At 49.0% G+C, this 72,089-nt stretch overlaps 2 protein-coding genes across 2 annotated transcripts; one reads left to right on the top strand and one right to left on the bottom strand.

The window, feature by feature from the left end:
- Positions 1 to 31,871: 31,871 nt before the first annotated feature.
- On the bottom strand, positions 31,872 to 37,203 carry N7446_014190 (uncharacterized protein; the record flags this gene model as incomplete). The annotated part of the gene is made up of 3 exons (XM_058522929.1): positions 31,872 to 35,948; positions 36,002 to 36,475; positions 36,556 to 37,203. The coding sequence occupies 3 exons, from the start codon at positions 37,201 to 37,203 to the stop codon at positions 31,872 to 31,874; spliced, it is 5,199 nt and encodes a 1,732-aa protein (XP_058364767.1).
- Positions 37,204 to 44,956: 7,753 nt separating this feature from the next.
- On the top strand, positions 44,957 to 46,391 carry N7446_014189 (uncharacterized protein; the record flags this gene model as incomplete). Its single annotated transcript, XM_058522928.1, has 2 exons — positions 44,957 to 46,289; positions 46,357 to 46,391. 2 exons carry the CDS (start codon positions 44,957 to 44,959, stop codon positions 46,389 to 46,391), a joined length of 1,368 nt encoding a protein of 455 aa, XP_058364766.1.
- Between the last annotated feature and the right edge of the window lie 25,698 nt (positions 46,392 to 72,089).

Genomic DNA, 72,089 nt, shown 5'->3' with positions numbered 1-72,089 from the left:
GCTAATCCCCGCCACAGAACCAAATGCACGAAGCCATGATGTTATTCGAATCTCTAGTCAACGGTGAATGGTTCAAGCGCAAGCCAATCATCCTTTTCCTCAACAAGATCGATTTGTTCAAGGGGAAGCTTGCCATTTCTCCTATCTCGAAGCACTTCCCAGACTACCATGGCTCCGACACCGATTATGATGCTGCTGCGCGGTACTTTGCGGACAGGTTCCGTGGCATCAACCGAATCCCAGACCGCGAAATCTATATCCATTACACCAATGCAACAGACACCACATTGCTCAAGGCGACTATGGATTCAGTAGAGGACATGATCATTCAGAAGAATTTGCATACCTTAAAACTATAAGGCAGCGACCTTCCATTTCCAGAGCCATCCCAGACGAGCCTCTCTGTGACGATGGTCTCTTTTTCTCTTCTCTTCATTTTCCACTCCGAGCTCCTTAGCCTACCTTTTATTTTCCGGTTGCATTGCAGGGCGGGTCTTCTTTCACTCCTTTGTGACTTTTGCCACATGCACCTTTTCTTCTACATTGTTTCTTTTTTATTGTGTTGACGAAGGCGTCTTGATTGAGAGGTTATTGTCGGCTCTCTGCTCGCAACCTTGGGTCTATCACGTTGCATCCAAAAGCCCATCCGATTTTGCCAACTAATGCCTCGCTTTGTTTTAGCGACGGTGTCTTTTTCGTTCCTCATTTCACTTTTTTGTAATGCAGGATGGTACCACTTGTTTGTCTCTGCAGCTGTTTTATACTTGGCGACTCTGCTCTGTATCATCACAATCATCACAATCATTCTGGATTTCCTATTTACTACTGTCTGAATGATATCAATATACTGCTCTATGAGGAGCACTCTTTGCTTCTTTTTGCTCTGTATATGCTTTACTGTCTGTTGATTTCCCTTGCACGCGCTCACTCTCGGATTCCTAGTATGTAGATCGTGCCTCGTGCGTCATTCATGCACTGTCTACCACCAAGACCCTAGAAATAGAATATGGCAGATGACCTTCCAAGAACAGATTTCACGCACAGTAAATCCAGTTCTCAAGTCAAATCGCGCGAATAGATCTCCAAGGTGCTCGGATGTCGCGATTTTTGTCCTGTATCCGGCCAATTGGAGATGTAAATGACTCTGTATTTCCATTACCCCTATTTCTCACTATTTATGGGCCCTACCGGGTTGTTCATGCTTGAACGATAATCAGATCGTCTTCAGCCGATAAGTCGTCGAGGCATACGATCACTACCGCCTAGCCTGAACATATATCAAGGGTTTAAGCCTTGTCTGAAGGATCAAATACAATCATGGTTCTCACAAGCAATGAGAAGCGCGCCTTCTTCAGACAACGGTGCCGTGAGGCATTAGCAGCCCATTTTAGTCTGTTATGGTCTTCTCTCCGCCTGATGAGCCAAACTAACTCGCGTCAGATGACTGACTTGGCCTTGTCGTCGCTCCCAGCCAAGTCCGGCTACAGCCATCGGCTGGGGATGGATACGCTGGGTCGGTGACGGAATCCAGAAAGAGCCTGTTGCAGTGCTACCGTGGAGCCAGAGCAAGATTCAAAACTGATGCCTCACCTGATTTTCTGATGAGGCATTTTAATATTACAGTTCCTAATAGTTATCAAGCCGACAAAGCTTCTTTAATCGTCTCTTCGCTACCTATCTCGCAGAAAATTACGCTAAACAGTCGACTTACAGGCCCTTAAAATCAGGGAACTTTTTTTTTTTTTTTTTTTAGAAAAAGCAATTTCTCGGTTATGAAATGTGCCAAGTGAAGTCAATTCTGGATAAGTTAAATCCGGTGCAGCGGTTTAGGGGGGCAAAATGTGTTTCAAAATCAGTGCAGCAGGAGTAAGCCAATACGCACTGCCGCACACATGTATTGGCTGCCATCTGGCAACTATATCCCCACTGTGCCCCATCCTTTCCTTATAACTCCAGCCTGATATTAAGTGCATAACTCATTAACTTTTATTAGTAGGTTGAAACCAGATACCGAACAGGCTTCGAAACGGCTAGCTCGGGCACCACGACCAGAATCGCACTGCATACTTTTGGGCCCTTGCACAGCTTGGTCTGGCCTGGGCTATCTGTGACTTAATCTACCTTGAGAGTGGCGAGAGGGTCTCCAATTAACGGAGATGAGACTCAACTTAACAGTTACCCGCTTAAATTCAGGTTCTCGCAAACTCAACACACTTCTCGAGGAATGATCAACGCGGGCGGTGATACTGTGCTTCTGGGACACCTTGCTAACACCAGGCTGCTTCTGGGGATTTCCCTGTCAGCCCTTCACTGCGATCAAGGGGTTATACCATTTCTTATTTCGGATTATTGCAGTGGAGGATAAGGTACTCCGTTAATTAAAAATTAGGGTTGGCAGCTGTCACTAGCGGAAAGATAAGAGTCTAGCGCACCTGGCCTACAACCATAAAGTACTTTATTTTTACCGGCTTTACTCTAACCCCCAAGATGGCGACTGGGATCAGGCCTGAGAATAGTTAGTCTTTTTGCTGCATACCATTCGATACTGGTCTAGTATCAGAATAGTATCCTATCAAGACAAGTGGGGGGCCATAAGACCGCTAGACTAAAATGCAATATGGGCAAAATTTCTTGTTGTTACCGTCCTTTATTCCTTTGACATATCATATCCCCTTCGCTGTCACTTGCTTGTCAGCTTAGCGTCCTTTTTCTGCCCCAAACAACACAACCGCCCCACATAAGAAAAATAACAAAAGAAAAGAGATTATTCAGGTGTGCGCACAATAATGCTGAAACTGATAGGGCTCACCCAGATTGATACATTCCGCGGGTTTTTATGCCTAGATTTAATCTTTCTTTGACATACTCAACATAATTTCGCCAGTTACCGTTGACTGCTCGTTTGATTTACAGTACTCATGGCCACATGTGCGTTAACTTTGTCCACAATATGCCTAATTACCAAGCCAACATTGAGTATTTCCCCTCAATTCCCACCCTTGTGAGCAGGCTTTAGGCCCTATCGTGTCGATAAGCACAGCAGCAGAGGTAGACGCCGCTTGGTAATGTTCCCTATGATCTATTAAGGTGTTCCCGTATTCCAAGATGCCAGTTCAACCTCCAATTTGTTGATCTGTTCTTCGAGACCTCGAGCCCGTCGCTCCGCCACTTGAAGGCATTGATTTTGGTATTGAATCTGGGCTTTGAGTCCTATCCGTTCATCCTTCCCCATTCGTAGCATACCCCGCATCTTGTGATTCGTTGCAAGCAGTTCGTGATTCATATTAAGTAGCTTGGTGTATTCGGCATGGATTTGGCTCATTATCTTCTCAGCTCGTGAACTGACGTGGTGAGCTCCCTGTTCTGTAAAGCGAGGGTTCGTCGCCCCCCACACAAGCTTTGGGGTTTGTTCGCCGGCGGGCCTGAATGAGCGGTTTGTGGAGAGACAGCGATCGAAAAGCTCAGTAATTGTTCCCTGGGGAGGCATGTTGGCGTATTGGCGTCTGTAGGTCGTTTGCATGCAATGTGTATTCTGAAAATCTTGGAGGTTGAAGACGTATAGAATAGAATAGCCTTTTTATGAGTTACTCACAACGTTTATATACCCTAAAGGAAGGATGCACGATAGACGCCAGAGGAGTTAGACATCTCCTCTCTAGGCATAGTGGCTCCAGGGATCAGTCCAAAGTCCCTAGGAGCAAAATAGCTGTTCCCGGTGCTTTACGATTGAGATCCGGGAGCTCAGGCGTGTCGGGGAGCCATACCAGTGATTCTGGGGACGGTTCCTGCATTCCTGGAGACGAGCCAGCTGGTCTCAGAAGATCTCTGCTTTCGTCGGCATTAGAAAGAATACACAGAAACCAGAAAAACTCCTTACTTTTTCCTTTCTTTTATTCTTGACTTTTGTTTCTGGAAAATTTAAGCCTACCAATTCTTGCGCTTAGACACTAATTACTGTCTATATCGCCTACTAAAGCTAGTTCAGAGTAACCACCATTCTAAAAGGATCCATCATATGACTACTTGACTTCGGTAGAAACCCTTTTTACCCGGACTCGAACTCTTCCCCTTTGCGTTACCGAAGTCTGATCACTACGAGGTAATAGTCTAGCCGAATATTCTCCGGAGGGTCACCACGATATCTCCGACACAATCTAAGTGAGACATAGTCTATCCCGTTTCGAAATAAGTTTCGCGAAAGAATGAAATGAGAAATAGGTGAGGACCCTTGCGTTTCGTCTGACCGCGGACATCGACTGCTGTCTGACTTTCTACAGTGGTATCTGGCATTGGGATTACGCCTACTTTCGCCACCTTTCACCATATCAGGCCACAGGATTTCCGTACATACTAGTACTGAGAGAACCAATTGAACGAGTTGATTTAAGAACCCACTAGAAGAACGCTGTTGAAGGCGTCTCATACTCTCAGGGGCTAGTATGGCGTGTTACGACGCAGGTATGTACGTATTTCGAGCTGGCCCGGTTTACCATACAAAAACATACGGGGGAGTGGGTAGTCGCTGAATCAGCCAGCCCTTAGTGGTAAAGTACTTAATTCCACGCAGTCTCTGGGGTATTCCCAAATGGCACCTGCTTCTCCACGGGGTCGCTTTCGGAATAAACTTGATGCTAAGCTTTAGCAAGCTTTTCAAGGCGGTGAAAAAGAGGGGTTGCGGATCGGTCCGGGGGTAATGATGGCTTGACGGTCCCAAACTAGACCCCACTTGCTGACATATTGTGACAGGATGAGGAATTAATGTACTGGCTAGTACTGCACATGTCCAATAGAATCTGATGATTGATTGAAGGTCTGTAGATCGGTTGAGCGATCTCTGGAGCCTACTGTCCGTGCTCTGGCGTGTTGTGACACCGTATCCGAATTTAGTCCGAATACCATACAAATACTAGGGGAAATTGGGTGAACGATGAACAAGCCTATCCCAAAAGGTCATAGCGGTATTTGACCGCTTCTTTAGTTTGTCAAAAAGAAATACATACTTCTCGGGACGAAATTGTAGGCGCTTTGAACGTGGCGCTTCGGGGCACCCAGCTCAGCGGGACCCGTGAAAAGTTCAACGGGACCCATGAAAATATGACTAATGACGGGTCCCGATCAGCTCTGGCACCTCACCGGGTCCGGAAATCCTGCCTTATATAATCAATTTTTAGCGTAGAATTTTTTTATTCGCCCCTATTTCAGTGCTTTTACACAGCTCTTACAAGCATTCTTTACGCATACTTCATTATGGCGAATTCCTTCCTCCAATCGCCTTCCCTACCGCCTCAACCCTGTCCTAATATTGAAAGGGTTTCAAATATAGGGGGTATGGCTCAAGCTGCACTAGAACTCAATCGTATTCTTTACGATATTCCAACTGTAAGTTAACTATACCTTAGCGATACATTATACATATGCTAATTATATCCTTTATTCTAGCGTCCGAGATCAAACTCTGAGATCTCTCTATATGAGGACTGTCTAGATGGCTATCAGTCATCCGAGGCTAGTTCTCATTATAATAATGAGAACTATGATAATGAGGATCATGATAGTTCTTTAGGTTCTATATCTATGTTAGGCCTAAGCCAAACAGACGTATCTACTGATGGAACTTTAATTAGTACCAATCGTAGAGATACTGTCACTGCCTATGAGGTTCAGGAGCATCTTCTACTTCCAGAATATCCTGCCACGGACGACAATGGTGTCTTACATATCATTCATGCCTCTACCAATCCATTTCAGGATATGCCTAGTGACTTTAGTGGCATTAATGAGATATTTACACAACTTATGTCGGCTGTAAGATTTTGATATGCTTAACATATGGAATTATTACTCATGAATATAGGTTCAATTCTCCACAAAACATCTCAAGTCTGCGAAGCAAATCAGCACAAAACTTCTCCAAAAAGGCCCTAATGACAAAGAATCAAAGTCATGGCATCGATCCTTTCAGTGTACAGGGATTCAGCACTGTCATCAAGTTCACTATAGCCTTGTGAACTCATCACCAAAGTATAATCGGGTTAAACCAGAACTGTTTCTTGAACTACAGTCAAAGGCCGCTAAGCCTATACATGGGACTATTAGCCAGATTATTGAGCAACGAACGAGAGAGTAGGTTAATGGTTTCTTAAGCTTAACATATATTTAACTAATATCTTATATAGGCTCTACTTTGGATTTCTCCACACCTGGAATATTGACGGGCCCTGTCGCTATGGTCCAGCTACCCTGACATGTAGTGGACAAAAGCCAAGAGTGTGGCAGCGGGACGGAGTAAGTCTATATGCTATCTATACGTAAGATATATACTTACTATAGTTAGATCACCTTTATTGGTTGTCCTAACAATTCACCCGAACAGACTTGGCATTATGCCCAACCTGTATCTAGAAGTGCTGCAAGGGTCGATATTGCATTTTTGAAACTTCTATGTGAAAAGGATGGAATGCAAGCGACGGGTTACCATACCGGGAATTGCCACTTTGTTACCCATCGTTCAGCTAGACGCCAACATTGTGGTACGTTTAAACTTTTGATATACTAAACATATGTCCAAAAAATGCTAAATATATACTAGATTCTGTGCACTCTGATGGGATTGGCAAATTGACTAAGACCGAGTGCTCTGTTAAGATGGACGTTTATATTCCTTGCTCATGGAATCGATTTCCATTCTTTATGGTTGTATGCCGAGGGTCTCATTCGCATTTTCCACCGCCACCAACAAAGCTACCACATGAGATTGGTCGCGAGATTGTACAGGCAATCGACGCTCAAGATATACTAGGATTAACTGCACGTACGTTATCGTTTCCTAATACTAAGTCCTGTTTTTATTAACTAACCCTAGGTAAATTGATGCTTTCGCCTACATTTGCAAGAATCCTAAGCCAACATAGAGATTCCGCGCTTCGCTATATCCATAAAAGCTTGCACATTGAGGATAAAGTAACTGCTTTGATTCATAAACAAAGACTGCTATATTACCCACAAGGTACAAGTCTTGCTGGCGTGTGGCGCGAATACCAGTTCGATCTAACTAAAAACAATGACGAGCAATGGATTCGTGAGGTCTTTTTCTTTGACGAACAAAGAGAGCATTATCTCATTATATGTTGTACTTACGAGCAAGCTAAGCTTTTTCAAAACGTACAACATCTTGAAATGGATCTTGCTTTCAAAATGGTTCAAGGACAGACTAAAGTGTTCTCAATTTCTTCGTGGAACGAACAGGCAAGAAGTATTAGTCTACCTTATCCTGAACATATGTTAAACTTATGCTAATTATAAAAGGTCTCAATACATACGCCTATGCTTTTATGAACCTTGAAACCCGTGAGGCGTATCGGGTTCTTTTTCGAAAGATCTTCAAGATACTTGGCGATGTTGGACGGAAGCCTATTCGATGGGCGTACCAGCAAGGTGGTGATGATCATAGTGACGGTATCCGTACTGTTACAGTGGATATGTGCAAAAAGCAGGCACCTGGTATGTGATTGATATACTAAACATATGTGAAAATTATACTAACTAGATCATTTATTTATAGGGCTTGGAGACTATCTTGCTGAACTAGATCCTCGCTGGATATGGTCAGAGCATTTGCAACATGTTCTAATCCTTTGCCAAACACATGTTAAACGGGCATTTCGCAAAAGATTTCCTGATCATGAAGCTACTGCGGCAATTGATCTAATCTGGACTGCAAATTCCAAGGCAGAAGTTATCCAAATCATGGATGATGTCGCGGAAAAATGGCCAGAGACCCAGAAGTGGTTTGCAAATAAGAAGGTTGACTGGATTCTTGCTGGAATCACGTCTGAAGCTTCAAAAATCCCTATTAGATGGTGGACAAATGCTCCACATCATACTGGGATTAGCGAAAGCAGTCATTTTCATGATAATGAGGCAATTGGCCGGAAGCAAGCTCTATTAACTGCAATTCTTCGGTAAGTTTTTTATATTAGTATGTTTCTATTACTAACATATATTATCTAGATGTAAAAGACATACTCGGGAGATGGAGAAGAAAAACAAACTTGCAATTGAGGAGGGTATCTACCCTACTTGGCGTTCTTTAAATCCTATTCATCGGATTGCAAAGCAATATCGAAAAAAGGGTTAGTATTTCTTTGTTACATATGTCTAACTTATACTTATTTTATTCTAGACAAACGAAACCGTCACTCTGCAAATCGTCGAACTCGGAGACCATATCTTCCTTGGAATCCAGCCAATCCCTATGATACATTTGATCCAGCAATGCAGCCACCCGAGCCTATAGGTATCTCTGATTCTGTTTCAGTCGCTACTTCAGATACTACCGACATAAGCTCAGTATATGGTCAAGGTACACCTCAAGCGCAGTCGATTATCTCTCAATATAGAGGTAGTTCAATTCTATCTGAATCACCTAGATTAGCGCCACAGGATAGTATATCTCAGCAGCTTACTAGGAATCAGGTTCTACTTGATGAAGAGGCAATTTTACGGCAGGAAATTGCAGATCTTGAGCGAAAACAAAGGATTCAGGCTCTTCAAAAGAGAAAAGAGGAATTACTACGCAATTTGCATAGTTAATAGAGTCAATTTTATTTATTTGGATATTTTTTGGATACGTTTAACTTATGTTTATTTAGATCCAAGTGTGCAATTTGCATATGGTCAATGTATTATCATGTAGAAATAAAAATCTGCAAGAAAAGTACCGGAAATCTGCAAGAAAAATACTACAGCGATCTAGGCCACGGACTCGAAGGCACTGGAACTGCTAACGTCTCCATCACCACCCTCTACGTCGTCCCCATCGCTCTCACTATCATCATCCTCCGAGTCTTCATCGTCCTCAGTGTTATCACCAACGAAGTCTGGATCGTCAGATTCGTCGTCCTCAATGACACTACCCGTGTTACCTCCGTTAGAAGCAGCCGTAGTAGGTCCGAAGCCAGGGAAAGGAATAGGATTAGCAGGGACATCGGGTCCACGCTGTATAATATTAGCATAAGTCAGACATATGTAAAAATCCAACTTACACGACGGCTCCGATGGCCAGAGGTTGGGGTTGAGGGGACTTGGAATCGATGAAAACGGGAGCCATAAGTGGCTCTGAACTGCGCGTTATTGGCCCTGTAGATATAATTAACATATGCTTAGTATATCCATTCACTGAGTTGCACTTACGCAATACGCTCCAGAGCATCGCACCAAAATCCAACAAGGCCATTATCAGGGCCACGACCAGGCTCATGCACGTAGCTCGCATTCTGCCAGCCAAGCTGAAGGATCCAACGCTTGATGGCGTTGTGGGCAGAAATGATGTCCTCCCTGCGCTTGGCACGACGATCAGGCATAACGACTATTTGGTTGGTGCATTGTAAGCATAAGTCAGGCATATCCAATCCACAAGTACTTACGAGCTCCAGCATGCTCCTGGCGTATGTGACGACGCATCGAAAGCCCATCTGGCAGGACCATACCGCACATCTGGCGTGGAGGATTGACCAGGATATCGCAGCTGTTGTAACTCATATTAGTATCCGCCATACATATGTGGAACGTATCCAATAACAACGTACACGCCGATGTTCTCCTTGTTGAGGACAAGGGCCTGGTTTGGAGGGGGGTTCGCCATGATATCAGCCGCCTTGATATCGTACTTGCGGATACCAGCTGCCATCGCTGTGTGGTATGCAATAGGCTTCCACCCTGGGTTGTTGTCTGGGATTGGGCCTGGATATGTTTAGTATATGTAAATAACACGTCCTGCGTCCACATACCATGAGCGTAACCCGCGAAGACCTCGGGGTTTACAGCGGTCAAAACCGTGTTGTTGTCAAAATCGTCCTGGGTTGGACCCAGTCCGGGGTGCAGTGCCAGGTTCGCCATGTTGGTTTCCTGGAGATAGTTAACATATGCCTGACGTATGTAAAAACGCGTCAGAGAGGATTGTAAACAGATGTTCATACCTGGGAAAAGAAAATGTGGGTGGTGAAGAAGGAGGGAAGTGGTGGTGTGTTGTTGTTGATAAATTATATATCTCTCACTTTCTTTGTTGATTTTCCTCATGACCCTTCGAATCATTTAATATTGCTTTGTTTGTTTGCAATTTATAACAAGCAAGGCTATTTTGGTCGAATCCTTTTACACCCTCTTAGAAATCTAGACATGAAAGCAATAATATACAACATGTGTATAGTGATGTATTAGGATATAGTGCGTTTTAGTATTAAGTGGGTCAAAGCTTTAGGTAATATTGTATAAAAGTCAACATAAATAGATAAAATTGAGGCATAAAAGCTGAACGGGACCTGCACAAAGCCAGGACCCGATGAGGTGGCAGAGCTGAACGGGACCCGTCATTAGTCATATTTTCACGGGTCCCGTTGAACTTTTCACGGGTCCCGCTGAGCTGGAACCCGGGCGCTTCGCTGACACATGGGAACAACACTTTCTTGGCAAAAACGTTTTCTTGAAATATCTAACCAATCAGAGGTCCCAAGGCCTCGTGAATTAGTTCATCGTAATCGTAACCTCAAGCGCTACGGCCTGATACCCTTTTCATAGGGGAGATGGCAGCGATGGTTGGGACGGGTGCGAACGCACAGATTTTGCCCCCTGACAGGAGAGGAACACCAAAAACCACGGCCCTCGCGGATCCGCCCCGATCCATGGACGACATCGCGGAAGGGGCCCGCCGGGTGCTTAACCACATCGAGAACAATGGCACGGAGGACCGGTACGTCACTGGATATATTCGTGCCGTCCGCCAGTACGCACTAAACGCCCAACGGGGAGACGGTCAGGGGATGGCCAAGGTGCTTGAGGCGCTGACCAAGATCAACGCCGGTACTGAACGCCTGAACCAGCGAATTAATACCATTGAAAAGACAACGAACACATTATCGACGGCACTATCTACCCCCGCGGCGAACTCTGCGGCAGCGTGGCGCAACTTCCGGGCCAAAGAATGGCAGCGCGACTTGGCTACGGCTGCGGCTCCTATCACCCGGAGCGGCGGCACATCGTCTCCAGGAGTACCGGAAATGGAACTTCGCGAGGACCGAGAGGTCATCGTCAAGGTCGGAATGAACCGCGAGCAAATCCGTGGATTGACACCAAAAGATCTGGTCGAGAGGGCTGAACGACAGAGGGTATCAAATGCCCGTCAGAAGAATTCAGGGGTACTGGCCGGACAGGCTTTCTTTGTCGCCGCTCGAAAATTGCCGTCGGGGGATGTGGCAATGATCGCCAACAGTGCGGCAGGGGCAGAGGTCCTCCGCAAGCATGCTGCGTGGCTGAGAGCCTTTGGACCAGGCTCGGTGGTCCAAGAACCGTCATGGGGAGTGGTGGCGTACCATATTCCCGTGAGGTCGATGAAGGTTACCCCGGAGACGATGGTTGACGTTGCGGCTGAGCTGCTCAGGCAGAACAACTGGGGCGAAGGCGCCAAGATTCAGTATCTAGGATGGATGACCCGTCCGGGTGAGAGGGCGGAGGGCTCCATCCTGATCGAGTTCACCAGCCCAGTCGTGGCTAATCGCGCGATCATCTCGGGAGTCGTGTGGGGGAAGCAAATTCACAATGCATCACGATTCTGTCGTGAGGGGCGGATAAAGCTATGCAGAAAATGCCAAAAGCCGGGGCATATCCAGTCACACTGTTCCAACTTCTTCAAATGCGGTCACTGCGCCAACGGACACCCGACCTGGGAGTGTCCGTCGACGAAGGGGCAAGCGATACCAGTCAAGTGCGCCAATTGTGGTGAAGGGCATCGCCCTACAAGTCGGGAATGTCCGGTGAAGGTTGCAGCGATGAACGAAGCCAAGCAAGCGCTGGCCAACTGCCCTGCATATCACCGCGTTCCTATGCACTTCCGAGTGACGGCAAGCACCGGCAACGAAGCACCTTCGACTAGGGCAGACCCCATAGTTTCGAATGGACTCGAAGCGTCGATACACGCTCCGGAGGGGCAACGGGGGGAAGAGCCCCCACGGAACCCCCAGGATGCTGTAATGGACGTGGAGACTGCAGCGATAGAAGTAGAAACATTACCAGAGGAGGTCACTGAACCGACTCAGCCTACTCAGCTCAAAAGAGGCCCTGGCCGCCCAAAGGGCTCAAGAACGAGGCCAAAGAACCCCAAACCAACAGTGATACCGCTGGCATGCCAAGGGTCAACAAGGCTCCAAGCGGCCTCGAAAAGGCGCCGCACAGGCGAGCCGGACGACACCATGGACGAGCAACCAGACGACAATGAATGGCTCAGCATTTAACCCACTCCGGCCAGTCTCCCTCAACCTGACACTCAGCAAGATAGCCTAGAACACCGACTTACCCAATTCATCAACGAGGTCACCACTGTCAATGAGGCCAGTAACACGTCCGGGAGGAACAGGGACCAGGCTCGATCAGGAGGCCGAGCAACTCCTAGAAATCGCCAACGAATGGGGACTCGAGTTGACGACCCAACAAGGCAGACCTACCTGGTCTCGAAACGATCAGTCGTCGGTGATTGACCTCACCTTCATCACATCCAACCTTGTCAACAGGCTTATCAATTGCGAGAGGGCGGATGACATCGAACACGCATCCGACCATTTCCCGATCAGGACTGTGCTTGATATTATTACACCCATTGCAGTACAACAGAAGAGAAGAAACTGGAACGCAACCGATGATCAGAAACTCATCCAGAAGATCGAAGGAGGTCTACGGACAGGAGGCCTATACCGGGCAAATCCGCAAAGGATAGAAGCCAAATGCCAGGAGCTGATGGGAGCGATCCAAACAGCAATCGAGGAATCAACCCCATGGGCAAAACCATCCGCGTGGTCGAACCCCGACTTTGACGACGAGTGTAAAGTTGCGGTCAAAGAGGTTCGTCGCCTCCGTCGCAAACATACGAGAACTCAAGACCCCTACGACTGGATGTGCTACTCTGAAGCACGCAACAGAAAAACACGACTCGTCAAGAGAACCTTGTCAAGGGCGCACCGGCGCCGAGTCCAGCAGGTCATTGAAGATGGCCCACAGGGTATGTGGCGATTGGCTAAATGGGCAAGAAACCGAGATGGGGCCTACGAGAAGGGTATCACCCCTTCGCTGAAAATACAGGATCCCCAAATGCCTGGAACTCTCGCAGAAACAGTTGATCAAAAGGCAGAGGCATTCCGGATTGCCTTCTTCCCCAAACCGCCGCCAGCCGATCTATCCGACACGGACTCATTCCAGTACCCACAGCAAATCGAGTTTCCAGCAGTCACCGCTCAAGAGATACAGGAGGCGGTGCGAGGAGCGAAAGCAGGGAAAGCACCCGGAGAAGACGGTATACCAAACTCTCTCTGGCACAAGCTTATCGAGATACCGGTGGTTCTAGCAACAATGGTCCAGTTATTCAACGCATGCATAAACACGGGATACAACCCGTCACATTTCCAGCGCTCAATCACGGTGGTGCTCCGGAAGCAAGGCAAAAGTGACTACCAGCTCGCAAAATCCTACAGACCCGTCGCGTTGCTGAACACGCTCGGAAAGTTTCTGGAGGCAGTTGTCGCGCGACGGATCAGCTACGCAGCAGAAACCAACGGTTTACTCCCACGAACCCATCTAGGCGGACGAAAGGGTATATCCACCGATCATGCTATCCACATTATCATCGACCGAATCAAAACTGCATGGGGAAAGGGCAAGCCAGTGGTATCTCTGCTGATGCTGGACGTGTCCGGAGCGTACGACAATGTCTCCCATGAACGTCTACTACACAACCTCAAGAAACGACGTCTGGGACACTTCGTTCCCTGGGTGAGGGCCTTCTTGACCAACCGAAGCACACGGATCCGCATGCCCGAGGGCACATCTGATCGAATCCCGACACCTACAGGCATCCCTCAAGGATCACCGATCTCACCCATTCTATATCTCATCTACAACGCAGACCTCGTTGAGAACTGCGGTAACGGTGTGACTAGCAACGGGTGGGTCGACGATGTTTGCTTCATGACAAAGGGAGACAGCGAACGCGAAACCATCAAGAAACTCAGAGCGGCATGCCGCAAAGCCGACCAATGGGCCGAGAAACATGCATCAGTTTTTGACCCGAAGAAGTATGCACTCGTGCATTTTGTAAACACCAGGGAAGTCGACCCACAACACACATCGCTTTCTCTACGAGGACACACGGTGACAGCCACGAGGACGGCTGAGCGGTACCTAGGCTATTGGCTGGATCCGGGTCTGGAATTCCACCATCACCGCGAGAAAGCGGTGGCCAAGGCCGGTGTCTCTCTCCACGCACTACGAAGCCTGGCAGGATCAACGTGGGGAGCCTCACTCTATGCAATGCGAAAGATCTACCAAGCGGTGATAATCCCGCAGATGCTCTTTGGGGTTTCCGCGTGGTATCAACCTATGCTCATCAGTCACTCCAAGGCACGCATAATCAGTCGGCCTTTCGTGGCAATCCAGAAGCAGGCAGCATGTCTCATCAGTGGAGCTTTCAGAACTACGGCAGCAGAGGCACTGAATGCAGAGCTTCACCTACCGCCTATTTCTGTTCACATGAATCGACTGGTGAAAGAAACGGCCCTTCGACTACGGACAGGACCAAAGTTCGCTGTCCCGCCAACGATGTTACGTCGACGACCGGCAGATGAGAGAGACTGGGCTGGATGGTCACCGATGGAGGCGCAAGCTTGGAAGGCGGGCGGATGTCTTATGGCTCCCCCGGATACTTTGACGAGGAAATGGGAGAGTCGAAAGGCATTCGTCCTGGCACCATGGCAAGCGCCACCAGAGGTAATCATCGAGGAAAGAGAAGCTGCGGTGAACAATCACAACCAGATCCTGATGAAAGACCCAAGAGAAAGACCCTTGATTCTGTACACCGACGGGAGCGGAATTGATGGAAGGATCGGAGCGGCAGCGGTCGTGGACCTTGAGGATCAACATGCTCATAGCCAGATGGGAGATGATAATACGTCCACCGTATATGCGGCAGAGCTTCGAGCCATTGAGATGGCACTTGAAATGGTTCTGGAAAGCACAGAGCCATGGGCTAAGCAGGCGAAAAACGGGGTAGTCATCTTTGTAGACAGCCAAGCAGCGCTGAAGGCGCTGAGACGACCGCGGATGCCGTCAGGACAGGTCTATCTAGCAGGATGCCTCAACCTGATCCGACAACTTGCGGGCAGAAGCATTCGGACAGAACTCAGATGGATTCCTGCGCACCAAGGAGTCATTGGCAACGAGATCGTGGACCAACACGCAAAAGAAGCGGCGCAGGAACAGGACGGGCTGCATAACCCCCTCAACCGAGACATATGTCTCGCAGCCGCAGCGAGACGACGAATTCGCAGAGAAGCGAAGCTGGAGTGGGACAGAACGTGGGCCAAGGAAGCGACCAGTCGTCCGACGAAACGCTTGATTGAAGCACCAACAAAGAAGACGCTGGAATACTGGACGGGCTTGCGCAAAGCGACGACATCGATTCTGATGCAGCTTAGAACTGGGCGAATTGGCCTAGGGGCTTACCTGAATCGTATCAACCGACGCGAAACAGCGCGGTGTGATTGCGATCTTGGCAGCCAAACAGTAACACACGTCCTACTGGAATGCCCCTTGCACCAGGACGAGCGAGACTGGATGAGAAGCGCTCTCTCATACCAGGGAGTCGCTCTCCACCGGGACGAACTCCTCACACGACCGGAGGCCCGCACAGTTGTGGCCGAATTCATGGTCAAGACCGGCCTCCTAGGCCAATTTCAGACAGTCGACCCTACGGCTCTGGGCGAGGAAGGGGACGACAAAGGAGCGGAGACAATGATCCCTTAGACAGTGTGACGGAAGAAGAAGGATGGCGCCCATTAGGAGTGCAGTGCCAGGTCCACTGTACTCCCTTGATCCAAGCGAGCGCGCAAGCGGCAGCCGACAAGACTGGACAGTTGGAGAGAAGAGGGCGTGGGAATGGTGTGTTGAAGCGGGACCCTGGTCCTACCCGCGACCAGGGGTAAATGACGTTCATTTTGGCTTTGTGTTTATCATGTTTGCATCCGTGCATTTCTTTTGTTTAGTTTACGTCTTTCGATTCGAGGGCGATTGATCAGAAATTCGCAAGGCGAGTTCCCTGACGGTCGCCCAGTGGGCTGGCGACCACCTTCCAGCTGTCGGCAGGCCTGACAGCACTCCCGCATAGCAGCATATATATAGAGCGAGCTACATCGGGCAAATGAATACATCATCATCATCATCATCATCATCAGTTCCTTTTACAATGGTGCGTCATAGTTCGGCGGCCCCCAGTCTAACCCCTGGGGGACAGACCACCCTGGGCTCCTCGATCTATCCACCAGAGTACATATGGAATTCCCTCTCCGACTCCCAGCAGGACTCATTCATCTCTACTGTGTCCGCGTCCCTTGTTGCGGGCGACGGGCAGCGCAAGCGCCCACGTTTAGACCTCACTGCGGAAGAGGATGCTGACGACGGTAGGGTCCCGTCTCTTGTTTTGCCAGTCCTTCCCCGTTTCCCCGGCCTCGACCGTGCTGCTATTATAGCCGTTTTCGAGCACACCTTCCGACCAAAGAAGGACCTCATAAAACTCCGTAGCCCTGAGTTCAAAGTCTCGGCACCGGATGGCGAGTCTTTCGACTTAAAATCCACATCATCTGGCCTGCAATTCCGCAAGGTAGTCTCAATTAAGGACTGGGGAAATGACGCATCCCTCTGGGCCCATTGCTTTAGCAATTACGTCGCTGTCTGGTGTGATTTCTTCGCTGCTAAGCACCCGTTATGCATCAGTGGAATGGTTCTCTTCCACCGCCGCATTTGTGACCTTGCTAGGGCATATAAATGGCAGGACTGTATCCTGCAAATGGCCCTGGACCACCACCAGATGGTCGTCGATAAAGGCGACCTCACCGTTTCTCTTAGCGATTGGGAAATTGGGAAAGCCCTCGAAAGCTCCTACCTTCGCCCGGACAACGTGCTCCCAGCAAAGACAGCGCCGGCTACCCCAACCACACGGTCAACGCGCTCTACCGCTGCCCCAAATAATGACACTGTCATTTGTGAAAAATTCAACTCTTCTGCTGGCTGCCACTGGCGAACATGCCACCGAAGACACGTCTGCTCTAAGTGCGGCAACGACCATTCCGTGACAAGCTGCAAAGTAAAACCAGTGAGTTAGGAGCACGCCGGGGTCGGCCCTGGTATAGGTCAAACCCTGTCGCCACCAACTAGCTGGCCAGCCCCGCGTCCCAACACTTCTATTCAGTTTGAGGTCTTCGACCCTTCCCTCCCGCCTCTGCGTGATTCCGCTTCTCCCTTCATTGCTTCGGCGTGGAAAACCCTCCTCGAACGCTATCCTGGCAACCTAGGGACTATCTGCAGCGGCATCCTTACATTCGGCTGCCGCCTCGGTTGTACGATCCAGCCAAGATACCGTCGAACTCCTAATCACCGCATCGAGGAACACTCTCTTATCACCCAGAAGCTCTCTGATGACCTATTATGTCGTCGGGTGCAACCATCTACTGGCCCCGTCGTTGTTTCCCCACTAGGGCTGGTGCCTAAACACGACGGGAGCTGGCGCCGTATCCATGATCTTTCCTACCCGCCGGGTCGCAGTGTCAACGAGTCCATCCCCGACGCTGCTTCTACTATACAATACATATCTATGGATAATATCTTCGATCTCATACGCACGTCTGGACGAGGATGCTATATCATCAAACGCGACATCAAGGATGCCTTCCGTAATATCCCAGTCGCCCCCGCTGACCGGCCCCTCCTAGCCTTCTCATGGGATAGCAAGACATACATGGAGTGCTGCCTCCCATTCGGCCTTTCAACGGCACCCTTCATCTTTAACCTTTTTGCTGAGGGCCTTAACTGGCTCCTAACCGCTTACTTGCCTTTGGCCTCTATCGCTCATTACCTTGACGATTTCATCGTTATTTTTCCTTCCTCCGTGGGAGGTCTCTCTAAAGCCCTTACCGCTTTCAATAGCGCATATATTCCTCTCACGGATGCGTTAGGCATCCCACGGAATGACTCGAAAGACGCCGCGGGTACCGTGGTCAGTGTCCTTGGGGTCGAAATCGACACGACACTTCTGCAGGCCCGTATGCCTCGCGATAAGCTAGCACGCGCATCTTCCGAAGCCGCGTCGCTACTACAGCTAGATCGTGTCTCGCATAAAGCTTTGCAACGTGTAGTCGGTTTCCTCCAACACTGCTCAATGGTTATCCGTCTCGGCAGAGCCTGCCTTCAGTCGCTCTACAGCGATCTCGCATCCTTCCCGCCTCACCACCGCTCCGTCCGCCGCCTATCCCATGATAGCCGCGGGGATCTCGCGTGGTGGAGGGACACTCTCCCGTTATTTAACGGCATCCATTTCTTCGAGAAGAGCCGCCCCCTAGTTGCCCTCTACACAGACGCGTGCGACTCAGGTCTGGGCCTCTTCTTCTTCTATGCGCCCTCATGGGACTCCGCCAGGGACTGGATGTCTGCAGCGCCTCACCTGCCTTCCACCCATGCGGCTATTGTGGACGCCTCCTCCGCCTGCGGCGACGTGGCCCACATTAACATTAAGGAGGTCTCCGCAATCCTGCAGGCCTTCCTCATACACAGCCCCCATTGGGCTCATCATCGTGTCCTCGCTTTCACGGACAGCGCCGTCGCGTTTCATGGCCTGTCTAAGCAGGCACTCCGTGGGCCGGCTCATCGCTCTCTGCTCATGCTTTTCAGCATAGCAGCCGCCCTTGACATCCAAGTCCAGCCACACTGGCTTCCTTCATCGGAGAACCTACTAGCTGATGCACTGTCCCGTTCCGATTATAGGATCATCGCTGATATTTGCCCACAGTGGACGAGCTCCTTTCCCTTGCTCCGCCAGCCTGGTTCTCTCGACAGCCTATTTTCGTGAATGCTGGCCATGCAAAGCTGGTCTGGAATGGCCTTGCAGAGGGAACCAGAAGAGGCTATCGCTCTGCGCAGCGCTCGTACACCCGTAGCTGCGCTATTATTGGAGTGCAGCCCTGGCCAGCCACTGCCCCGTCGATCTGCACTTGGCTTACGGAACGCCTGCTGGGCGCAGGTAGCTCCCCACCTGTGAAGCCCGATTCAGCTATGTCTGAGCTCTCGGCTCTCCGCGCGTACCACATCGATAACGGTCTACCTGACACAATTTTTGACCTCCACGCAAAGCATTTTCGTCGCATGATCGATGGCGCTCGCCGGCTGCAACCGCCCCGCCAAAAGCGGATTCGCAACCCAATCTCACGCGCCTCAGTCATAACCCTTTCAGGGAATATCTCACATATCCCTGCCCAACCGCTGGGGCTCTCAGCGGCCCAGAAAAATGACCTTAATCTTGCCGTGGCCGCCCGCATTGCCTTCGCTGGATTCCTTCGGGTCGGGGAATTTACATACTCAGCTGCCGACCTTAGAAACACTCAAGTCTTCGCTGCTACTAAGTTAACCCGGGCGGATATCAGGTTCTCCCCCACCATGGACCACGTCCTCCTTACCTTGAAGAGAAGCAAGACCGACCGAAACCACGGAGGTGTCAATGTTGTCCTTGCAGCGACAAACGACGCAGCCTGCCCCGTCGAAGGGCTTTCTAAGCTATTCCTCCACGACCCACAACCTATGTCTGCTCCCTTATTTACGCTCTCCTCTGGCCCCTTCACCTCATCCGCCTTCCAACGTGCGGTTATCTCTAAGCTCAACCACGCCGGGGAAGATACCACGGGACTTAAGGGTCACAGTTTCAGAAAGGGGGCAGCACAACACGCCCACAACGCAGGCTTAAGAAATGACCACATCCAAGCCCTCGGGAGATGGTCATCCGAAGCCTTCCGCCTTTACTTCACAACACCTACGACAACACTGTACGCCTGGAACCGCCAATTCCAGACCGGTTATCCAACTCCGGTCTCATCTTCCATACCACCAGCCCCTCCACCATCCTCTTTTGGCCCACCGGGTCATTTGGGCCCGCCTGCAGCCCTCACGGCGCTGTAGCCCTCCGTCAACGAGGCCTACATCGCCAGTGTTCAGACCGCAGGTGCCCCGTGCGGGCCAAAAATATCTCATCCGTCTCCATTTGTGCCAGTGTAGCAATGGTTAGAATAGATGATATTTTCAATTTTGATGAGTCTGGTTTTGCTATGGGGGTTGGCGCGACACAGAGGATTATTACCTCGGCTGAATACCATGGGAAAAGAGCTCTCTTACAAGCCGGAAATCGCGAGTGGGTGACTTCAATTGAGTGTATCAGAGCTGATGGAAGTGTTCATCCTCCACTCTTTGTTTTCAAGGGAAAACTTTTTCCAGCGCATCTACGCCAACCCCTCCTGAACAATCAAGAAGGAGCTGGTCTTACTACAAGTAAAAATGGCTGGAGTACCAATGAGATTGGTATTTGGTGGCTAAAATACTACTTTATCCCAAATATTGGGAGAAGGGTAGGAAAATATTGCCTCTTGGTCCTGGATGGTCATGGTAGTCATTTGACCCCTGAATTTGACCAACTTTGTGATGAAAATGATATCATTGCAATCTGCATGCCTTCCCATGCCTCTCATCTTTTACAACCTTTGGATGTGGGTTGTTTTTCGGTTTTGAAGAGGCTTTATGGAGGAGCGGTTTCAACCATGATGCGGAATGGAGTCAATTCTATTGATAAGGAAGATTTCCTTGAATTGATTGCAGATGCAAGAAAGGGTGCTTTTACGGCCTCTACTATCCAGAATAGCTTCTTGACTACTGGATTAACACCATTTAATCCAGATAAAGTCTTGGAAAAACTGAATGTGCACCTGGATGAACTTCCTCCTCTTGAGATCCTTTCCCAGCGACCACTCTCTTCCGGCAGTGATAGTGATCCAAATACTCTCTGGACTCTCTCGAAATTCTCAAAATCGCAATCTCGTATCAAAAAAGGTCTAGAATCTTCTTCTTCAATCCTTTCTTCGCCTATTAAACGGGAGATTAAGTGGACCTACGAAATGACCATAAAAGTGGTCCACCGCCAAATTTTCCTCCAAGATCGCTGTATACAATTAGAGGCAACCAATAAAAAACAGACAAAAAAACGAGTGATCAAACATACATTTATTGATCAGAGAGGCATTTTAAGGGGTCAGGAGAGCAGTCAGAGTGATGTGGTTATTGAGAAGAAGGATGTATGTAAAGATATATCTTTGCTGGAGATGCCTGTAGAACAACCTACAGAACCTGCTTTACCCTCTATGCCTACAGTTAGGCGGCAGGTCACCTGTTCTGGATGTGGTACTAAAGGTCATACGTATATTAAATGCCCTACACGTGTTAAATAGCAAAATTTAAGTTGTTTTTGTGGTATTATTCATGCTTAAAAATTGAAGGTTTTTTCATTTTTGGTGGGGCCGCCCGACCAGCAGTGTCGCCCGGGAGACCGTGAATCACGTTATGCTTGGCGGGGCTAAAAATTGCTAATCCGTTGGACATGCCACACACTCGGGCCAGGGCCCGGATTAGCATCTAGAAATTGCGGTCCGCAATTCGTCGTATCACACCGAGGAACAGGACAATTTCTATGAATCTGGCTTCCAAACTGCAGAGTTACTCCCTAAGTCACCAACGAGAATAGTTAGAGTTCCAGCTCAACGGTACAGTATAAGAATTACAAATAAATACAGCTACAATGGTAATAATTCCATCGGATACCATATTCCCTGTCGTGCGGCGGTCTTGGGTATGCAAAGTCTGACAGCGCCACTGGGGAACCACGTACACGAGAGAAACAGCTCGCTTGGAAATTAAGCTTTTGATGAATGGCACTACATCCCAGACCTGCCCTGCTTTGAGGTAGGAAGTCATGAGACGTTTCCAGGTCGCGAAGTTGTCGCTTCCTGTCAGAGGCTCGATGGCCGTGACCGCTCGGTCAGGCGAGTCGTGGACCAGAGCAGACATAGTTAAGATTGTGAAGGCGGGGTAGATATATAATCACAACGGTTAAGATTGTTGAGATTTCATGGGTCTCTAGGTATGAAATGCCTGCTTCGTCAAGCATGAATCTCAGGATCAGCATTGAACCTACCATGTAGAGTATAGTTCAGGAGAAATGCTTCTCATTAAATAGGATCTCTCTCATCATGAGAGAGATCAGACCTAAAGCACCTCGTTGGCCTTGGCATACATGCTTCCCCGTAAATTCATCGTGTAATTTAAACAAAGATGATTCTCAGATGAGTACAGACAGCACCCGAGATTTTGATCCCGGGCTCATAACCTGTTGTAATTCAGAGGAATTAATTCATTGAGAAGGAAACATGAGGCTATATATATGACAAGAGGATCAAGTTGATTTTCAATCAACTTGGTTCTTTGTATAGACAACTCGGGATTAATTACGGTGGTGCGGCTTTGTTGCTGGTCTGCACCAGCCTCATATCACAACAGCAATGGCCACAAAGGATGGCTGCACTGGGAAATTGGTGGGGGCGACATCTGTCCGGGAAATATTGACACCTCGGCACAGGTTGACCCCCTGCTCCATCCGAAGCACCCCCTGAGAGTTTTGCCTGCCGCAACGCGCGGCTTGCTGTGATGCCGTCCGATATTCACACCGCCTGATCAATTTTCTGCCGTCGGTTGGGATTGGCTGCCATCGCCGTCAGCCCAGAAGCTACTTCTGCATCCTTTGCAGTAGCGTCATTCCCCAGAAATTGCAGTTACAGTCTAGCTCACCCACTCTAGCCCACTCTAGCCCATTTACCTCACTCTCTTACCCCATCCCAAGGCTCGAGACCCTCAACTTCGCACCAAATCTACACAGGTCTACCGCGTTGATAATGTTAGTGTGGAAGTTCGACCCCTAGTTTATGGCTTAATACATTTTTCAACTACCTTCTTAATCTAGAGTAGCCTATATTTCAACCAAGCACTTCACACTTAAATTCTCCTTCCCTCTCAAATTTATGCTGCCTTGACCCGGCTTAACCAGTAAAGAAACACTTGTATGTATGGTTATGTCAGATATATTTCTTCCTGGTTGCTGCAAATGCCTCGAACATATCGCTTATTTACAATAATTGAAAATTTTGTGGCGTTCCCGTACTGTCTATGGTGATTGGTGAAAAGCCTGATGCTAGAATTCTAGACATTCCTCTGCAACTCTACTAATACGTTTACCGCTCCGCACGAATTTTCGAACTGTTCGAAATTCGCGAATTTCGTCGAATCGAATCGAATTCGAACCTTGGTTTTTGGGCTTCGAATCTATGGGCGATTCGATCCGTCAAAATTCGCGAATTTCGAACAGGTTCGCGAACTATTATCTAGCTTTCTTAGGAAAACCAGGTTCTGAGATGAACTTTCGAGATGTCCGGTCTCTGCAGGAAGACCTCAGCAAATCAATCCATGGACGGAATCACGACTGCCCGTTTTAGATAGATTCACGCGTATTACATTAGGAACTGAATATTCCACTCCCACAATAGGGCTTATAAACCTTCTCTCTTACATGTCATTGGAATGCAGAATATCAACCGCATGTGCCAAAGAAACCATAACTATATAACTACTCAGACTTCCAACGTACAGCATCTTTCAGCCTTATTAGCGTCCCAAGAGTCTTGCCTTTCATAGAGAAACGTCGAATTCCCAGTACATCTCTCCCACCATTGAATAATCTCTCGATATCTACCTCTGCTGCTGGTATAGCAAGATGATCTTGGGCTACCTTAGCCATACAAGTAAATTCAAGTCTGTTGGCCTTCCACCAGTTCAGTATAAATTCAGTCTGGCTCTGGCTTCTTTCGAAACCAGTGCTGATTGTAGGAGTATCAAAATACTGGTCGATATCAGATTCAGCGACGTTATACTGTGTAGGCTGAAAGGCTTCCAGAAATCGATATTCGAAGCTCTTCCAATTAGTGCTTAGAGTAGTCGATACAGGCTGTTTTGGGGTGGGATATGCTTTCTTCAGGAACGCCCTGATTCGGCCAATAATCTTCTCTCCATCTGGTAGCGTTTTGAGCCACTTGGTCTTGATTCGAGGGTCCAGAACGCTTGCGATATAGTATATATCGTTGTCTTTGGCGCAGTCGTGGTACTGCTCCAGGAGTGAGATTCCATCGGAAATAAGAATAGTTATTGCTGGCGAGACCTTCTGCCACTCGCCTCGTCGTTCCTTGATAGCGAAGAGTATAGAATGGAGCTCTTCAAACATACGCGCCGCCATATGAATTGAAGGGCTATCTCGGGAGACGTACTCAGTATATTCGTTGAAGGGAGCCAGGATTTTCTTGATATCTGAGAGCTGTCTCCAGTCGTTCGGTGTGAGACGTAAGGCTTCAATGTCTGGTTCGTCGTTGACTGTATCTTCGAGCTGCCGGCGGCACTCTTCAGCTCTCTCAATCATAACAAAGGTAGAGTTCCATCGAGTATCAACATCGTAGTTGATAGCTTTTGTACATCCAGGTCGATTATCCCACCTCTGTATTCGCTGAGGAGATCGCGCAATCCAAAGGACAAGTAGTCGAAGCTTTGCAATAGGTGAAGTAGGAGCATTGATCATCTTCCAGCTCCTCTTAGCAACATCATCAAGAAGATCACAGGCTTCCTTATGCGAGCTGGCGCGTAGAGACCTCAATATAGTTTTCATAACCAAATTCAAGATATGAGCAAAGCAGCGGATTTGGGAGTTCTGGGTAAACTTCATCCTCCCTTCTCGGATGATGGTCTCGGCCAGGTACTTATCATACCGCTGAGACAGCCTTCGGTAAAGGCATCGGTGTAGGGTGTCATTATTAGATGCGTTGTCGGCTGTAATCGTCATAACTTTATCAGATATATGAAACCTCTCAAGAACCGTCGCGACGATATCAGCAAGGTTCTCTCCAGAGTGGTTGCCTTCGATTTCAACGAACTCAATACAAGCTCGATACTGCTGAAAAATAGAGGTCATCCAGTGAGCACTAATTGCCAGCATTGGCAACGAATTCTGACTTGTCCAACCATCAAGAGATAGCGCGATTGACGAAGCTGAAGACATCAAGATTAGAAGCTCATTGTCAAGAGCATCAAGCCGAAGATATAATCGGCGTGAAACAGTATCCGCACTTAGTACGGAGTCCTGAAAGCCTGCAGACCTCAGCATGGCCTTAAATGAAGGTTGTTCGACGCATGTAAACGGCTGGCAGGTCGATACAATCCAATTCAGGGCAGCTTCTTCGAATGGGAGCTTCTTTTCCTTAGAAATCCATGAGCTTAATGGTCCTTGGCACTCTGGATGACCGTCCTGAAAGAGCTTGTGTGTTCGCTGCAGGTGCTGTTTCAACGCCGTGGTTGAAGATCGCAGTTTAGATGCAAATCGAAAGAATCGACAGCTAGATGGCGATACAATACACTGGTGTTTAAGCTCGAGCCGCTCCTTATTTCCTAGTCTCCAGGTACCAGATTCAGGTGTTGTACGGTAGTGTTTCCATACCCAGCTCCGCTCTTTCGACCCACTCTCATCTTTCTGCTTGATTTTAACCCTCTCAACCTCGTATTCGATCTGAGAGATTGATTGGGATGGGCATATGTCCGTATCAAGGTTCGATAAACTTCTAGAAACATCGCTGGGAGCCGTAGGGGACGTTGAAATCGGAGGAGTCGGTGACTTAGAGGCGGGCTGGACCGCTCTCTTCTTTCGAGGGGGCGGGGGTGATACATCCTCTGCAAGGAGGCCGTATTTTATTAAGCGCCGCATAATCGCGTTTATTCTTCCTAGTATTAGGACAATCGAATGTTGTAGCAAGTGGAGAAGTCATCTAACGTTACATTAGTATATCAAGCTTGTGTCTTGCTTGATTGCTTACTCTGGAGCACCCAGAAGTGGTGGTTTTCGATAGCTTTTTTTACCTCGATTCGAATGTTGTTCTGATTGAAAGCACGTACGCGCGGAGACGCGTTCTTGTGGAATCTCCGCTAGCCCGATTAGACGATCCATTTACTCTACATTGAATAAAATATGCAACTATTGATATTTTGGCTCTATATTGATGTGTGATGATGATGATGATGATGATGATGTATTCATTTGCCCGATGTAGCTCGCTCTATATATATGCTGCTATGCGGGAGTGCTGTCAGGCCTGCCGACAGCTGGAAGGTGGTCGCCAGCCCACTGGGCGACCGTCAGGGAACTCGCCTTGCGAATTTCTGATCAATCGCCCTCGAATCGAAAGACGTAGACTAAACAAAAGAAATGCACGGATGCAAACATGATAAACACAAAGCCAAAATGAACGTCATTTACCCCTGGTCGCGGGTAGGACCAGGGCCCCGCTTCAACACACCATTCCCACGCCCTCTTCTCTCCAACTGTCCAGTCTTGTCGGCTGCCGCTTGCGCGCTCGCTTGGATCAAGGGAGTACAGTGGACCTGGCACTGCACTCCTAATGGGCGCCATCCTTCTTCTTCCGTCACACTGTCTAAGGGATCATTGTCTCCGCTCCTTTGTCGTCCCCTTCCTCGCCCAGAGCCGTAGGGTCGACTGTCTGAAATTGGCCTAGGAGGCCGGTCTTGACCATGAATTCGGCCACAACTGTGCGGGCCTCCGGTCGTGTGAGGAGTTCGTCCCGGTGGAGAGCGACTCCCTGGTATGAGAGAGCGCTTCTCATCCAGTCTCGCTCGTCCTGGTGCAAGGGGCATTCCAGTAGGACGTGTGTTACTGTTTGGCTGCCAAGATCGCAATCACACCGCGCTGTTTCGCGTCGGTTGATACGATTCAGGTAAGCCCCTAGGCCAATTCGCCCAGTTCTAAGCTGCATCAGAATCGATGTCGTCGCTTTGCGCAAGCCCGTCCAGTATTCCAGCGTCTTCTTTGTTGGTGCTTCAATCAAGCGTTTCGTCGGACGACTGGTCGCTTCCTTGGCCCACGTTCTGTCCCACTCCAGCTTCGCTTCTCTGCGAATTCGTCGTCTCGCTGCGGCTGCGAGACATATGTCTCGGTTGAGGGGGTTATGCAGCCCGTCCTGTTCCTGCGCCGCTTCTTTTGCGTGTTGGTCCACGATCTCGTTGCCAATGACTCCTTGGTGCGCAGGAATCCATCTGAGTTCTGTCCGAATGCTTCTGCCCGCAAGTTGTCGGATCAGGTTGAGGCATCCTGCTAGATAGACCTGTCCTGACGGCATCCGCGGTCGTCTCAGCGCCTTCAGCGCTGCTTGGCTGTCTACAAAGATGACTACCCCGTTTTTCGCCTGCTTAGCCCATGGCTCTGTGCTTTCCAGAACCATTTCAAGTGCCATCTCAATGGCTCGAAGCTCTGCCGCATATACGGTGGACGTATTATCATCTCCCATCTGGCTATGAGCATGTTGATCCTCAAGGTCCACGACCGCTGCCGCTCCGATCCTTCCATCAATTCCGCTCCCGTCGGTGTACAGAATCAAGGGTCTTTCTCTTGGGTCTTTCATCAGGATCTGGTTGTGATTGTTCACCGCAGCTTCTCTTTCCTCGATGATTACCTCTGGTGGCGCTTGCCATGGTGCCAGGACGAATGCCTTTCGACTCTCCCATTTCCTCGTCAAAGTATCCGGGGGAGCCATAAGACATCCGCCCGCCTTCCAAGCTTGCGCCTCCATCGGTGACCATCCAGCCCAGTCTCTCTCATCTGCCGGTCGTCGACGTAACATCGTTGGCGGGACAGCGAACTTTGGTCCTGTCCGTAGTCGAAGGGCCGTTTCTTTCACCAGTCGATTCATGTGAACAGAAATAGGCGGTAGGTGAAGCTCTGCATTCAGTGCCTCTGCTGCCGTAGTTCTGAAAGCTCCACTGATGAGACATGCTGCCTGCTTCTGGATTGCCACGAAAGGCCGACTGATTATGCGTGCCTTGGAATGACTGATGAGCATAGGTTGATACCACGCGGAAACCCCAAAGAGCATCTGCGGGATTATCACCGCTTGGTAGATCTTTCGCATTGCATAGAGTGAGGCTCCCCACGTTGATCCTGCCAGGCTTCGTAGTGCGTGGAGAGAGACACCGGCCTTGGCCACCGCTTTCTCGCGGTGATGGTGGAATTCCAGACCCGGATCCAGCCAATAGCCTAGGTACCGCTCAGCCGTCCTCGTGGCTGTCACCGTGTGTCCTCGTAGAGAAAGCGATGTGTGTTGTGGGTCGACTTCCCTGGTGTTTACAAAATGCACGAGTGCATACTTCTTCGGGTCAAAAACTGATGCATGTTTCTCGGCCCATTGGTCGGCTTTGCGGCATGCCGCTCTGAGTTTCTTGATGGTTTCGCGTTCGCTGTCTCCCTTTGTCATGAAGCAAACATCGTCGACCCACCCGTTGCTTGTCACACCGTTGCTGCAGTTCTCAACGAGGTCTGCGTTGTAGATGAGATATAGAATGGGTGAGATCGGTGATCCTTGAGGGATGCCTGTAGGTGTCAGGATTCGATCGGATGTGCCCTCGGGCATGCGGATCCTTGTGCTTCGATTGGTCAAGAAGGCCCTCACCCAGGGAACGAAATGTCCCAAGCGACGTTTCTTGAGGTTGTGTAGTAGACGTTCATGGGAGACATTGTCGTACGCTCCGGACACGTCCAGCATCAGCAGAGATACCACTGGCTTGCCCTTTCCCCATGCAGTCTTGATTCGGTCGATGATAGTGTGGATAGCATGATCGGTGGATATGCCCTTTCGCCCGCCTAGATGGTTTCGTGGGAGTAAACCGTTGGTTTCTGCTGCGTAGCTGATCCGTCGCGCGACAACTGCCTCCAGAAACTTTCCGAGCGTGTTCAGCAACGCGACGGGTCTGTAGGATTTTGCGAGCTGGTAGTCACTTTTGCCTTGCTTCCGGAGCACCACCGTGATTGAGCGCTGGAAATGTGACGGGTTGTATCCCGTGTTTATGCATGCGTTGAATAACTGGACCATTGTTGCTAGAACCACCGGTATCTCGATAAGCTTGTGCCAGAGAGAGTTTGGTATACCGTCTTCTCCGGGTGCTTTCCCTGCTTTCGCTCCTCGCACCGCCTCCTGTATCTCTTGAGCGGTGACTGCTGGAAACTCGATTTGCTGTGGGTACTGGAATGAGTCCGTGTCGGATAGATCGGCTGGCGGCGGTTTGGGGAAGAAGGCAATCCGGAATGCCTCTGCCTTTTGATCAACTGTTTCTGCGAGAGTTCCAGGCATTTGGGGATCCTGTATTTTCAGCGAAGGGGTATATTGATGTGTTACGTGTATCTCGAGGGGATCTATGAGATAATCTAAATTTGAAGCGAAACCGACTATAAATAAGGTTGTGTTCTTACTGAGTAAACTTAGGGGTAAAGAATATATATTATGTGCATGGACGTAGCTGGCGAAAACCCATGTAGCCGTGTCACAGGACCGCCCCCCACCCTCGCGGGTAGGGGGTGTCCCACAGCCATAATGCAATTAACCTCCATAATGCAAATTTCCTACCTTTTCAACTTTTACGCGTATTTCTACCCACCAAAAATGCCTAAAAAAGCTCGTGATGAAGAGGATCTGCTAGCTAAGGCATTATATGCTTATACTACGCGAAAATTTTCATCTCTACGTAAGGCTGCGGACCATTATCGCGTGTCTTATTCGAAGCTTCGCGGTCGCAAAAACGGACAGACATCTCTCTCCGATCGCCCTACCACCAATAATGCATTGAATTCGAATCAGGAAAATGCATTAATTAGCTGGATCGAAGTGCTAAATTCTTGCTATACACCTCCAACTGCAAAATATATTGAAATTGCCGCAAATCGCCTGTTGAAAATAGCGGGTTCGGAGAGAGTTGTTAGTTCAATGTATAGCTATCGGCTTATACGGCGTCTACCTCCACACATCAAGCTTATTACCCAAAAATCAAAGGAGTCTTTACGAATTCAAGCTGAGGACCCTGGAGTTATTAGCCATTGGTATGATAGGCTTGAGTGTCTCTACCGTGAGCATGGTTTTGAACCTCATGAGATCTATAATTGGGATGAAACCGGCTTCCAAAATAGCGAAGGACTTAACCAACACGTCGTCTCTACGCGCCAAACTGCTAGTATTGCTACTAGAGATCGAGGTGAAACTATTACTAGCATTGAATGTATTGCCGCTGATGGCTGGGTGATGTTTCCGTGGTTTCTAGTCAAAGGTAGCGTCTACATAGAAGACTAGTATAGTAATATGTCAACCTCTTCTTCGGCGTACAAAATTATCCACTTAACGTCTAGTGGCTGGACGGATAGTGAGACTGCTTACCGATGGCTATGCTCATTTCATGAAGCCACAAAAAACCGCGTACGACGTGGGCGACCGAGGCTTTTGCTAATGGATAATCATACGTCTCATACAACTATCGAATTTCTCGATTTTTGTAAGGAAAACCTGATTATTCCTTGGTATTTTGTACCTCACACGACTCATATATGTCAGCCCCTTGATGCTGAGGCTTTTTTAAGCCTAAAACATGAGTTTAAAATGGCGAATACTGAGGTTGTGGCGTGGGGTGGAAGCAACGAAAAACGCGATTTTTTCCGCAATATTGACGCCGTCCGACGCCACGCCTTAAAGTCCAAAACTATCCAAACCTCGTTTAAATCTACTGGTATCTGGCCACTAGATCCGACACAAGTTTTGGGTAATTTAGGGCAGTATTCGGACGAAGAGACCTTACGTATGTACGACGAGCCGTCACCCACCCGCGAATTCCCAAGTTCAGCGACCAATTCTCCGCCCAATTCTTATGCGCGTATTGAAAAATTGGAGAAGACAGTTTTCCCGCTACTTGATAACCCGAATCCTGATTTACATAAAATTCGGAAGCATCTACGGCGCGCAATTGATGCCGGAAAATCGTCTCTATACAATGCGGAACTTGCTGAGATGAGTCTTGCGCGCGCCCTTAGCCATAAAACGCCTGGGAAAAAACCTACAAAAAGCAAGCGATGGGTGAAGGGTGCTACAAAGAGTCCCCTTTCATCGATTTCAGGCAATAGGCTAGTACAGCGAAGGTGTGAGAAAGAAGATGAGTCGAAGCTTCGTGCTTGGCGGAAAGACGCAGAGAAAATGGCGGCCGATTTGGCGGCTAAGGAATTGGAGGAAACACTTGAAAATGAGGAGGTTGATACATTATTGGCTAATGAGGCTATTGATGGGCTTTATTTCATGGATTCTGGACCTTATACGTCTAAAAAGTGAGCTAGAAGTTGAAGAAATTGAAAATTTGCATTATGGCTGTTAATTGCATTATGGCTGTGGGACACCCCCTACCCGGAGGGTTGGGGGTCGTCCCGTGACACGGCTATATTGATACTGCCCTACAGCTTATTCGATCCAAGGCCAAATCGTTTAAATTTTATATCAAAGACCAACCTCAGCTTAGTTATATCTGTACCTGTTAACTTAATAAGGGTTGTTTATTAGACTACAAGTCTGGTGTCGATTGCTGCTTATAACTGATGGTGTTCAACTACAGGTACTGCCCGACTTGGTTTACCGCCTTCCCAATGAGGATTTAATACAAAAAAGTTCGCGAACACCGAATCGAATTCGAACCGGTCATGAATTCGAATTCGTACGAATCGTTATTTTCAATATTAATTCTGTTGAGATAGGTAGTTGTAGTGTTCTTGTTTTTGGTTACTATCAAAAGTGGGAACCCCGTCTATTTAAATGTCCATCGCTAGTCCTGCCATAAGCTTTGACCACCGCGATACTCAACACTCCCACTCGATGGCCACCATCACCAATGGTGTCAGTGACTATGTGATCGCCGTTGTGACGGGTCCCATCAAAACCTTCAAAAACTTCATTTAAGAAAGGAAGGAAAGGGTACCCTGCGCCTTAGTCTTGTTCAATACAAATAAGGTGTAGCAATCACTCAACGCCAAGCCCTTTCCGAAACCACTCAAATCTTTCCCGAGCAAGGGGTTTGGTGAACCCATCAGCAATTTGTTCTGTGGTTGGGATATATTTGAGCTTCACTGTTCCGTTGTCTTGGACCTCTCCCTGCCACTTGCGTTGGATTTCCATATGTTTTGTGCGAGAGTGGTATTGTGGGTTCGAGGAGAGAGCAATGGCCCCTTGGTTATCCCCGCAGATGATCGTGGCGTTTAATCCTTGATTCATATTCAATTCGTTGAGAAGCCTTCTCAACCAGACTGCTTCTTTGGTGGCTTGTGTCTGCCCTAGAAATTCGGCTTCGCACGTTGAGAGGGCAACGATGCCCTGGCGTTTCGATTGCCAACTGATGGCCCCACTTCCAATATTGAAGAGATACCCAGCTGTTGATCGGCTCGTGTCACGACATCCTCCCCAATCTGCATCTGTGAAGCCTTTCAGTTTCTGAGGCTGACCCTTGTACGCGAGTCTGAGGCTCTTGGTTCCTCTGAGGTACCGCAGGATGCGTTGAGCGAGTTTTATGTGTTGGGGCCCAGGATTTGCCAGAGACCTACTCGCCACAGAGACTGCGTACGCGATGTCCCCCCTGGTTCCAAGCATAATGTACATCAGAGATCCGACCATGCGTTGGTAAGATGTCCTCTGATCTGGAGGGCACGTATAGTCTGGACTGTTCTCTGGAAGCGGTGAGGTTTCTATCGGCGTGCCGATGGGAGCGCAGTTGCCAATATCAAATTGATGAGCAACCTTGTCAATGTATGCTTCTTGACTGAGGGACAGTTTCCTGTTTTGGCGGTCCCGCTGGATGGATATCCCAAGGTAGTAGCTGCATGGGCCCAGATCTGTCATCTGAAAACGGTTCCTTAGGCTCCGCTTGATCTTCTTGATCTCTGCGATACTCGGACCCACGATCAGGAGATCATCAACATATACCGCGATGTACATATTGCTCCGAACGAAGATACCAAGATCGGCGGTGATTGGCTCGAAGCCAAGATTGCGCAGGAAGTTCGTGAGGGTCTGGTACCAGATGCGAGGAGCCTGCTTTAATCCATAGAGAGCTTTTCGAAGCTTGCAGACCCTTGGAGTGCCATCCGTCATGCGATGGGGCTGTTCGACGTAGATCTCGTGGTCTATATGTCCGTACAAGAATGCGGTTTTGACATCCACTTGCTCGATCTCGAAGTCTAGGGCCGCTCCGATTGCGAAGAGGGCTTTGTAGCTCATTGGCTTGACAACCGAGGCAAAGGTTTCATCATAGTCAATACCGTCTTCTTGTGTGAAGCCTCTCACCACCCATCTGCTCTTATGGCGGAGTACTTTGCCGTGAGGTCCTCGTTTGAGTTTGAAGACCCATTTTCCACTGAGAACTCGCCGGTCTTTGGGGGGATCAACAAGCTCCCACGTTTTGTTTTGCTTGAGTGAGTTCACTTCTTCAAGCATTGCCCTTTTCCATTCGAGCCAGCTTGTGTCGTTCTTCGCTTGATGCAGATTCTTTGGCTCAAAAGGTTCTGTTTCCTCTGCAGCTACCGTTAAGAGTGTTGGGATGATGTTCTCTTCGGGTATATTCATTAGTGCAAGTTCTTCTTCGCTCTCATCAGACGTGTCTAGTGTGACTTGTGGAGCACGAATCTTCATTTCAGGGTGATGATCTAGTGCTCCTTGTTGCACTTCATGAACTGGGTTGTCAAGTTCAAGTTGGAGTTCTGGATATCGTTGCCATTCTCCTGAACTTAGCCCTTGTTGAGCGTCGTCTTCTTGCTGGTCGCCACCGGGTGGTGAGTCAATCCCAAGGACAGAATCCTGATAAGCAGGTGATAGGGGTCCGAGGGCATCGTCACTCCGTATGGACGACAAGGTCCTGTCTCCCTGTACAGTAACAGCTGGCTGCGAGTCTTCGTTACTCGATTGAGACGACGCTGGGGTTTGCGAGTTATCGTTACTCGGCTGGGTAAGCACTCGCGAGTTATCGTTACTCCGAGGCAGTATATGCGAGATATCGTTTCTCGGCTTAGGTAGGGCCCGCTCCGATGGTGCCATTGACAATTGGCGCCCCGAAGCAGGCACGGATGCTTGCCGTATGCCTACCGACGGTTGATTTATTAGTCCCACCGTCTCACTCCCCCCTGCGGCAGCAGCCGTTGCCTCAGGTAAGCCGTCTTGTCTGGCTCCCACATCTTCTATAGTCTGTGTGGAGGGAGCTGTAAGGACTTCGTGAAATTCGGCGTTTGGAGTCCCAACGATTCTACCGTCTTCCAGGAGGATACGGTAGTTGGTATTTCCTTCATAGCCTAGCAAAATGCATGGCCTTGTTCGCGGATCCGTAAGCTTCTTTCTTTGCTTTGGCGGGATCAAGTATTCCCCTTTGGATCCGATCACTCTGAGTCGTGATAGGTCAGGCTTGTCGCCATACCACGCTTGGTACGGAGTCATGTTGAGCTTCGATGACGGCGACCGGTTGGAGAGGAACGCTGCGGTTCGAGCAATTTCCGGCCAGAATGTAGACGGCAACCTCGCATGTGCTAAGGTAGGCCTAACCCGATCATAAATTGTCTTGTGGGCTCTTTCAGCGACCCCGTTCTGCTGGTGTTGATCCACTCCTGTCACCTCGGCTTGAATTGCGCGCGAGAACAACATGAACTTCATCTCGTCTCCCACATGTTCAGATATTCTGTCGAGACGTATTCGCCTGCATTTTCGTTCGGGGCGCTCATTGTGGTCGAGGAAGAACCGTAGTGATTCTATGACGAACTCTTGTCTTCGTGGTATAGGGATAATCTCGATCCAGCCCGTGAAATCGTCAACGATGGTGAGCCAGTAACGACTGCCGTCAAGGCCCTCGTCAAATGGCCCTGCAACGTCAATATGGAGGAGCTCCATTGCGTGTTCTCCTCTCCTGCTATTTCCTGATCTGCGGTGGGGTTTTTCGATCATTCGCCCCTGCAGACACGAATTGCATGGATGACGTGGCTCCATGTCCCGAACACCGTGAGCCTGCTTTTTGAGTCGCCGAAGATTTGCATCACTCATATGAGCAAGCCGATTGTGCCACAGAGACATTTGCGGGCTAACATGGTAAGAGGGAAAAGTCAGACTTGTCCACAGATCGAGTACGTAGACTCCATGATATTCGTTGGCAGTATATAGATTCTTTTCGTTTGACTTGTTGCGAATGATAGCACTCCGGCTTGAGAATTCGACCTTTGCTCCTCGTTTGAGAAGCTGGAGCACCGATATGAGATTGGCGTGTGCAGATGGAACATAGAGGACGTTATCAAGCACAAGCCATTTCTTTCTGCCGCGTACATTGCAAAGGATATTCACTGTTCCCACTCCTGAGGGAGCCGTTGAGGCGTCAACGCCTGTAAGTGAGGGGCCATGGTACTTGGCCATTTGGACAAACCTCGAGGCACTATTGCAGACGTGCTGAGCGCATCCACTATCCACGATCCACGCGTCGCGAATAGAGAGGGTTTTTATCGCCATCATTATGGGAATATGGTCGGACAGGGCGAAATTGCCCTCGATATCGTTTCCAAATGCTTCGTTGACATCTTTCTCGGAGACTCTCGTCGCCATGAAAGTTGGTTTCTTTGGATCCTTTGGACCACCGGCATCATCATCCTCGTCATCCGTCGAAGGCCGCTTCTTCAACTGTTTGCGTGTGCCCGTATGCATCCTGCCTGGCTTTGGCTTCGGTCCATCTCCGTCTTTCTGTTTCTGTTTCGGATTCTTGGTGAAACATTCGGAGTCAACGTGATAAGGTTTTCGGCAGAAGGAGCAATATGGGACGTTATCGATCTCGATTCGACAAGTAGTTCCGTCCGACGACGGGATGAGTTTCTTGTCACCTGGCCCACGGACTAGAGCAAGAGCAGGAAGTGCTTGCGTCTCCATTGCTTGTTTACCCAATTGCCCCTTCCTATGCTCTTCCTCAATTGCCTTATTCTCGATATAGTCAAACGTGGGCGCCGCTTTCGTGACGGTCCCATTTGCGTCTCTTTCATTGACAAGGTCCATTTGCCGGAAGATATGATCGCGGAAGCTCTCGTACTCCGGACCGAGTGCATGCACGAAGAAAAATGTTCGCTCAATTTCGGAGGTACGCAATCAGAGTCAAGGAGGAGTTTTTCAGCATGGATCTTCCTGATCTCTGCTCCGAGGGCTTGAGTGCTCCCACACTTGTCTCTTGTAAGGGCCATGTATCGCCGTTGGAGGTTAACATACGTGCCTGAGCCTTCTGGTTTGAAGTTTTCCTTGACTGCCTTAAGCAGTACTTGGACTCGAGGAATCTCAAAGGCATTGATTCTTTGCGCCGCATTGTGTGTCAGCTTTGCCGTGATCATCGCAGAATAGAAATTTTGGCGGTGAATCCATTGCCGTGCTTCTTCCTCTTCTATCGGTGGAGTCGCTCCATCGTCGGCAACCGCAGATATCCGAATGAACTCATTGACCTTCTGATTCCACCGAAACCAGTCGCTGGCATTATCTAATGTTGGGATTCCGTTATAGAACGTATTGATTCCGAATTGCTCAAACTTTGTGATTTCAGTCATGTCGGCAAAGGATGCTCCTCGGAGCTGAAGAATTCAGGGCTAGATATGTCGTTGGGCCGATCAGAGGTAACCGATTCACTATTTGATGACTGAGGCGAGCGCACCTCCAAGCCAAAGAGTTCAAGGCTTGACGCGGCACTGGGAAGACTTGAGACGATGGAAACGCTTCGATCTGATGAACTTGGCGTAGGCATCCGAGATGGAGGAGTATAGTCGCTGTCCGGGACTCCTTGTAGATTGAGAGAGTACTTGTACGATCTAAAGAAGTGGGGGAAACGGCGTCGGTCAACAAGATATCCCGGCTTCCTTGGAGGGAAGATTGAGGGTCTGTTTGGCCTGAGTTTGTAACGACTCGAATTGCTGTTGTCGGAAATGAATGGATCCCCTCCACCCGAAGGGCTTGGTGGGGTGAAGGCCAAAGTCTCAATGTTGTTTTCCGACCGAGCAAGAGTGCGATAGCAACTTGTCCCCTTTGCGATACTGGAACATGTGGGTTGAGCTTGGGGGGAACCTGAGAGGTTTTCTCCAGTGTTGCGAGGAGCGATGATTGAGGTGGTGATCCTCGATGCTCGGCGTATGCGGTCTTCGGTGGACAGGCGCCAGTAGGCTCCCAAGAGTGCGTTCGGAGAAAGTGATGGGAAGTAGGACGTTTGGATATTCTTGAAGCGCCAATGGCGAGTGTATCGGAGGTATGAGAGGATGTTCAGCTCCTCGTCCGTCCAAGAGTGTCTCTTTTGTAGTGTTTTCCGCATTTTTCTTCCGAAATGGCATTGTGGCTGGTGACTCTGAGAAGATGGTTACCGAGTTTGCTGCAAATGGTGACATGTCCCGGCAGTAGGTAACATTTGCGGTACCTCATGCCAGTTTCATAGTGTAACCGTAGCAATAATGGCATACTGTCTATGGCTATTTGCCGGAGAAACTCCCGAGGCTTGCTGCAAACGGTGACATGTCCTGGCTATGGGGACAACCCTGCGATACTCCGTGCCAGTGTGACAGTGTAACAGTAGCATTGATGGCATGCTGTCTGTAAGTCTTCAGTGAATGGAAGTTCATCCAGGTTATTGCTTCGAGAGGGTTTTGAGCAATAGAACTTCATACTGTTCATCAAGTTACTGAGAATATATGATCAGTTTCTGAAGTTCATGGAGTTAGTTTCTGATAGAGAAGCTTAGCTGTAATGGCAGGGAAAGGATTTTTTTTTTTTTTATATGCCTGCGTGCCCAAAGGTAAAGCCACCCGGGCTCATAACCTGTTGAGATAGGTAGTTGTAGTGTTCTTGTTTTTGGTTACTATCAAAAGTGGGAACCCCGTCTATTTAAATGTCCATCGCTAGTCCTGCCATAAGCTTTGACCACCGCGATACTCAACAAATTCGAATCGAATCGAATCAGGCAAAAGTTCGATTCGATTCGATTCGTGCGGAGCGGTAAATACGTTAGGAACGAACGGTTGTTGGGGGAACTGCCACGAGCATTGAATTTGTTAGATTTTACGTCTCAAGCTTCTTCTAGGTAGCACGGGCTTTATGGCTTTATGGCTGGTACCCAACTTCTGCCTTTGGCTTGTAATCGGTAGGTGAACCTAGCAATAAGTTTTCGGCCTGTAGAGTCCACCCCAGGTTTCGGCTTAGTCATGCCTTTTGGTTCGTGGTACATTAAGTGCAAGCGGCTGGTTTGGCGAATAGTTATTCTCGGGGGCTTTACCTACCTTTATCGCCACCACGTGCTTTTCTCAACCCGGTACTACTAGTGTAGACTTTCTTCGTCACAGTCCGAACGACCTATAAGGTTGCGGATCTACCTTCCAGGCAGTTTCAAGAGTTAGACCAACGCCATGGCTTTGACCGACGAGCAACTTCGAGCTATCTCAATAGCAGAAAGAGTAGGAGGTAGCTCTTCTCTGCTGGGCTGTGCGTTTATTATAACGACTTTTTGTGCTTCTACCGCCTTTCGCAAGCCGGTCAACAGGTTAATCTTTTATGCATCGTTTGGAAATATTTTCTCCGCCGTTGCGTCACTGATGAGCAGGGATGGAGTTATAGAGGGCCAGAATTCTGCCTTATGTCTAGCACAAGCATTCTTCATCCAATAGTATGTCCCTAACCCTCTATGCCACTTTTGCAGACTCTAATTTTTGTGATTGAAGCTGGATGCCAACGGACTCATTATGGTCCTTTTGTATGGCTGTTAATATATATCTTGCTTTTTACCGGAAATACTCGGCAGAAAACCTCAAAAAGCTTGAAAAGTGGTACTTTATTGGTGACCTCACGCAGTCAAGAGGAGCAAGAAGAGTGTAGTTTGGCCATAACGGGTCACCTGTCGCTGCGGTCGTAGACCGTAGCGTCAGATAGGGCCCGTTCGCGCTCCCTTGTAGGGAGGCAATATGTCTGTATTGTAGTGGATTCTATATACAGAGGGAAGGCGGGAGGGACAAAATCAAGACTTGACTGCGTGAGAGATGACGAGCTACCCGCAGAGGCAAGCAACTGACTCTCGTGAGGCAGTTGTAGGAGGAAGAGGCCATCAGTAATGTCGGTGTAGATATCACGTGAGGCTACGGGCATTGTGAGGCAACCCCAATAAAACTACTCCCTTTATTGGTGACCTCACGCAGTCAAGAGGAGCAAGAAGAGTGTAGTTTGGCCATAACGGGTCACCTGTCGCTGCGGTCGTAGACCGTAGCGTCAGATAGGGCCCAAATGACCCGGCCAAACTAGGATGGTGGAGGGGACGGTGGTGAAGCAGCAGAGACAGCGGGGCCGGCGAGCCTGTCTGGAACTGGTGATTGAGCTTGTACAAAACTGACGTGTTCGCCGTAAAATACAACCTGAAGGACTCTGAGGTCCATCTCCCTAGCATCTGAATCTGGTCGTCGAGTATCCCACTATCGTGCGCATGCTGAGCTGCGCCCTTCCGAAAACTGTGACCGGAGTAGCCCTCTGTCCGTAGTCCAAGCGCTCTTAGCTTAGTAGATAAGGTCGAGAGGAAGTTGTTGCGACTGAATGGTCTTCTGTGGAAGGAGAACAAGGGGGCGTCGGGCCCTCTGGGATCGACAAGTAACAGCTTCTGAAGGGCATCAACTGGGCAAGCGCTGTCTCCCGTCTTTGCAAGAATAATTTGGACCCCTTCGTGGCGGCGGTCTCGGAGCGAGTTAACTGTGTGGCTGAGAAGATAGAATGTGTGCTCAGGTCTTCAGTCGTGTAGGTGAATTCTCCGAGGCGGAGGAATCCAGCAAATGCTACCCGGCACGCGGTTGCGAAGTTTAAGTCGTCTAGAAGGTTCGCAGACATCTCCAAGGGCCGTGACGGGAGTGCGGCGAGGCCCGCAGATAGTTTCGTAATAGTGTCACGCGAAATAGGTTTTCTGACCCGTACTTTTGTGATGGGGTTGAGTCTTCGCGCACCGTCTATGAGACGTCGAAAGTGCTTGTTATCGAAGAGTTTATCGTCAAGGAAATTATCGATATGGTAGGCTCGGAGAGCGGCTAGGTCGGCGAGTGCGGTGTCAGGCTTGACGGCCTTTTGGCTGGCGTTACCAAGGAGTCGTGAGCTTAGCCATGAGGTTAATGAATGTCTTGACACTGGCCATGCGGAGAAATTTTGTAGCGCGCAGTGCTTTTCGTAGCTGCGCTGAACGGAGAGGTAAACGGAACGTGTGTTGGCGCTGAGTTCGTTCCAGAGCACTGAGTCCGTTCCAGAGCAGTTTTAGGTGGCCGGCATTGAGCTGAGGAGCTCGTGAAGAGAACCACGCGGGCGGTTCAATACCGAGAGGTCCTGCCAATGGGGACAAATGTTAGCAATGTCTTCAAGTTTGTTACGTGAGAGCGCGTCTGCTAATGTATTTTCGCCGGAGGGGAGCCAGTGTGGCACGATGTGGATGTCTCTCGCTGCCGCTAGGATAAGCAGGTTCTTCAGAGGTGCGTTAGGCGGACCATGAAGAAAGCCTTTCTTGAGTCCCGTGTGCGCTGTGGAGCTATCCGTGTGGATAACGAGAGTATGATGGAGCCAATGGTGGCTGAAGAGTAGGAAGCCTTGTAGAATAGCGTCTACTTCGTTGGTATTGATGTGCGCATGTGCGTCTTCAGCAAGGGCCAATGTGGCAGCATTGCTTGGATGAAGCTGGTGACAATGGGCCAGCCAGCAGTCTAATGTAGACTGGGATGAGAAGAAGAAGAGCCCCTGGCCTATACTAGAGGCATCTGTGTAGAGATGCGTGATGGGGCGGCGGCAGGGGTCAATTAGGAGTACGCCGTTGAAGAGAGACAAGGAGTCCCTCCACCATTCCAAATCGTCACGTATCTCGTAAGGGATACGGCGGCGCGCACTACTCCCATGTGGGAAAGCGGCTTGGAAGGTGTATAGAGACTGTAATCTTGTTCTTCCAAGTCGGACAACTCTTGAACAAAAGGCTAATAAGCCTGTGAGGCGCTCTGCTTGCTTGACGGAGAGACTCGCTGCGTTCAGGGCAGCTGCGGCGTCCAATGTGGCGCGGCACAACTTTTCTGGCGGCAGACGAGCTTCCATTGCAATAGAGTCGATCTGGATACCTAGGACTGTAACACAGGTCCCTTGCTGGTCCTTTTGTGTATTGCGAGGAATACGTAGATAGTCGGTGACTCTGTTATAAACCTCATCAAAAAGACCCGTGGGGTCGGACACTGAGGGAGACTGAGTAATTGTGATGAAGTCGTCTAGGTAATGATTGATATGGAATGCAGGGAGGAGGCATTGGAGTATCCAATGGAGTGCCTCGGCGAAGAGGTTGAAGAGAAACGGGGCCGTTGCGAGGCCAAAGGGGAGGCAGCATTCGACATAAGTGGAATCGGTCCACTGGAAGGCAAGGAGGTGCTGGTTATCCTCGGCAACGGGGACTATTCGGAAGGCGTCCTTGATATCCCTCTTGATTATTGTGCAACCTGGGCCAGCTTGTATGACCTGCTCGTATATGTCGTCGATTGTCATGTATTCGATAGCTGACCAGGAGTCCGGTATGCCCTGGTTAAGGCCCTGTCCAGGGGGCCAGGATAGATCATGGATGCGGCGCCATCCCCCGTCGTGCTTAGGGACTAACCCAAGCGGTGAAACGAAGGAGGGCCTAGAGGCTAGTCTAACACGACCGAGGCTGAGATCCTCTGCTAGTTTGGCCGTGATCATGCCGGGTTCATGTATGTGATGGTTGGAGGAATAGCGAAACTGCTTCTTGCCCCTATAGCCGACCTGAACACCGTAGGTCAGAATGCCAGCGATAGTGGACCCGAGATCGCCCGGGTAGTAGCGTAGAAGATTGCTCCAGCCTTTCGCATGCAGTGGCGACGGAGAGGACTGTAGCCTTGGGAGCTCTGGGTTGAAAACAGGGTATTGAACAGCAGTGTTTGGTCTGGGTGGTTGCCCCTGTGGTATGAGGCTTAGGGATAGGGGATTGAGAACAACGTTGTCGGTGTCACTAGTGCAGTTCTCAAGGGCTGTCACTTGCTATTTCTTCTTGCGGCAGGAGGAGGCGCCATGCTCGCTTAGGCCACATGCTGTGCACTCATGACGTCTCTTACAGCCTTCCCAGGTGCACCCTGTCGTATTGAACTTATCGCAAACTTCTGTCTCATTATTCGAAGATCTGGTATTCCTAGCTTGACGAGGCCGGGTTGGAGGGTTTGTTGGTGACTTCGCAGACAGGGTGAGATTGTGGCGGAGGTATTTCTCGCGAAATGGGCCTGTGACCAGGTAGTTGTCCGTCGATAACTCTCCTTTATCCATCATGTATTGGTGGAAATTAAGGGCAAGTGGGAGGACTGCTTCCGACCACTGATAAGTCTGAGCGAAGTCCAGGATCTGCCTCATAAACTTGAGTAGATTGGGAACTGCTTTAGGATGTTTTTCGCCGAAGAGATATCCTACAACGGCCAGATAGGCAAGAAAGCAGGTCGTCCATATTTGAGGGTTGGGGCCCCAGTCCTTAAGCGACGCTGCTGCCTTCTTGAAGCCTACTGTGCCTCCCAACTCGGTCATCTCGAAGACTCTGTCCTCCTGATCTAGCTCGGTGACTGACTTCTCTTTGAAGCGTATGAGTTCAGTCGCCTTCAACTTCTTCTCAAAGACGCGAGTAAGAAGGGCGGCGGAGACACCCGGAAATATGTCGATGAGTGGTTTGACTTCGGGGAGTGGCTCACGGTTTTCTTCGAGATTATCGTCATCTTGCAGGTCCACACGAGGCCTTCTGTGGCGGAGATCGGTCTCCGCTACATCCAATTCAAGGCGCCTAGCCTGGTCTCTCTGTATCTGTCCTAGCCAGCTGGCACGGTCTGCCGCACCCATGGTTTCCCAAATGTGGGCCGGCGGCCAAGCGGAGTCGAGCGGGGCAGGAGTGGCACTGCTAGACTGGCTGAACGTCATGGTGGAGAGCGATATAGTCAAGGCCTATCGGTGCTGGAGAAGGACGTGAAACAAAATCAAGACTTGACTGCGTGAGAGATGACGAGCTACCCGCAGAGGCAAGCAACTGACTCTCGTGAGGCAGTTGTAGGAGGAAGAGGCCATCAGTAATGTCGGTGTAGATATCACGTGAGGCTACGGGCATTGTGAGGCAACCCCAATAAAACTACTCCCTTTCTTCTATGCTACGGGTTGCCACTGGTAGTCGCAACGGTACTGAGCCTCGTAAAATCTACCGAAAGGGGAAGGGTCTATGGGCCAGCCTTGGTAAGTACTTCCAGCACGCCTTGCCATAACATCATAAAACTGACTCTCCACTAGATATGGTGCTCAATTGCAGAACCGTGGCAATTTCTTCGCCTAGTGTGCTTCTATGGCCCAGTGTGGTAGGGGACAACAATACTATTTCGCAGCAGCGGGTCTAATTTCGTTTTTATAGGGTGGTGAGTAGTGCAACTTTTGCGATCTATGCCACAGCCGGCCTCCATATTTATCGAAAATTCAAGGCTTGACGAGTAACCAAAGAGACCCAGCCTGTTAGCAAAGTAATTAGCATTGCTCGGTCGGTCATTTCCAATATCACGACTACCGCGAGGAAAGCCTTAGCCTTTGAGCTAGCTTCGCCATATTCAACCTGCATAGAGTCCCAGAAATCCCAAAGTGGAAGCGGGTTTAGCATGCAGATCAATAAGAACGACGCCATGTGGAGTTACTTTAGATACTCCTTCCTTTTCTTTATAGCCATGATAGCTACCTGGGTATGGATCTTTTCATAGAACATTTACCTAACGTATAAGGAACTCACAAGCTATTACTGACGAGGCTTCTAGACACCATCATTTGTCAATCGAATCTACGGTCTAGCCAATTCTAGGGAACCAAATTTCGGCTTGAATTTGGCTGGAGCGTTTGTCCTCTCTCTGCAGGGGTTTTGGAACGCCATTATTTACACATCCACTGCGCTCCCAATTTTGAAGTCCCATTGGGCTTCTAAAGTCACATCCAAAACACGCTGGAGGCCACGTAAGGGAGTTGTTGAGACAGAGACTGCTGATATCCCGCTCGAGGACGCGGGGTTTGATGGGAGGTCTAATACAGGCAGCACACTATGTTTAGCGATCTGTCCACTAGTTCAGTAACAAAGCCCTGCCTGTTCGAGGCTTACTGTATATGCAGGAGACCCTAGATTTATCCATAAACCATATATAGTGGCTCATTTTTCTAATATGTACTTACAGTCCTTAGAATTTCTTACAGGTGAGTAAGCTAACCATTCTGCCTGCAGGCGTAGTGATGTTACAACTTTGGTAGCTAGCAAATCTCGATCGCGACGATCCGAAACTCGCATTTCAAGCGGCTCGATCCGTGGGGCTCTATCGACGTCTATTTGCATCATGTGTGCTTAGGCACCTCAGTGGCGAGGATGTCGACCAGAAGAGTCAACTCTCAAAGGAGGCTAGCATTAACCCGAGCAAAGAGAGAAATGGACTTCAGCTTCCTCATGAGCAGCAATTACGACTGCTTCCCTTTGAGCAGGCTTTGGAAATGTCTAGGGAACGACTGACTGTCGTGCTTAAGGGCTGGAATCAATGCTCAAAAGGTAGTCTGGGCATGTTGGTGGATCGCAAAAGAACCGAGTGAGGGGTTGCCAGTGGGAAGTGTGCCATGTATTTCTTTACTGTCAAGTTGTTGAGATTCATGGTGCACCTGGTATGTAATGCCTGATGCTTCAGGCATGAATATCGTGTCGGCATTACCTTACGAATACTGCAAGTGACCGGATCTAGTATTGATCCGATGCATCTGATTATGTAACTAAATTGAAGCATAAATAGCGTGAACTAGGGGTAATTGAAATACAGAGTCATTGATATCTCCAATGGGTTGGGCACAATACAAGAATTGACAGTTATGAGCCCGGTTCGCCGTCATTAGGACCACTGCTATCACTTGAAGCTATTCACAACGACATAGACACCGAAAGCAGCTCTGATCGACCCCAAAACCCTGAATACCCTCATCCCAACGAGCCACCTACCTCCTTGAACGCCTGTTTCGAAGCACCAGAAGCAGCAATGGAGGCGAGATCGATGCCCTCCGCTGTGAGAAGCGACAAATTGAAAGACTCGTCACAATGGCGAGCATGGTATATGCAAATAAAGGCTTTTGCAGCACAAAGAACAGTCTGGGACCTCTGTAACCCAGACACCGACGAATTGCATCGCTCAAAGGCTCTGGAAGAGCCAATTGAGCCTGAATACCCTGAGGAAGGAAATGAGAAGACTCTGAAGGCCTGGAGAGATCGCTTGGAGGTCTACAAGATCAAAGCGAACCGCTGGGAAAAGCAGCAAAAGGGTCTGAATGAAGTGAATGATTATATCATCACTTACCTGGACAACTCCCTACGTCTCAGTGTCCTCATATATGATACGCCTATCGGACGCTTAGCATACCTCAAGAAGCGCTTTGCCCGATCTTACGTGTATGAGGAGGAAGTGCGTATGAAATGGAAGGCTTTCTCTTCTCAAAGGCCTACTGGAGACGTCGAGAAATGGCTGTTCGACTGGAATGACCTACGAGAACAAGCTATTAACCTCGAACTTGACGAGGTGAAGAGTGCAAACAAGGACTTCCTCTATGCAATCAAGGATGTCTCACCGGTTTGGTGGCAGGCGTATCACGAGAAGATCATCGTGAAAGGCAAATCAATCGATACACCGGACCTGATTGAATCTTTTCGAGCGTCATACCAGGATACGGGACCTAATAGAGCGACACCCTCTCCGTCGGCAATGAAGGGCTCTTTTTCTACTTGGCAAGGTCACCAAGAAGCAAGGAGTGGCACCAAAGACGTAAGGGGTGGGAAGAATGGCAAGAATGAGACGCCATTCGACAAAAGGCCATGCCCTTGCGGACGAAAGAACCAAAAACACAATGCCGTTAATTGCTTTATCGTGAATGAAGCAATTAGACCCGACTGGTTCATTCCAAACAAGGAAAACTTGCAAAAGGTCGAGAAAACGCTCTCAGCCGACCCAGCATGGAAGAAATGGATATTTGAAGCCATTGAAAACGCTAAAACGCCATCGAATGCGGTCCAATTGAGGAGCATTGACACTCCACAGCCAACGAAGATAGCAGAGAATATGTCCTTTGCTAGCAGAGCATTCGGATCTCACTTCGCTGATTCTTCATTTAAAGAGCGGTGGATTCTTGACACTGGATCAGGTGTACACGTCTGCAATGAAAAGAGTCGATTTGTGAATCTCCAACCATGTAAGGAGACTTTAGCGACTGGAGACGGTACCACTGCTGTCCTCGGACGCGGGACAGTCAGACTGACTGGCGTGGACCCGATATCGAAGCAAGAAAAGACAATCACGCTAAGCAATGCCTGCTATGCACCTGGTTTTCACGTTAACTTAGTGTCGTACGCAAGGTTGCGAGAAAAAGGAGGCTTTTGGTCTGAATCTAGAGGCTATATACAAGATCACCAAGGAATCCCTATAGTCAGCCTGAGACTATGGCATCATGACGGATTATGGGTCTTTGACCAACCAAATGAAGACATTCGCAACTCTGCGAATGCTGTGAGATCTTCCTCGACACCACTGCAAGAAAAGGCATCGGCTGATCTATGGCACCGGCGCCTAGCTCACATTCAGCACAAAACGGTGCATCAAATCCAGACTATGGTCGACGGAGTGATCATTGAAGGCAAAGAAGACGCCTATAAGATGTGCGAGACATGTCAACTCGGAAGGTCAAATCGCCAAGTGTCAAGAAGACCAATTGGACGGGTTTTCGGACGTCTTGGGAGAGTGCACTTTGACCTAATCCAGCTCCAAAAGGCTTACAATAAGCATCATTGGATCTCTCATTTCTATATTGAAGGTATTAGGTTTCACTGGATCCTAACGCACGAATATAAGCCCGAATGTCAGCTTGCAATCAATCAATTCGTGCAATTGGCCAAGAATTGGTGGAACCTACCTATCAAGGCTTTCAACTACGACAATGAAGCGGCAGCTGGACGGCCGGCGGAACGGAGTTTGACGTCAGACGGTATAGTGGTCTATCATAGCCCACCTCGACACCCTGAAATGAATGGCCATGCTGAACGGTCAGGGGGTGTCATCGTGCACCGCATGCGAATGCTGATGATAGAGGGAAAGCTCCCTAAGGAACTATGGCCAGAAGCTGCAAGAGCAGCAGTATGGCTATTGAATCGGACTCCAACGTACCTGGCAAACGAGAAACGCTGGATTATCCCATGGGGAGAAGTGATGAAGGAGTTCGCAAGCACTGATAAAACGGTACTAAGAATCAACCTATCGAACGTCAGGTTGTACGGGAGTCTTGCCTACTGTCGTATCGACAAGCAAGTTCAATCAGATAAGATGAATCCTCGCGCTGAGGTAGGATTCCTGGTCGGCTATATGGCTTCAAATGTGTGGAGAATATGGTTCCCACAGAGTGGGAAGGTGAAGCTTATTAGAGACGCAGTTTTTGATGAATAGCGCCGCTATATGCTTGACTTTCAGCACTTCCAACCTATTCCAATGCCATTGGCTAAAGAACCCAAGGAACTGGACCAATCGGAAGCTGAAAGAGCCTTCCAAGCATCGATATCAACTGGGTCGATGCCAGAATTCGAGATAGGAAGCACCAACAATGAAGACTTGGATGAAGCAGAAACCCCGAAAACCAACAGAGAGGTTTTTTCAGCTGAAAAACAGCCTCTATCAAGACATCAGGGGGTGTATAGCACACCCGATCGGCAAATTGAAGCTACTGAAGCTATTACCGAAATTCCCGGAGCTTTTCCGCAAGAGATACCGCTACCTCCGACTCCACCTTATGAAGATCCTGTAACTGGTCAGGGGGTGGAGACAGCATCGGAAATGCTCGCAAATGACCAGTCACAGGAGACCCAGGAGACGTCTATCGACATCGTCACCGATTCGGACGGAGAAGCTGAATTGCAGCTACAAGCGGAGCTTCTTATACGGCGAGAGCTCGCCCCGAGAGACATCAACAGTGACGTGAATGAGGCAAATATAGTGACTGGCTCGAGAAGAAGGACAGCAAGATACGACAACGCATACAGCACAATAGAACCACCAGCTTACCTCCATGCATTCGCAGCAGGCCTATACGCTGAGAAACCAATACGACATCATCGGGATGATCTCCCTGAGCTTCCGAAGCACTGGAAGGACGTCATGAATCATTCATTCCAAGAAGGGTTCTTAGCAGCAATGAGAAAAGAAATAGATTCGCTTACCGAAAAAGCGACATTCGACACCGTGGATCGCCCGAAGGACCGAGGCAAGCAGATCCTACCGCTTCGCTGGGTCTTTGCATACAAATTTGACCAGGATGGCTATCTTCTGAAGCTGAAGGCAAGAATCTGCGTTAGAGGTGATCTTGAGACGATCTCTTCCGAAGAAAAGAGAGCTGCTACACTAGCAGCTAGAACAGCAAGGATGATCTTCGCTCTAGTCGCAGCATTTGACCTCGATTTGAGACAGCTGGATGCAGTGACGGCATTCCTGAATAGCAGACTTGAGAAGGAGGTGTATACTAGAATGCCTGAAGGATTTGTGACAATAGGAAAATGCTGGAAACTTCAGAAAGCCCTATATGGACTAAGAATCTCACCGCGCCTGTGGCAGCAGGAAGCGGCAAGAGTTCTTATGAAATTAGGGTTCCGACAGGTCCCAGAGGATCCATGCGTCTTTATAGCAGACAGCATTATTGTCTTCTTCTATGTCGATGATATACTGATAGCAAGCCATCGACTCGCGAGAGAGAGAGCTAATCAACTGGAAAGGGATCTCGAAGCACATTGGGAACTTACTAACCATGGAGAAGCAGAGTGGTTCCTGAATATACGCATTATTCGGGATCGGAGTATGAAGAAGCTATGGCTTTGCCAGGATAGCTACATTACCAGCGTGGCAGCTAGGTATAACCTCACTGATAGACCACCAGTGTCTACCCCATTGCCAATTGAAGAATTGAAGCCTTATGAAGGCTTAGCAAGTGCAAAGGAGATCCACCTATACCAGCAAAAGGTCGGATCAATGGGATACGCCACCACTATCACTCGGCCAGATGCAGCAAAAGCAACTGCGAAGCTTGCTCAATTCCTGACCAATCCAGGACCACAGCATCAAAAGGCAGCAGACCGAGTAATCAGCTACCTTTACACGACAAGATATCTCGCCATTGAGTACAGTGCTCAATTGGACAGCGAGATTGACTCGGTGCAGCTAGCGAGTGACGCGTCATATGGAGATCACGAAGATAGGAAGAGCTCTGCAGGCTATATCTGCCAGGTCTATGGAGGCCCGGTAGACTGGAAAGCCACGAAGCAGCGAACGGTGACTACCTCCACTACAGAAGCAGAGCTCTTAGGACTGTCAGAAGCAGGAAAGCACCTCCAATGGTGGAGGAGGCTATTAGGACAAGTTGGTTTTGATCCCTCTCACGTTATCACCATTCAATGCGACAACGAGAGAGCAATTGGACTGATCACAACTGAAGACGCGAGTTATGACACCAAACTCCGACACGTGGACATTCATCATCTCTGGCTAAGACAGGAAATAAGAGCTCGGCGTATCGCTGTACAATGGGTGCCGACGGCCAACATGGTCGCGGACGGTCTCACGAAATTGCTATCGAGACAGCAGCATGAGAAATTCGTCAAGCTACTCCGCATGGTCAGTATTCAACATCTGATCATGCAAAGCTAGTCCATCATAGGCAATTGGAAGCTGTTTGGGTGGAAGGATGCAGATTCGAAGGATTGTCAAGTTCAGCGGCTCAGTAAGGACTGAGGCCACTGAGGGGGTGTGTCGGCATTACCTTACGAATACTGCAAGTGACCGGATCTAGTATTGATCCGATGCATCTGATTATGTAACTAAATTGAAGCATAAATAGCGTGAACTAGGGGTAATTGAAATACAGAGTCATTGATATCTCCAATGGGTTGGGCACAATACAAGAATTGACATATCGTGATCAGCATTGGACCTACCATCGAGAGTATAGTTCAGGAGAAATGCTCTCCATTATATATAGGATCTCTCTCTCATTGAGAGGGATCAGACTTAAACACCTCTCTGGAATAGACTGTTTGCATGCGTTATTCATCTTCTGCTAGAAGACATCGTATATTTCAACACAAGTAATGAACCAAACGGAGAACATGTCCCCGTACTCAAACGTAGTGTCAATCCTTTGACAGGGTTTTGTTTTAGAGAATGTTGTACAAAGCACATTCCGATTACGTGACTACTGACGACTTGCGGACGTCGTTCGAACAAACAATGGAAAAGCAAGTACTGTCATACGAATTGTATCGTATTCATTTATAGTTTTCCAGGAGATTATGTACAAAAAAACGACAGATTCAGGGATGGCGTCGTGGGTAGTGTCTCTAGCGGGGAGAGGGCAGAGTGACCACAATAGGGTAGAGACTCTGTCCGCGGCCACAATGATAGTCGGAAGGAGGTGGGCATCGTTACCACAGTGACTAGTGATATGATTTCCAGGATCTGCCCACGTACCCGACGTAGATTCCCCATGGCCGTTTCAACACGGGGCAGGAAGACAGATGCTCTCCCTCTCCCACCGTCTCGCCCGTTAACTGATGAAACCTTGCAAGCCTCGACTCCACCTAGAAGACCTCTTCAAAAAGAAAGAACGCCGATATGTAAAGGAAAAGGTCATCAGCCTGAGTGGCGAACGACAGAGGATTTGGGCCCGTCCACTTGAAGCCCGACTGGTTATCGTTGTCGGGGTGGAAGAAGCATTCGACCAAGGGGGATCCTTGTCCCTCGTGTGCTACAGACTTTAATCCATTCGGAAAGTCTAGCGCAATATCTTCATGATCTGCGCAAAGACAAGGAGGCGGCGCCGGTATACAAGAGGACACTCGCCAGATCGCGTGAAGGTCGAGATTGAAGTCATTATCTAGTCTGTGAGCACAGGCACGCGGTGAAATAAAGTTATACGAACCATCTTGACCGCATTTGTCCATCTGCTTCAATTCTTTCCCGGTATAGTCGTTGGGTGGAGGTGGGGGGGATGTGGCAGCTGTGTTTGAACTGGCAGTGAAGGGTTGCTGGAGGTTTAATATTGTCGGGACATACCTCCCGTCAGAATAAGCAAAGACAGGTTGTACGTAATCTTGCTAAGCAACGGCTCCGCCGTATGGATTCAGGGGTACTGAGCCTTGACCTAGGAGGATCATCTATTTTACACGAGTCAAATTGACTTTTGCTTTGGAAGCATAACCACTGTCCACTTAACTGTGTACACAGTACCTAGCTGGTGATACCAACAGTAGTAAATCCTCCAGGCCTAGCAAACAGACTTCAGCCACACGTACGATCCCTCATGGCACCATAGAAAGTGGCCTAGTGATCACCAAACATGTACCACACATCGCTTAGTCGTTGTCGGGGCTCCATTGTACTCTTGGTTCCTGCTGAGCCTGTTGCTTGAACTGAATTTATTCAGTAAAGTACATCGTAATTCATGCGTGATATTACTGGTAATAATATGAGGCTGGCCTGTTCATGCTGTGAAAAGGTAGTGTGCATCCACATGCATCTTCCGGGCTAATTGCTGGCATCCCCGACAGTACAATCGAAGGGCAGATATCTAGTGCGTCGCGCTAATGCTCCACGGACTACGGCATTTAAAGTAGTCCTCAATCTTTTTAGTTCGTGATTCTCGTCCCGACGCACTTGCTTTGTAGGAGCCCTGCTCTGTTTCAGATCTTACGCTTAGGCCTCTCCCTATTCCTATACAATGCGAGTAGTTTTATTGGGGTTGCCTCACAATGCCCGTAGCCTCACGTGATATCTACACCGACATTACTGAGGGCCTCTTCCTCCTACAACTGCCTCACGAGAGTCAGTTGCTTGCCTCTGCGGGTAGCTCGTCATCTCTCACGCAGTCAAGTCTTGATTTTGTCCCTCCCGCCTTCCCTCTGTATATAGAATCCTCTACAATACAGACATATTGCCCCCCTAAAAGGGAGCGCGAACGGGCCCTATCTGACGCTACGGTCTACGACCGCAGTGACAGGTGACCCGATATGGCCAAACTACACTCTTCTTGCTCCTCTTGACTGCGTGAGGTCACCAATAAAGCGAGATTCTCGGCAGGTCACTGCTCATACTTTTCTCATCTCTTCTGCACCTCGTTGATTCACTGTTTATTGAGGGTAATAAAAGTTCGAACATGGCAATGAATCCCAAGCCTCCTCAGGATGATGCAGACTTCAGGTCTGACGGCGTACGGCGACGTGCCGCACCGTCATTCTATTCCGTTTGTTCTACTGGTTCTGAGACCAAGGATAGACGAAAGTTACGCAAACCAGAGACGAAATTATACAGAACTTCAGTATGCCACTGCTCAACTTGTCTGCTCGAACTTCGCGATGGCCAGAACAGCCCCGGTGTCACCTCTTTTATTTGAATGTACTCTTTACTGACCATGCTAGGCATCCTCCATTACGAAGAAGCCCAAAAGGAAAAAGGACAAAGCGACGCATAGAAAGTGTCTCCGGGTGATGAGCAATATTGAGGAGGAGTTTCAAGAGGTGCTTGGGGAGAGAGATGGAGAGAACCACGATCTTTCTCAGTTACTGGACCAGCTCAAATCCGAGAAAGCGCAAAAGAGTTCGGAATTGCAAATTGCTGTCACGGCAAGGGATAATGCATTAGCCGAGCACCAGAAGCTCAAGCGTGAGATTTGCCAATTGCAGCATCAGCTGGACTCTACGAACACCGCACTGCAAGATCAGGTCCCGTGGAATGATATACAGCTGGTGTTGGATCAGGCACACGCAGAGCTGGTTTCCGCGACCACTCGATTCTGGAGCACGATCGACGCCTTCCAGAACAGACGACTAGCATCCTATTTGCAAGGCTCCGGAATGATCCAGGCAGAATGGCCCGATCAGGGCGGCGCGGTTACGCTTGGCCACGATATGCTCCCCAGCATCTCCCAATCGAACAATGACAATGTCCCGCTTGGTACTCAACATGAACTACCTACCACCGACTGAGCTGAGCCCTTCGTCTCACAATTGGGGTGGGTCGATCTGGCTAGATCCTAATGATGAAGTGAGCTAGCTTCTATGTATGGAAAGGACCGAAACTACTACTAGTCATGTCGTTCCTGCAAACGACTGGCTTTGTAATGAAGCCGACGCGCAGATAGTTCATGAAGAAGCATTTCGCCACATTCTTACTATACATGCACCGTGCCAAACTGTGTGTATTGTCAATTCTGTTAATTGCCCTGAAGGGGAGGGCTATGTGCTTTTGTCCAATCGATCCGAGCGCGGGCGGCTCGAGGGCAGTATTCGGTGCAGGTTAGCGGCGGAGTCTACCACAACCTCCGCGGTCAATTTATTATGCCATAAATAAATGTATGGGTAAATTGGACTCATACTTATGGCGAGACAGCCGTAGAGTATTCGACATCACACCACTCCAGGCCGGGACGCCCGGATACGCTCTGGATGAGAGAAAAGGCCCCTCACGCTGGCCTGTGGATTTGTTACACACGTGGGCTCCCATGCCGTAAAGGAAACGCATTTTCAATGGGTTTCGTGGAGCAGCCCGCGCTTCTCTTGCGCATTATGATCATTATGTCTTCTCAGCTTTCAGCCAAACCTTGCCGTAGTATTCTGGTCCAATACAATCACAAATAGCAGTTTCTCGTTGAGTGAGATATCGCAAGTCGATAGATGTGGCACTGCTGTGTGAGTATCAACTGCTAAGAATCGTTCTTCAATAGCCGCAACCCATTTTTGATCATTTGTTACCTGTGTGCAATTCTTGAGCACTACTGTAATTTAGCTTTCATGAGAATTTGTTCACTTACACAGACCGAGTACAAGCATAGTGGGCCAGGCAATACAAATCAACTGCAATGATGGAACTAATCGAACGTTTAATCTACTCGGCAACATATAGTGGCTCGCGACTATAGCCCGTCGGTTCAGGAGAGCCATCTCGACACAGTTCATATACCAGTCATAGTTTTCCGTCTGCACAGCTAAGGGAAGCATAGGTAAAATACGAAGACCCAAATGAAGCAACAAACGATACATCGCTCGCCATGGCATCAGCTTGGCAGTGAGTCTATCGACCTTGTCCAGTGACCGTCCTATCCAGCATCGAAGATGAGCGTGTTCATATTCTGTTGGTTGCGCTGGTGATCATAACTCAAGACCAATACAGACTGATCTTGGTCTGATATACATGGTTCGGCATTTAAGTAAACCTCCAGTCGCATCACTGCTGCCGACGCAGGGATCTCCTGATCTTCTGGCCCTCTGTAGCTTTATTTGAACCCTGCCTGGGTGCCTTCTGGATTTCACTTTCGACGAGTGCCAATCGACCAAAAATGTCGGCCAGATCATTGCGTATCGTTCATTCCAGGTGGCTTGGTCCTGCGATGAGCGCTCAATAGACCTGCGAAGACAGTTAGCGCTTTACCTCGTCACTCAAGATGGACCACAACTGACCGCATCCGGTTATCTAGTCTAGATGTTGTTAGCAGGCCAATCATGATTATGTGCTTGATAGTATTGTACTTACTCCGTCAGGCATTCCAGAGCAACCGAATTGCCATCTCCGGAAAGCTGAGTCTGCCCGCGTGGTTCCAAGTCCCTTTGGTGTCCAAACACTCTCTTCCGCTCTCGTACAGCTTCTTGCTCACTCTCATCGGCCGAGGTGCTATTGTCCTGGTCGACAGAGTCATGTTCCTCCTGAAAGGATGAATCGTCCTCTGTGGTATCGCCTGTAGCGGATCTGGATGGACTACCAGTATCCTCAGACTCAGATGACGACAAGTACAATGCACGTTGCAATAGGCTTCGAAAGTTCTGTCGTCGAGGATCGTGCGAGACTTTTCGAATTCCGCCCATACTTGGGTCTGAGTTACGCTGGGGTGAGGGGTGGTCCTAGTTCTGGTTGTCTGTGATAGGAGGAGGCGCTCGGGTTTTATAGCATGTTCTATTCTAGCCATTGCTACACTGGCACAAATGGAGACGGATGAGATATTTTGGCCCGCACGGGGCACCTGCGGTCTGAACACTGGCGATGTAGGCCTCGTTGACGGAGGGCTACAGCGCCGTGAGGGCTGCAGGCGGGCCCGTGGCACTCCGTATATTCTAGGAGGAAAAATAGCTATGCGGGAGCATACGTGGAATATACATGAGGGGGTTCCGCGGTGGGCGGGAAGAAACCGTCGCGGAGAGAGCCCGGCTCTCCCTCGAAACGGCGATGTTCTTTTCGAGGGAGGGGAAGGCCAGGCGATATTTGTGTGCGATGTCCAGCACGGGATATCGTGGGCCCGACGCAAGAGGCTCTCACGCAACAGTCCCAAATAGAACCTATCATGTATCGCGGGATCAGGATTGACTGTTTGCTTGCTCGCAATTGAGGAGGGGATCGCAAGTGCACGCATTTTTCATTCCTACTTTCTACCTGTAGATATCTATTTCTGTATCTGCACATTTTTTAATAATGACTCACTAAGAGGCGGATCAGACAATAGAATTCAACAATTGGTGAAACAATGGGGAATTGTCAACAAGAACGGGCTCTTGTGGCCGCGTTCAACGTTGTTGGTTATCAACGAAGCAGAGCACATCACAAGTTGAGGCTTTGTTGATTCTCAACGAAACGTAGTGTATCAAAAAGAGAGGGCTTTTTGGTATCCAGAACTTGGAAGTGGTGCGAGTAGTGAGAGTCTGATACCGGCTCACCAGGCTAGGCCAAAGCTCATCACACACAGTAGTCGGCTTGTACCTGCCACACACACCACACTATAACCTTTTAAACTCAACAACCTTACACCTTCCAAATCACTTTCTCCTGTTTTGTTCACCCGTTTTCGGCTACTTTCGTAACTTGCCCGAGCATCACCATGTCCCAACGTAGCGCAAACGGCTGGCCAGAATGGGAGGAGAAAAATCTTCTCCCATGGTTGGATGCCCATCCGGAGCTGTCGTGAAAAGCCCTCTCCGACGCATATTATGAAGACTATCAGGTGCATCGAAGCGTTGAATCTTTACGAGGGAAAAAGTACCATATCCTGCGGAAGCAGAGTCGCACTGCCGCCAAAGCTTCCCAAAGTCCAGGCAAACCAAAGCGAGCCGTTGCCGTACCACGCTCCGTGGTCGACAGCGCTTCACAGTCGAGTCTTCCAGCCGAGACCCCTGCCCAAAGGAACATCGACAAATGGTTCCAAACAATTCTAGCGGCCGAACCTAACCAGCCTGATGACAGCAAAAAGCCAACTCAAACGAACCCAATTTCAGGTACGAAACACTTAATCGTCTCATACTACATGCTGACCCTTTGTCACAGACCGCTTGACGCCAGCACCGCTTCCGTGCCGGCCTAAAAGAACACGGTCGTCTTCCTGGAGGTGGGACTATGTGCATCGTGTCTGTGCTGCTAGGAAGCTGAGATACCGGCGAACAGAGCGTGCACTTTAGCAGCATTCATAGGCTGGATCGCTACATTGCGATGTCCAAGGAACAGTGGCCAACTATCTTGATAAACAAGTCCTAGTGCATGTCCCTACATCAAAGGCGGTGATCAGCAATAAAGCTTCAGCATGAGGAATATAAGCGTAGTTGTATATCTTTCCATGTATTAGGAAGTAGCAATCGCCCTTCTTTGGAATGACAATAATGTAGAGGATGTCCCAAAGTCAAAGGACTCGAGCACGATGGTGGTGCCCTTGGAACAGGCCCGCCTACACATTTTCATCCTTGTCATGCAAAACTAGGAGGATTTCATCGGAGTGTTATGTGGCCCGGGAAGTACTGCGGACAGCGTATAAGGGTTTACGATACTATGAGTATTCCCGTAGGGAGACAGGACATGGTAGCAAGGGGGGCTCTGGGAAAATGGAAATACGGCATTCTTGTTGGCTCAAGGTAATACGTCTGCTTGGCTTTGATAGGATCGATGGTCGAAAGCAGGGTAATCTTTGGTGTGAAGCGTACGATCTTTTTTGACCTACACCCAAGTCAGGAGGAAATTAGTTTGACAGACCGTGGAATCACGAGCACAACTGTCGATCATTAGCGGAACCGCAAATCATTCGACCGCTTAGTTTGGACGACCCATGGAATGGCCTGCTCGGTGAGAGAATGCGGTCGTCATGAAAGATTCAAGCCCAGGCTTCTGCCCCGCTTGCTTTCTAGTTTGCTCATGATTAATTCCTACAGCCCAAAAGAGAAGTCCAGAGAATTGGGGCAGAACCACCACAGTCTCGACCTGCTCATGTAGGACTTTTGGAACAGACCAGTGAAGTCTTGTCACTTGGGCTGTGACTGCTCACTAGTAGACCTCGCCAAAACCCGCCCACAACCCAAACCCGCCCACGAAAACCCGCCCCACGGGTTGGGTCGGGTCTTAGTCAGCAGACCCGTGGGCGGGTCTTCATTTTGAGAACCCGACCCGCGACCCAAATGGGTACCCATATAACCCGCGATAGCCAAAAAAGAGTGATTTGTCAGCTAGCATAAAATAATGCCGTATCTTTGATTTATATCAAGGTATGGCTCTGGTATAAGTATGGTCTAAAGTTTTGGAGTACATAAATTTGAGGAATAAAACAGATTAAGCTTAATTCATAGACTAATACAGCTCGTAACCCTGCAGCCGGCTTGAAGGTACTGTTACCCTACCGGATGATCTCTTGTGAGACCTATCGCCGAGGCGTGTGACCGGAGGTGGGAGCAAATCTCCATCGTCGTCCTCATCTTCGGCCACTTCAGCCATCGCCGCATCTTGCACTTGATCATGGGCTGGAAGTTCCTCTGAGGCTGTGCTTTCTACTCCACTTACCCCTTCGACGGCGAGACCTGTTTCGGAATCCTCAATGGGATCGTTCTCCTCGACATCGCTGATAGGAGCAATATCGTCTTCAGTCTCCTTTAACGCCTCATCTTCTTCGAGGGCTTCCTGGCCCTCCCTCTCAACCGCTGGACTTTCCAGAAGACTCAATTGCCGGCTCTCCAAAGTGAATCTTTCCGAGCACATGTACATCATCAAGTCTTGAATGGTTGTCTCGTTGAGGGATCCGCGGCGGTAATGGCAGATATCCCGTGCGCTGTTGAATAGCCTTTCAACTCCTGCGCCCGTAGCAGGGACCGAGAGCAAATCGCGAGCCAGTCGCGACAGGACTGGAAATTTACGCTCGTTCTCCTTCCAATATGCGCGGGGAGGAATTGAGACAGTTGCTATGAGGAATTAGTCTGTCATCAAGCTTCAGCGGCCCGATAATACTTACCCTCGCGAAGATATCGATCGACCTCGTCATGCTCGAACCCTTCGTTGACTTGTGCGTCTTGTGACGGCCCAAGAAGCCGATCTAACTCCGAGGCTTGCAAGGAAGGGCGATGCACGGTACGGAAGAGCATCTCAGGATTCCGTTGCTGATATTGCGAGAAACATGTCCTGAGGTATTCACAGTATTTTTTGGAAGTTTCACTGTGGCACTGCGAGTACTCTGCGTCGTCAAAAGCGCAAAGCTTGTATTGAGGAGCAAGTAGGGTCCCCGTGCCATAGAGGAAGCCGTGATCACGATACGTCTTTTCGTAGTATTCTCTCAGCTTCTGCTTCGCGACAAGCAGCGCTCCATACATGTCCTTCTTCCAGGGGGTCGTCTTTTTTCTCAATTTTCGATTTGAGCGTTCAATGTGTTCCAGTAGCTTCCTGTACACGAGGAAGACGCTGTGAATTGTCACGTCTTTTGTCTTCATCAGGGCCATGGTGAACTGAAAGAACGGCTTCGTCAAGTGAACAAGATAGTCAATTTGCCGCCATTCAATGTCAGTGATTTTAAATTGTGAATAGTCATGGTCTCGGCAGTATTTGTCGATGGTATTCCTTAGTCGGCGCGCTCGTCGAAGCATCAAGAAGGTGGAATTCCAGCGGGTCTGAACATCATGCAACGGGAAAAGTCGCATTCCACCAGATTGGAGGCACAGGAATGCATCTCGCCGCTGGGGGCTGGCGTTGACAAAAACTGCAAAGGACCGAATCTGTGGAAGAGGCACCGTCAGCAATGTCCAAATATGACGGGTCCGAAATCAACGGACTCGCCTTTGCTAGAGTATGCGCCACCTCACCATGGTCCACTGAGTCCCTGAGACAAAGAGCTTGTGAATTGGACCAAAAACTTCTCACTTCTTTATTCTTGGGAGCAGCTCTGATATGCCCCAACAGCTGCTTGAGGCAAAGCTGAATCACATGGGCCATGCATGGAACACGGACAATGGATTCTCTCGAGCCGATGGCGCCACTAGAAATGAGTGATTCTTGCAGCGCTCGGATGAGGGTTTCATTATTTGTTGCATTATCCGTGGTAACGCTGAAGATACGACCCAATAGCTGTCTTTCTCTGAGCAGCTGGAGGAGCACGTCGCTCAAATTGACTCCTGTGTGAGGTCCATGCAAAGGCTCAAACCCAAGAAGCAGCTCGCGGTAGTTCCAATCTCTATCGATGAAGTAGACTGTAATTGCCATGAATGCTTGCTGGAAGGGACTAGTCCAACAATCTAATGCAAGTGAAACTTTGGCGTCTTCGGGTAGATCTCGCAACTGTGATTCCTGTTGTCCTCTTACAGCGTCACGCAGGCGTCGTCGCAAGGTTTTTGCTGAAGGCATTTCTAGCTCTCCCGGTCCGAGGTGGATGAACTTGAGGAGTGCTTGAAATTCAGGGTTTTCAACGGTCTGGAAGGGCAGACGAAGACAAGCAATGGTCCTCAGCAGCCGCTCCTCGAACTGCGATGTGGTGAACTTGTTCGGACCGGATGGTACTCCCAAGAAGGCTTTCTGGATTGAGTTTGACACGAGAGCTTGATGGCATGTTCTTTTCTGGCCCTTTCGACAGGACTTGGATCTCTGGTGCTTTCCCATTGCGCTTGTGCCGTGCTTTTTGTGCTGTGGATGATCAAGTAGGGTCAAGCAAGCCCTACAGATCACTTTGGGAATGCCAGTTTCAATGCCCGCAACTTGGTCGAAATGCTTCCAAACTTCAGCGTAATGTGACTCCATCGACCACTTTATTTTAGACCGTCCGTCGCCATTCAGCACTTGACCATATTCTGTTTTTTGCCACCAAGTCAAAAAACTGCTGGAATGTTCAGGCTCGTACAATATCCAGTTCTTTCTGCGGTCCGGTCCGACGCGTCGAAGTATCGTTGGAGGTTGTTGAGCGGGACTATCGACGCTACGTCGGGAGCCAGTGAAAGGCTAACTGGTTAGTATGTGCTTGCGTCTCTGAGTTGTTGAATTAATCTGCGATTTTGAGAGTATCGTACCGAGGACTGGAAGTCCGAGTCCATGGAAACATCTGATGATGGCTCAATGGAGAGCAAGGGGCTCAAAGACCGATGAATTGACCGCGAGGACATGGCTTTTGGAGATTCGATGCTCATAGCTCAAGCTCGTTGGAGTTCCAAGAATTGGAATTTTCGTGGGATCAGAGTGATTTTTTTCCCAACGCGTCGCGGTGGTTTTTTGTATGAGATAGTGGGTCGCGTCAACCCGCGGGTACCCTAAACCCACGGGTACCCAAAACTCGTGCGACAGTAAAACGATGGCGAGGATGCTTCTTCACTGGCTGGTCAATCATTTTTCTGGATATTATAGCTTAAAGTGTCCTCGAGAGGCTTGATATCAATAAGGGTCGATGGATGTTCTTAGTGCCAACGCTGGGATGCAAAAGTGTTCGGAGAGCGCGCTCTGGCTGGACAATTGCCTGTACATATATAATATATATATTATTGAGGTGGTGAGACATTTCATGAGACGGTATCTCCCATATAAAGTTGTGACAAAATTAAATTACCAATATTACCACTACTGACTAATACACTTTTGTTCACTTATTATGCATTTTGGTGGGTTATATGGGTAACCCACGGGTACCCGCCAAGAACCCACGGGCGGGTTCATGAAGGCCAAAACCCGCGCGGGTTACCCGTGGGCGGGTAGGAGAAAGCGACAACCCGCCCCAAACCCGCGTTTGGCGAGGTCTACTCACTAGTTATTCTTTTGCCACGTGACCGAACTTGCGAATATTCGCGCCGAATAGAAAATTTATTCGCATTCGCATTCGTCGTGCAAAATGTCTGCGAATACGAATGCGAATTGCGAATATTCGTAACGAATACGAATATATTCGTTATTCGTGCCGACCCCTAGTCTTTTAAATACCCATAGAACTGAATGGAGACCCATCTGCAAGATCCAACAGCGAACTTCGCTGCGGCCTGGAACAAAATCCCCTGGTCGCATATCTCCATCTCCATCAAATAGCATCGCCTATTTGCCTGCGTAGAATTTTTTCACTATCCTCTATCCAAGAGGTACAGATGAATAAAATCTCCGGGTTTGATCGAACCATAAGGGTTGAATTTCCCAACACCGCCACTCGCTACCTCCACGGAGCCTGCGTCCAGTTCCGTTGCATACTCTTGGAACGTAATGCCGTACTGGGACACGCTGGTGTTCAGGATCTCAAAGACGATCTCGGTCGCCGATTTCACAATTGCTGTTAAAAAAATTGAGCCCACTTGTAAGACGGCTTTACCAGAACTGGGAAGCTGCCAATCGTGGTTGTTCGCCCGAGGCAGAAGGGTGTGCAGTTTTCTAAGTTCCGGGCATGATTAGTTAATATTTTAGGATGTTCTGTCAAGAAAAGCGGTCCTTACAGTACTAGCTTACTCGAGTTTTAGCTTACCTCAGTTCCCTCAGACCACAGCCAATGATGAGACAGAATTCTGCCGATTCTGCCACGCTAACCCGATTGGGTTGCTTCATCAGCCCGTGGTCTGAGCCGGGAACCCCTTCCGTACATACAAGTTTCCGGTTCTCGCCAGCAACCCCACCATTTGGTCAAGGTGTGTTTTCTCAAGCTCTCTGAGAGTATTTCTGACATTGTTAGAAAGAATGGCATCACCGGATTTGCCCAATATGATCTCTAGATCGCGAAAGCGTGCTCGACAATCCTCCCTCGAGTGGCCTTCTTCCAGTTCACCATTACAAGAACCACCTGCGTCTACTCAGCGATCTCGTTATATCTCAGGATTGCAGCCACGCGAACGTGTCGATATGGTACTGGCTGAGCTTAATGATAAGCACCGGTGGACAATCAAGGATCTTCTTTACCACATGGTGCATGCACAACCAGTCAAAAAAAATGGATATTCGACATCGTATCGAGCACAGAAATTGTCTGACGCTATATATGGGCAACCTGAAATTATTGAGCGGCTAGGTAGTGTCTCAAAAGACATATATGCCACTGGTGCATCCGATCTCGTGTCTCGGATACAGACCGAGATTCGAGGGCTGATTAACGGAGATATACTCGGCGAGTTCCAGTCCAATGTGGACCCTAAAGATATGGACATCTCTAGCTTGGCTACGCAGATGCAGAGGAAAGCTCCAGAGCTCTGTGGACTGCTCGTTAGCATCATGACACCTCCAGGAAACCATCGCGATACACCCAAGATCCACCAGGGCAGCATTGTGATGGTCTGTTCAATTCTGGCTTGCGCTTTTGCACCACGGAAAAGCAACAACTTCCCGATGTTGATCGGCTTGTATTTACATGCAATGGGTGTCAAGCGACGTGTGATTAGCTTTCTGGCTGGCCTGGGGATAAACTCAGCATACCAGACTATCATGGACAGACGGAAGGAACTTGCAGAACTAGGACAGGTACTATAACCGCATTTACCGGAGAATAACATGTTCTGGCTGACTTCTTACCCCAAGATGTGTACAGAAACAATTGAAACAGAATGCCCAGGCTTCTCGCAGGAATCTCATTGTGGCATGGGATAACTTTGACTACAGCCAGACTGTTCGACATCAAACTATTCGTGATCCATCAGAGCATATCTCCGCCACCACTGGCAAGCTTTGTATCGGTCAGTCCATCCCTGCAGGAGGGCTTCTCCGATCTATGTTCCATCCAGAGGTTACACTGAGTCCTCATGATATCTACATGGCACCAGGCAATCAGGATGATGAGATCTTCCATCAATGTCAGCGCCATTGGATTGCAGAGGCCATTCGCTATACTCATCGGGAGGCAGTAGAGAAACTATTTACTGCGGAAGCGTGCGTCAAACCAGGCCAGATGAAACCGCGAGCCCATCTTATTGACTGGCCTGAATTCCCAGCAGTTAAACGACTGCAAGCGCAGAAGACAATTCACTACAGCCTTGGGCCAATGTTATACAACGAAGGCACGACAGAGGGGACATACAAGGTCATTCAGAATGTCTTTCTGGAGCAACTGGGGGATGATGATGATACAGACCTTGATGGGCTTTTACAACTGGTTTATGGAGATCAGAAAACAGTGTCACTCCTTCGTGCCGTCAAAAAAGAACGTGCGGAGGCTTCTCGTCTTTTCGATCGTTTCAGCTGGATATTGCCAATCCCCGGACTGTTCCACTGGCGTATGAACTACTTGGATATGATCTTTGAGCTCTATGCTGGGACAGACCACCCTACCGTTGAATCGACGATCCATCATAATAAGGTCTGTCTCGGTTGCGTACAGGGACACAAAAGTCCATTCCACCATAAAGAAGAGGTGGCTACTCGCTCATTTGACGCTCGCGTCACGGCCATGTTCTATCAGTTTGTCCCATTAACAGTCAATTTCGCGGATGCTAAAGATGTGGATGATTGGATTCAAAGCCTCGGAAGGGGTCAATTCCTGGACGTTGTGGATCAGATACGCCAGTCTCTGTTCCATTTTAAAGAGCAGCAGTCTAAGGTTCGTGAACGAGAAGGAGAACCAGTCGACTATGAGTTCTCAGCACATGCGAAATTCCTTCAGCAGATGGAGACTTACAAGTCCTTGAAGCTTGCCATCAAACTTGGTGACATTGGAATTATCCAGCGGATCTTTGCACAATGTTGTCTCCTCTTCCCTGGCACAAAGAAAACCCGATATTCTTTCCTCTCCTTGTATATGACATGGCTCACTCAAACCAAAGCAGCTGATCCCGAGCTGCAGACTGCCATTCTTGCCAACGGACTTGTGAATCTACGGGGTGCGGAGGACGGTTGGTTCGAAATTGATCGACTGAATGAGTTCTTCAATCTTCATATGAAGACACTCATGTCGACTCGACGGACCTCAAATCTGGACATCACTACCATGTTCCGTCGAACTGCTCTCACAGCCAGCTACTGTACTGATCTAAAGGAGCTTCTGGAGGCTACCTTTGGAGAATATAGCAATGGGCGACACCAAAATAAGGATGCTAGCCAGGATGTTCGTCATCTAGCTTATCAGATCTCGAAGTGCATCCAAAAGCAACCAAATGGTCGGACAAGAGGCTTTCAACCATGTGATATACTCACAGAAACAATTGGCGAAAAGCTCTTCAAAGCCGTACAGAACTTCAATAGCCTCGTCGTCAACGGACAGTGGGCACAAGAAGTTGATTTTAGCAAGATGACATCGACTCCTATTGCTGTTCTAGATGAGATTGAAGAGAATGACACATGACACTGAATAGCAGGTTGCTGCCGGGACAGCTTTAGCTATACTTCTCTTCATTCCATTGATAATACTCCCACGCTATATTATAAGGTGACTGACACACATTGATGGAATGCATCAGATGGATTGTTCATCATTCTCTACCAGACCTTAGAACCTAGGTCTTCTCCACCCTTCATCACGCGACGCCCATTTCCTGATACCACACCGAGGGCCTTGCGTTTGGGAACTGGAGTTGCCGAAGGAGGAGGCATGTCCATAAAAGCTTGGGATGGCGTGTTAATATCAACCCACGGAGAGATATTCCGAGATGGAGTTGGTTGACTGGTGCTTTCTGGCGTGACTGCAGAAGACCATGTGAGGTTGCTGCATTCACTCATTTGACTAGAGTCATTCGACACACGCTTCCTCTTTGCAGGGGTTTGAATAGTGGCCATAAAGGCTGCTTGATATGCATTCTTCAAGACATCCACAAGACCCTCAGCAAGCTGATTCGACAAAGCCCATATTCCCAATATTGTCTGAAGATCCTTTGCCTGGAAATATTCCCGCTCCGAATAGGTGGCATTTTCAATATATATCGCAAGATGGACATATTGTTCTTCTGCCAGTATGCTTGAGCAATCAGGTATGAACTTCACTCCGTTCAAAGCGCTTGAAAGGACCTCCTTGGACCAATATTTTAACTGGTTGATGATTATCTCGTCCATCTGTCCTGACCTCGGACCGTGCTCAGTATACAGATAACGAGTTGGATCATTGAGCTGATACTCAGGATTGCAGTTGCTGCAGCACCGGTCACGCCGAGGATTACATCTGAACTCTTCAGGTTCATTGAAGTAGTCCAGGAACCGTTTCCGGAGGCATTCTGTAGGCTCATTGGCAAGGAGATACCAAAATTCAGGCAACACAGCACGTCGCTCTTCATGACTTAAGCGTCCACCTTTCTGTGGTCTCTCAGGGTTTGCTTCTTTGACTTCATCATCTGAATCGGCCAGTGGGTTGTCTTCCGCTAGATCATCATTTTCTGTATGAATCTTGCGTTTCACGGCACGTTTCTTGATACGCCCCTGTATCCACTGATCAACGAGAATAACGATCTTTCCATCCTGTCCAAGGCGAGATGCCCGACCACCGCGTTGCCAGAGCGTTGCTGGTTGTAGGTTTTTGGGGAACCGATACATGACAACTTGATCAATATCCTGGAGGTCCACTCCGAGCGCTAGTGCCTCGGTGGTCATGAGGACACGAAGCTTGGATTGCGGTCCGGGTTTCTGAAGCTCTTTGATCATTGCTTCCTTGTCTCCCTTTGCGGTGTCGCTATGGTAGACCTTCACCGTATCCATTGCCTCTTTGAGGGTATAGTTGCAATGTTGAACACTTGCCCCATCTGGTTGCTTGTTATGCTGCAGCCAATACCGACAATTTTCCATGGCAGTATATGCATCATTCTTCGAGTCAAAGAATACCAATGTCTTTGGGATTCGTGACGGTCGTAAAATGGGCTGACAAGGACCATTGTCAAACAGGAAACGCAAGGCCGTTGCCTTCTTATGCGCGCCTTGTGGGATCCAAGCTGTTTGAATGAGCAACTCTGGACGATTGACGGATGTCCGCAAGATTTCAACATCCTTTGGAAACCCAAGTCCCTCAATAACAACGCGCAATGTATTCATATCAAGCGTAGCAGAGCATGCAAACCAGGGGACGCCACTGCCGAATAGACTTCGCAATTGATGCAATCGCGCATAGTCCGTTCGAAAATCTTTGCCCCATTGAGCCACAAGATGAGCTTCGTCTACAACAACCAGAGCCAGCCGGTCTCGGAAACCTGGATGCATAGCAGTTGAACGGAACTTGTCACTGATTGCAAGCTCTGGACTCACGAGGACATGTGTGAACTTGCCCGCTTGTACCCTGTCAAGAAGTTCGGATGAGAATGTTTCCCTGTTTAGGAAACAAGGTCGCCCTCCAATGTTCTCGATGTAATTGGTCTGCTCAACGCCAATTTGATTCAATGGAAGCACAACAAGGGTGATAGACTTATCAAGCAAGAGTGACACTGCTTGCAATATCATACTCTTCCCAAATGACGTCTTCGCAATCAGGATAAGGTCCTTTCTCAGGTAGATCAATTGTCTCAATGCTTGCAACTGACCCGCACGTGGATAATAGGGATACAGCTCTCGAATTGCTTGTCTGATGGCTTGGTCCTGTTCATCCTTACGCTTCTCAGACGCATCGCGAATCAGTTTCTGCGCTTGAAGAACTGAATTCTTCTCAACTTGTTGTTTCTCCAGCAAGACAGTTGCGCCCTCATTCTCGTACTCCACTCCCAATTCAATAGGCTCTCCAGCCTTTGAAGAAGGTCGATTATTCTCAGAGGCCAACCAGTTATCCAACTGTGTCTGTCCATTTCCGGGGTCGTTCAGTTTCGCGTTATATTTCCGAGGAGGCTTCCGTCGTGATGGGCGTCGATCTGGCATCGTGAGGCGGGTTTGGAGTCAATTCTCACGCGATAGAGTTAATATTGTGGATCAGATGTAGCCACTATACATTAAAATATGTCAATATATGCTTCATGGAGGTTTTGGCGGAATACTTGGGGCATATAATGGCTTTGACAGCTTAAGAAAGGGTTCCTTCGGGTATTTTAAGGACATATTTCTCACCCACCTTTCCAGTTATACATACAATTTTGGTGTCAATGGGTTCAGCTCAGAAAGATGCAGAAGACATCGTCGCCCGATTCTTAATATTCGCGTGGGTGCGCGAGAAACTTGGAAATATTAAAAGACGCGCCTGGAAACTTCGCCATATAAACACGGGCAAAAACCCCGGAAACTTGTATGGTACCACCAAATTCCCAGCTCAGACGTTCCCCAAAAAAGGTGTGTCAGCATCGCTGGAAACAGCAGGCGGTGGATGGCCAAATTCACCGCCTTTTTGGGGGCGGCTGAGGTAACTGAGGTAAGTTTTAGCAGCACCCATTTTTGCTTACTCATTTGCTACAGTATAAATGGCTACTTCGCCAAGCCATTCACCGCTTCATGAGCATTGGTTAAATAGCGCAGCATCAGCTTGTCCTAGAATTTACACTCATTCTATGATATCAAGGCCGACCAATGGTCTGTTGTAGAACTAGCGCGTACCGTATCTCTTGGAATCGACAGTTATGAGCCCGGTTAGCAAGCGTATCATTGAATAAATCAGTATTCGAGATCGCAAACCTCGAAGCCTTCCGAGCAAGCCTTCGAGCCCCTGAGCAAGTCGCTTCCAGCAAAGTCGCTTCCGAGCAAGCACGCTGAAGCCATCACAAACTCCCTCCGAATTCAAACAAGAGAACACGCCGAGATGTCACTCCCATACGACGAGCTCTACAGACATGAGCCCGCCGACGCTCAACGCTTCGGCCTAGTCCGAGCGAGCATTGTGCTACACTCCTCCGCCCAGTGGAGGACTTGGTACAGCCAAATCCAGACAGTTGCTAAGGGCAATGACGTCTGGGAATACCTCGATCCCGAGGACCAACACCCACCGGCCCTACCGACGAAGCCAGTGAGACCGAGCAAATTCGACTACGAAAGAGAGTCAGAAACAAGCGATAAGCTCACGAAGGAGGGTCGCCGGGAATACCAAGAAGACAGAAAGGAGTATGATACCGACCTAGCCGAGTACAACACTATCAAGCGAGCCATAGACCGAGTCACCGAGCGAATTCGAAACTCACTTGCGCCAGAGCTCCAGCAACTTACCGTTGACGTATTCGACGTACATACCCTCCTTATCGCACTTCGAGACCGTTTCTCACTTGCTGAAAGAGAAAGGAAGCAAGAGCTACGCACCCAGTGGAATGCTCTAGCTTCAACACCAGTCAAAGACTCTGGACTTGACGCAATGATCATGAGATGGGAAAACCTATACCAGGAATGCAAGGCTGCAGAGGTCTCATTCACGAAGGATGCTGATGATGCTATCTACGACTTCCTTACTGCTATCAAGCAAGTGGATCCTCAGTTCTCCTACACTTGGTATCAGAAGACTTTCAGGGAGGAAGGCAACGTAAGCTTCACGAGCATGCTAAATGCGTTCCGAACGGAGAGGACCGTTTTTCGGCCGAAAAAGGGTCTCAAGGCAACTCACGCTTCATTCGCTACGCTAAATGGCCAGGAAGAAGCCGGAAAGCCGCAACCTCAGCGCAAAGCTGGTAGCGGAAATGACCGAAAGAAACTGCCTAGCAATCCTACTTGCGTCTGCGAGGATAAGCATCTCTACCAAGCTTGCCCATATCTCGTCAAAGCTGTCCGACCATCAGGATGGAAGCCTGATCCTAGCATCAAGAAGAAGATCAGCCAAAACACGGAAAAGTTATCTTCAGCAGCTCAAAGAAAAGTCAAAGACCTCACTGCCAAGCTAGCTGAAAGCACCGCAAGCGATACACAAGCGCACTTCGCTGAATTTCGAGAGGACGAATCTCCCTTTAGCTTCCTAACATGGGATGATAAGCCGATAACAGCATTCCCTACCACACAGCAAGCATCAATCAAAGACAGATGGCTAATTGATACGGCTTCTACAAGGCATATCTCAAACAAACGAAGCCTATTCACTGATTTTAAGGAATCAAACGGCACTATCAAGGTCGGAGACACCTACTGCACCCTTCAAGGAAGTGGAAAAGTCAGCATCAAGGCACTTAGTCCTACCACAGGGAAGCCAGTGACAATTACGCTTGACGACGTCGAGTACTCACCAGGATTTCACACAAACCTGATCTCACTTGGAATCATCAAGAAGCGAGGTTTTATAGCGGACTTTGACAACTTAACGATCGTTAGCAAGCAGTCCGGCAAGTGTATTGCAAAGATAGAGGAAATTGGTAACCTCTTCGCACTCTCAGAGGTAGACATACTGTTTCCTGCCTCATTCGCAACAACTGCATTTGCTTCAACCACTAAGCGTTCTACCGTACCGCTTGTCTCAAAAGCAACCGCTGAAACATGGCATCGCCGACTTGGTCATATGCATGATCAACGTATCGAGAAGCTTGCCGATATGGTAGATGGCATCGAAGTCACAAAACCTACTGGTCAAGCACAACAAGACAATCCTGAGCACTGCGAAGTGTGTCAGTTGACAAAAGCGCATCGCCAAGTGTCTCGAAGAGCTCAAGGAGCCACATTCGGACCGCTTGGTCGAATTCACTTCGATCTAATTCCGATCCAAGAAGCCTATAACGGCGACAGGTGGATAACTCATTTCTATATTGATGGCATCCGCTACCATTGGGCTGCAACGCACCCACAAAAGAACGGCTGTCAGGAAGCAGTCACTAGCTTCGTGTCACAAATGAAGACTTGGTTCAACTTGCCGATCCGTGCCTTTCATTATGATAATGAGAGATCAGCAGGCAGAGCTGTCGAGGATTTCCTCACTCACTGCGGTATCGTCATCCAACACAGCATCCCCGGCACTCCTGAAATGAATTCGTTTGCCGAGCGATCTGGGGGGGTGATAATAGCAAGGATGAGATCACTTCTCGAAGACTCTAAGCTCCCTAAGAATCTCTGGCCGGAAGCAGCGCAAGCAGCTATCTATATACTAAACAGATCGCCCACCAAGCTCAATGATGGCCGCTGGATCATCCCACAACAGGAGTTTCACCAGCAAGGAACTAGCACATGGGTTCCGATCAACCTATCAAATCTTCGAGTATACGGTTGTCGCACCTACGTCAGAATTCAGGGGATCCCTCAATCCGATAAAATGCATCGCCGAGCTGAAATTGGCTACTTGGTCGGATATAAAACAGGCAACATCTGGAAAATCTGGTTTCCTAGGTCTAATACCAGCAAGTACGTCCGAGACGCAGTGTTCGATGAGAATATGAACTATTCACACCAGCCGAAAGAAGCTCCAATCATCAGCCAGATACCCTACACAGAGGTTTTCGATCAGGAAGAGCTTGAAGCAGAGCTTGAGCAGGCCCTACGCCGACTTGCTACATCACCAATCATACAAAATGAGCCACAAGATCCGCAAGAAGCAATTGAGACCCGATCTCAACAAATGCCAATTGAACAAGCCGAAGCATCACAACAAGTGTCAAAACTTCAACAATCCACTTCGCCACAATGGCAACAAGTGACCCCGTCACTCACTCCACGAATGACTCCGCTGCCAGCGAGTCTTCCGCCAAGTCCGATACCAAGCGAGGTGCCGCTGCCGACCAGCGTACCAAACTCGCCATTACCGGCACCACTCACGGCCATTCCATATGAGCCTGTTACACCGGATCAAGCGCTTCGTCCAGCTTATCCGCAAGCACCAGAACGAACAGCATTCAAGCAAGTGGACGTAGTTCCAGTACGACCAATTGTCTACACTCCGTCAAGTCCAGCACCGGCCTCCTCTCCAGATCAGCAAGTTCCGGGAAGCTTCCCCACAGCTTCACAAGGTCACCAAGCCATTCGAGATATTAACGGAGACGTCTCTACAGACAACGTTATCCAAGGCACTCGAAGAAGGACAGTGAGAAAGGACCCATACCTTGCGAGTTACTTCACGTACGATGACCAAGATGACCATGAAGGCGTACTAGCTGCATTTGCTTCCGCGCTCTCATCCACTCGCCCAGAACCTCGCTACCATCGCGATGATCTTACTCCTGAACCCCAAAGCTGGAAGGAAATGATTAATCATCCGTTTCGGGACGGTTTCATGGCCGCAGCAGGCCTCGAAGTGGAATCTATCAAGCTCCGTCAAACATTCAAAGTTGAACCACGCCCTCAGGACCGCAGCATTCAGGTCCTACCACTCAAGTGGGTTTTCAACTATAAGTATGACAGCAATGGTTTCCTCACCAAGCTTAAAGCACGAATCTGTGTTCGAGGCGACCTACAAACCATTAGCTCAGACGACAAGCGAGCCGCCACGCTTGCTGCCCGTACAGCCCGTGCAATATTCGCACTCGTTGCTGCATTTGACCTAGGAACCTTCCAACTCGACGCTGTTAACGCATTTCTCAATAGTGATCTCGACGAAGAGGTGTATACGTATATGCCTGAAGGTTTCCACGATTCAACAAGCGTCTGGAAGCTCCTTAAAGCACTTTATGGCTTACGCAAGTCTCCGAAACTATGGCAGCAAGAAGCCACACGCGTTCTTAGAAAGCTTGGATTTCAGCACGTACCAGAGGATATATGCCTATTCACGAGAAATGGAGTCATTGTGTTCTTTTATGTGGACGATATAATTATCGTCTACCACCGAGCGAGATACCAGGAAGCTTTAACGCTGCGCCAACAGCTTAAAGAGCACTGGGAACTTCGGGACATAGGAGAAGCAAGCTGGTTTCTCGGCATTCGCATCCTCCGGGATACTAAGCAGCATAAGCTATGGCTTTGCCAGGATTCCTATATCGCATCAATGGCCGCCAAGTATGGTCTTACCAACGGACGAAAGGTTACAACACCTCTACCAGTCAATCGCATGACTCGGTATACGGGACAAGCAACTAAGGAGCAGATTCACGAATACCAGCAGAAGGTAGGATCAGTCATCTATCCAACAGTCATCACACGTCCAGATGCTGCCAAAGCAGCA

This window comes from Penicillium canescens (genome assembly GCF_028828765.1).
Source record: "Penicillium canescens strain IBT 15451 chromosome Unknown utg000015l_segment0_segment0, whole genome shotgun sequence".
In the NCBI taxonomy this organism is placed as follows: Eukaryota; Fungi; Ascomycota; class Eurotiomycetes; order Eurotiales; family Aspergillaceae; genus Penicillium; species Penicillium canescens.
This window is presented reverse-complemented; position numbering and strand designations above follow the sequence as displayed.